Source organism: Spermophilus citellus (assembly GCF_964194105.1).
Source record: "Spermophilus citellus genome assembly, chromosome: 6".
Classification (NCBI taxonomy): domain Eukaryota; kingdom Metazoa; phylum Chordata; class Mammalia; order Rodentia; family Sciuridae; genus Spermophilus; species Spermophilus citellus.
This window is the reverse complement of record NC_138187.1, coordinates 79,041,895-79,113,983: the sequence shown is the minus strand read 5'-3', so window position 1 is coordinate 79,113,983 and position 72,089 is coordinate 79,041,895. Positions and strand designations below refer to the sequence as shown.

Sequence of the window (72,089 nt, the reverse complement as noted above, 5' to 3'; positions counted from 1 at the left end):
CTTCAGAGCTCCCTATGGATTAGGTCACTGGCTGCAACACTAACCTTGCCCCTAATTACAATAACTGCACACCATCCTTCTGACAGTTAAGTACTGCTACCAGCCTCTATTACTTCAGGACCCTACCATCCTTATTTCTGAGAAGGAACACAGTCCTGTGACAATGTCTCCTCCAGTCAACCCCTGCACACAGGAGAGAGCCTCCACTGAGGTCCTCAGTGACTGTTGCCCTCTTTAACAAAGCATTCCTCATCACTTTGGTAAATGGTGTGTGCCTTCTCAGGAGCTTCCTTAGATCACAGCCTGCTGGTGGCTTTCCATCCCCACACAGGGACACTTCAGGATGCCCCCTCCTCTCTGAGCCACTTGATACTTTTCCCCAATCTGCTGTGGCAGTTGTGGCATTTCCACCTCATTTTACCATGGGCTGTTGATTCCTCCCAACTTCCAAGAGTCACCCTGGCACCTGCAGTCCTTGTCATCATGGTGTATTCTATACTCTGGGAGATTACTCCCATTCTCAGTACACTGTCCTTTACCCGCTGTTAGTCTTTTCCATGATTGTACTGCTAGGTCTGAAAATAAGCCATTTTTTTTCTTTAGGACACAAAAGAGTGCACATACCACACATCCCTTTATTAAAGACTAACCTGGCTAGAAGTTATACCCCATCCCAGGTTCTGAGATAAAGGTGAGTAGAGCCTGGCAGAGGTGTTTTCCAGAGATCTGCAGTCTTGCAATAATGACATATATATATAATATATATATATATATATATATATATATATAATTATATATGTGTCTATATACATATATACACATATATATAATTATATATATGTGTATATATGTATATAGACACATATATAATTATATATATATGATATATTATATATTTTTTCATCCAATTTTAAAATCAAAATGAAAAGGCTTATATGGGTTTTCCCAAAATGTGCTTTGCTTTTGGTGCATAAAATATGTCCCCTTATTTGTTTTATTAAACGCAAGAGTAATGGTTTAATTAGTATTTTTACTAATTTAAATCACAGGTTTTATCATAGAACATACTTTTCATTGGGGGAAATGGGAAGTGAAGGAAGCTGAGAGCACAAATATTTCCATGTTTTGCAGCAAAATGCTAATTTTTAAAATTGAGATTGACTTTAGCTTTTTAATTTTTCTAAATGAATCTTTATATAATAGCTATCTAGAATTCTGTTCCAAATCCCATTTACAAAAATAAAAAGGAGAGTAGCAAATACAATTTATTGAGCACTTATGTGCACAGCTGTTCAGGTTGTGTACTATCCAAGGGCACCAGCACTTCTTGGGTGGTGTGGTTTACATATTAGACATCATGGATTTGTGTATTTATAAAGAGAATTTTCCAGCAGATGGCAGTAAAGTGTCTTGCTTTAACAAAATAAGGCTATTACAATAATTTCTGCCAGATAGAAATAAAGTGTCCTGAGGACTGAACATCCTTTTCTATTTACACAAAGATATCATATAACCTAATGCCAGCACTGCTTACTGCACACCAATCTTTGTGCTCAGTCACCCTCTAATTGCAGGATCCTATGAAGTGGGTGTTGTTACTAATTTGCCCACGGCTACTGACTCTGGGTATAGTCGTTTTGAGATTCTAAAGCAGGTCTCTTTGAGTCTAGTCTGTTCTCTTCCACCTACACAATGATATTTCAGAAGACTAATGCCTGGGAACATGAAGAGACTTGACCACAGGCAGAGGGCTGCCTGGCCTAACTCATGCAGGTACCCAGAAGCCTTACCTCTCAGTCCAACCTGCCACTACTTCATGCTTGCCACAGTGCTGGGTGACACTGGGGACTGACAAGAAAGGAGCAAATTTCACTCATCTAAGAAAAAGATAATGCTTGAGTTATCAAAGTTAAAAATGGGAAAATTATGATATTCTTTTTGGCCTTTTAATGACATTTGTATGATTTGAACACTGTACATGCCACAGAAATAAGGAAAACAGAAAACTCAATATAGCTTACAATAGTTGGACTCTATATCCAAAAATACATTTTAGTATAAATTTGAGAGGGCATTATCAAAAATTCTATATTCCTGGAAAAATTGAGGTTTTATTTACTGTGTAAATATACCAATCACTTTGCAATAGATGCATTAATATTCTTAATTCAGCAGTTTTTAAAATCTACTATAGACAACATATCAATCATAAACAAAAGAAAGCCAGTTATAAATATTTTTTTAAAGAGAGAGAGAGAGAGAGAGAGAGAATTTTTTTGATATTTATTTTTCAGTTTTCGGCGGACATAACATCTTTGTTTGTATGTGGTGCTGAGGATCAAACCCGGGCCGCACGCATGCCAGGCAAGCGCACTACCGCTTGAGCCACATCCCCAGCCCGAGTTATAAATATTTTATATTGATTCCTAAATTAGTCACCAGGGAAATACTTTTCCCTAAACCCTGACATAAACAAAAGAAAAACTGAAAACTCCATCCTCTGCAAAACAAGCAAATGTTGTTAACTCTTGCTTTTTATCTTAAAACCTCATGTATACACTAAATACATTTTGCCAATTTTCTTTTTTAACCTTGAAAGGCTTAAGAGCTATTTGAAATTGTGTTGATAATGATAATTATTTTCCAGATTATGAGATCTGGGGTGATATTTTTGCTTTTCTCTTTAATTATATTATCTAAACTTTTCAGAAGATTACTTATTGATATATACAAAAACAATAAAACCCACCATTGTTCTTTAAAGCAGGATCACTGAATATTGGTCTAATTTTTTGGCTTAGCCTATGAGGCATCTTTAAAACAAAATAATATAAGTATTTTTTTTCCACAAAAGTAAGTGTATGGACAAATCTACTTTTAGAAGTCAAAAGTCTTTTAACCAACTGGTATCTGCAATAGTTACAAAGACTGTCACTTGATCCTTTCAAACCAGTATTTCCTAAACAGTGGTTTTATGGCAAAATCAGTCCCAACATTTGCTAGAACCTATCTTAATCAAAGGGCTGGCTATTTGAAAACACATCAGAAATATCTTGGAGATGGCCTCACCCAAGAATTTAAGGTCAGGGTTTATGTTAAGCAGGATCTCAAATCAAGTTTAGAAATAGGCAAACCTTTCATTTTTTTCTTTAAGGGAAAGGGTTTTCTTTGAGAGAAAAGGGTTAGAAAAACAGGTCAATGTCCTGTAAATATGAGGTTGTCATTTGTTTTTACATGCTAAATTAAATATGCCTGTTTTGTGTTCAGTGTCTTGTGGCTGTTCCACTTCCATGTCTGGGGAAATGTGTTTATATTAGAAAACTCCATGAGGGCAGGAAATGTAGTTTTTCTTTATCATAAATCATCTGGCTGAAACTCTACTACTTATCCAAGAGTGTGGTGCATGAAGGGATACTGCACAATTGCCCATCAAAATGTGTACACTGTCATTGACTATAAGATTTCCTATAAATCACACATCATGTTTATGTAAATGAACAGTTGCAAAATGGTTACATGAACCATTGAAGGTTATTTTCATAAGCATCCTTAAAGTAAGCTGAACAAGTTATTATCAGGCTTACTACTTAACAGACTAGTTTCTAGATTAGTTTCTTAAAGAGATGTTTCAACATCTCTTTCAGGTACCAACTCATTTCATCTATGCCCACAAGAGGTAAACTGGTTGCATCTATAATAATAGGTTCAACCAATTCTATTCCTGAACTGAAGTCTTAAAAACAGTTTGTGTCAGTGAAAAGTCCTGGTAATAATTGAATTTTAAATAAACTTCAAGGGGCTGGGAACAGTGGGACAGTGGTTGGTTAGTCTACATAGAGAATTGGGATTGGTACAACTCAAACCAGGAACGAAAATATCAGAGGATATCATCAATGAGAGACACTATTTTTGCTCTAATACAAATGAAAAAGATTTTTTATTAAAAAACTCAGAATTTTTAAAAAGTAAAGAAAGCTTCATGTTGTTTAAAGTGTTGTATGTCAAGAAACACTTCAAAGCATAAAACTTCCAAATTGTGTATGATCAAATTACAAACATACCTGAATAGTATTAAATATTTATTACTTTCTAGTTTAGTTCTATTTTATATGTATGAAATGATGCATAATGTTTTTTCATATCAAGTACAAAGCACAATGTCAATAAACACAGGACAGTCACCATTCCAATCATATCTGAGGATGTTTTAACCTAGTTGAACTAGTTTCCATCATTACCAACACAGTCATCTTAAGAAAAACAGTCTTAAAGAAAAAAGATAAAAACTACTTTTACTTTCTCAAGTTATTAAAGGCTTATAAGACAAATAAGATAGGAGGAAAGAAAGTAAGTTATAAAATTGGTAATAAAAGTTACACTTTCTGACACAAGGAGTGAAAGATATTGCTACAAGAACAAAACAGGCCCCAGAAAGTATTGAACAATGAATCCAGGGACTGGAGGTGTAGCTCAACCGCAGAGCACCTATTTAACATGTGCAAGGCCATGGGTTCAATCCCCAGACTAAAACAAAAAAAATGAAATCACTAGCAATCCTAGCCTGTCATAAGGGGGGAAAATGGGACATTCCTTGGGTTTGATGAATTTTAAAAGACACAACAAACTATTCACTATTTGGAAATAATGACGACAAAGATGAGTCCAGGAAAATGCCAAAATTAAATGATTAGGTTCTTTTTATGGGAGGTTGGGGGTGAAGAATCCAAAAAGGAAACCTGAAAAGAAAACCAGATTGGGGCTGGGGATGTGGCTCAAGCGGTCGCGCACTCACTTGGCATGCGTGCGACCTGGGTTCGATCCTCAGCACCACATACAAACAAAGTTGTGTCCGCTGAAAGCTAGAATAAATAAATAAATATTAAAATTCTAAAAAAAAAAAAAAAAAACCAGATTGGACCCATAGTGTCCTGGGGGCTCTCCAGGTAGTCACTTTCTCTGAAAGTCTCCCAGAAAGATCACCATAAACAACATTCCTTTTAGATTTAAAGGCACATACAAAACAAGACTCCCAAATCCAAAGATTCCCCAAAGTCAGAAAAATACTAGATAAGGAAAAAAAAACCAATTCTAATATTCTTTTATTTAAAATTTTATTAAAATACTCTTTAATACCTTTACAGCTTCCTAAGTGAAAATGTATGTAAATTTGAGCCTATAGGTATTCTTTACAAATTAGTCCCTTAAATCCCTAAAAAAAAAATGTAGCTTTGAAAGTGAACAACCTAGAACAAGGGAATACTGACAGCCCATTTTTCATGACTACTTCCTTGTTTATTCATGAACAAAGCCAGCTCCATGTAGGATAAGGAACACTTTAGGTAAAAAGAACTTTCAAATGTTGTGATAAAGAGAAGGGCCTTCTTAAATTCTTTGGAAAACCTGACAAGTTATCCCTAGATTCTGTGAGTTTAATGCATTTATGCAACCAGCACTGGAGTCCTGTATTCCCATCATCAGTTTCTCTTTTAACTATTTTTCTTCTAGACCCTAATGTGTAATCTGCAAGATCAGTTTTTCCTTGCCAAAGGAAATTGACCAAAAAAAAAAACCCATTAAACGTTATCTCTTACCTCTGTGTAGTTGGAGGGGGTGGGTATATGAGTGCTGTTTAGCAGAAAAATAATAGATACCTTAAAACCCTTTTATGTCTTTTTAAATCTACCTTTAGAGCAAATACAAATCCTATGCTTACAAATGAATGTGAATATTTCCTCATGTATTCAAGCTACTAATTTTTAAAGTATTGCATAAATTTAGAAAATATTATCTAAAGGTATGTAACATTGAATAAATCTAGAATGTACTTAGCTTGAATATTTATAAAGAACTTTAACAATTATAACAGCAATCACAAATTCTCTGCTGTGAATTTGAGTATTAATATATAACTTTGTTTAGTTGATAAGTGGTTGATAGCTGTCCACTCTCTGCAGAAGTGTCTCTGAATATCCAGGGGAATAGTACCTGGGAAAGAAAATTTGCTATTAGATATTTATTAAAGTCAGCACAGTAGACATATAAAATTTATTTAAGGAGTTTATCTGAAATAATTCTGTGAGTAAAGTCTCACATAAACCCTGAATAACTGTGTTCTAGTAATGCTTTATGCATAAGTTTAGAGAGACTCAAAGAAGAGAGTATCAGTTCACAAATAGCAAAATACTTAAGGAGTATAAATATAATGGCAAAAGGGATGTCTTCCAAGTACAAACCTTTGATCCAGTGACAGTATCTTATTAAAGAGACTTTATCATATCAAGTGAGTAATGTTGCTTTAATTAAGAGTCATAGCTGATAGAATTTTTTCATAAATTATACTATATAACTAGATTTTTTCATAAATTAGACTATATAACTTATTATCAATAATCAAATTCCACATTCTGATTGCCTTAGAATTCATTTCTTAGTGTGTGTGTGTGTGTGTGTGAGTGTGTGTGTGAGTGTGTGTGTGTGTGGTACTGGAGAATGAACCCAGGGCCTTGCACGTGCGAAGCAAAGTGTTCTGCCTCTGAGCCACATCCCTAACGCTGCCAGCCCTCTTAGTGTCTGCCCATAAAAACAAACTAATTCATATTGAAGAAGTATTTAATAAATGGTTTGCAAATATTTATATCATATATATTTAGAATTAACCATTTTCATTAGTTCTTGGGCATATTTAGTACTATGAATTTATATCTATACACTGAACATTTTATAAAATTTTTAGTATAAAAAAGTATTAAATATATTGATTAATGTATTGTTGGATGTTTGGTATGCCTGGAAAAAATTTGCATATATGTAAAAACATGTCAAATAAAATTTGTCAGGCATTCTGGAATATGATAGATTTAAAAATCTAAAGAAGTATAATTTAAAAATTTCCAAAACACTCAAAATAATTAAGCTTCTGAAGTGTTTTCTCTAGATAAAATCTATTGTTAGGGATTTGCTTTGCCCTTTATTATTTATCTTTATGCCTAGATGCTTGACTTAAAAACTCATAATTTGTATACACTTATTTCTTCCACAATTTGTCAAGTTAAGCTGAACAAAACAGGGATGTGTTTTCTCAGTAGTACGCTTACACACAGTCATAATTAAACAGATCATAATATATATATATATATATATATACACACACACACACACACACACACACACACACACACACACACATACATAAAAAGCTACCTTAAAAAATGTTTCTCCTCAAAAGGCCTGCTAAGCTTGAAAAAATTATTTCACCAATGGGTTTCTTTGAAGTATTCTTGTACTAAGGAATTCACAAATATTTCTCTCCTGGTCTGAGTTAGTCACAAATTTTAAAGCAGGCCTCACTTTCCTAGGCCTTATAAATGTGTCAGACACAAGAAAAGTACATTTTGTATAAATGCAAGAGGTTTGCTGGGCGTGGAGGCATACATTAATAATCCTAGCTATTTGGGAGTGGATGAAGGAGAATCACCAAGTTTGAAGCCAGCTGGACAACTTAGCCAGACCTTGTATCAAAATAAAATAAAAAGAGCTGGGGATGTAGCTCAATAGCAGAGCATTTGCCTAGCATGTGTGAGGTCCTGGGTTCAATCATCAGTACTGCAAAAAACTGAAGGCTAGAAAACAAAACTTTTAATAAAATCTTTAAAATTGTACTGCTGAATAAGATAGCAACCACCCACATGTAGCTGTTGAGTACTAGAAATATGGCTACTGTGTTTGAGGAACTGAATTTTTAAATTTAATTTCAAATTCAAAATTGGCAATTAAATTATTGAAAAACAATTAGGTATATTTAGAATATCTATGAGTCTACATTTTTTATTAGTTGTTCAAAACATTACATAGCTCTTGACATATATTTCATACATTTGATTCAAATGGGTTATGAACTCCCATTTTTACTCTGTATACAGATTGCAGAATCACATCGGTTATATATCCACGTTTTTACATACTGCCATACTAGTGTCTGTTGTATTCTGCTGCCTTTCCTATCCTCTACTATACCCACTCCCTGAGTCTACTTTTTTAAGTGCAAATTTTACATAATCTAATATAGGTCAAGTATTTCCAGTGAAATTTAGCACCTGAATTTATATGTGCTGGAAGCAATAAAATATTTCTAAACTATAAAGTAACTTATTTATAATCTTTTATATTTGATTACAAGTTGAAATGAAAACATTTGGATATAGTGGATTAACAAAAATATATCATTAGAATTTATTTACCTTGTTTTGTTTTGCATTTTTTAATGTAGCTGCCAGACATTTTGAAATTATATATTTGGCTCACATTATATTTCTATTGAACATAATGTTTATAATGAATCAATTAGGATCTGCCAATAATTCTTGAGGTTTTCCCTTGGCTCCAAACTGCCATTGATGTACCTCTTTCCCCAGAGACCTCAGAAACCTTATGATCCCCACAGAGAAGAAAATGTGCTGGTCACTTTCTCCCCTCACCCTTACCAGAGTAGACACTGAGCACTGCCTACCTTCCCATAAGTGCATACAGACATGTGTCTCAGAATATAGGTCCATAAATAAATATATCAAGTTGTTCATTAGCTGTCATAAAATCCTGTTTCAACTATAGTCTATCTGATGTTAAGGAATTCAAACAGACATTTTTATCAGGAAAAGTGGAACTCTATCTTAGCAACCAAATGCAATCTAAATCAAACCAGAATAATCTTATGTCTTTTATATTAATGCCAAAAGAAACAAAAATTTGCTTGATATATTTTTTCATCAAAACAGTGAAAAATAATAAATGGCAAGAACTGCTACATAGTTTCTCTAATATTATTATAATATTATATTCGATTTAGCTGATAATAATGTTTATCTTCAAGAGAATGAAAAATAGAATAGGGTTGCAAAAAGAGGATGATAAGAAATACTTACTGGATTAATTTTCATGTGTAAACTCTTTAGCTAAGCATTATCTCAAACAGGTAATTACTACATTTTACAGATGCAGAAACTAAGGCTAAAAGGTTTAAATATTATGTCCAAGGTCACACAGTAAGCAGATGAAACCAAGACAGACACCTAGGTTTGTTTTGACACTTAAATCTGAGCTTGCAGCCATAGTTCTCATCAAAGAAGCAAAATGAACGTACCCAAAAGAGCAAGAAATTCCTTCCCCTCACTTGTCAACCACTGCTATTCTGACTTACCTCTATAAACACTCTTTAAGAATGGAAGTGAATTAACTTTTAAAGAATGGAAGTGAATTAACTTTATCAAAGACCTATATAAAATTGTATCATAGCAACATTATTATATTGTTTTGATACAGACATACACAGAATGGAAGACTGTGCTCAGGAATCCTTCCCCAGATGAGATGGTTGCCAAAAATCCACTTCCCCTCCCCAGTGTAGGCAGAGATACAGAACACAAAGGAGTTTTAAAAAAACAACCTGGCTTAAGTGGGCCCAGCCTAGACCTTAGGTCTTCTAAGGCCTACCTTAAAGATTACTAAAATTAGCAATATGAAATACATTGTCATCTATTATTAGCCTAAATATTTATCTACTGATCATCTGTCTTACATTAGTTCTAAAAATTAGCTGTAAAAGTTCTAAAAGTTGTTATCAAGTGATTCTTGGGAAATATATAATTGCAAAAATAGAAACATTTAAAAATATATTTGTCTATTTTTACAGAAAAATAATGTTTCAAAGATTCTATAAAACACTATAGAAGCTAATGCTTTAAAAAACACTAGAAAATTTTTAAGTCAGCCAACTAAAATTCCTCAAGATAATTACAAATTTTTAAAAGGACACCCCAGATGACAGAATGCAAGTTAACTTTTACAATGATATTTTTACAATGCACCACATTATTTTTCTTTTTTTTAAATTTTTTGTACCAGGGATTGAACTCAGGGCCACTGAGCCACATCCCCAGCCCTTTTTTATATTTTATTGAGACAGGGTCTCACTAAGTTGCTGAGGCTGGTTTTGAACTTGTGATCCTCCTGTCTCAGCCTCCCAAGCCACTTGAATTACAGGTCACCATGCCCAGGAAGATTAAATTCTAATGGGACAGTTTTTAATTTCCCCCAGTGCTCAATTTAAAAATATGGCTTAAAAGGAGTAAAAAGAAAACTTCTATTCAAGAAAGTAACTTACCATTGATTAATTCTAACACATAATTCCATTTTGGAATCTTTTAATTTGCCTTTTCCCCCCAATTTTTCTTTAATTTTGTTTTTTAGAAAATTGAACTGGGAGTTATATTTTAAACATATAAAAACAGCATTCTTCCTGCAGGGACATATATCCCAACTATAAAAATTAATGTAACAATATTAATAAAAGATTTTTTTGAGGTGGATACTGGAGACTGAACCCAGCAGCATTTTATCACTGAGCTACACTCCCAGCCTTTTTATTTTTTTATTCTGAGGCAGGGTCTCACTACGTTTCTGAGGCTGGCCTTGAACTCAGGTTTATCCTGCCTCTGTCTTCCAAGTCACTGGATACAGGTTGTACCACCACACTCAGCTGAAAACAGATTTTTATAATCCCAAATTTAGTAGTTTCATACATATTTTATGCTACACAAAAACATTTGTATATTCTCTATATAGTAATTATACATGTTATGATATATTGTTCTTCTAATTAATATTTTTCAAAGCTGGTTTATTAGAATTCTTTTGGAAAAGGAGTTTGCATAAGCCTCCGAAAAGTATATAAACTTTCAACTCATGAAAGAATTTTCTATCTGAATATACATGAACAGAAAACACATTTCATCTTAACATTTTTTGTGTGCTTTAAAAATTATTGTTACCATATTATTAAAAATTGATATTAAATAGAATAAACTAATGAAAGTTATAAATTATATATATGCTATAACATTAAAAACTGCAATTTATATTTTCCAATATTAGTGAAGAAAGAATTTAGCATAATATTACAAAACCATAAATTAAATATACCTCTTAGTCTTCATTCTTTGTGAGCATTTTTCAAAATTCATTTGTTTAATTCATTCTATTATTTTCTTGGTAAAATTGCTTGTATTTATTTTGGATTTAATGGTATAGTTTTCCATTAGGCCTACAAGAACTGAGACTTGGGTTTAATGCTTGCAGATCAACTTTATTTTAAAAATGTTTTATCTGGGCTGGGAGTATAGCACTTGCTTAGAATATGTGAGGCCTTGGGTTCTATCACCAGCACCACAAAAAAATAATAATAATCTTGAACATAGCTTCCTATAAGATTACTCTGAGATACCTGCATGTCAGCATATCATACATATTATTTATGTATTTTTTCTCATATACATAGTAACTTTCTTTTTATTACTCAACATCTCTTTTCTACCATAATACTTCCTTAATGTAATGTGAGCTTAAGAATACACAGGGGGGCTAGGGATGTGGCTCAAGTGGTATAGCACTCGCCTAGCATGCGCGGGGCGCTGAGTTCGATCCTCAGCACCACATACAAATAAAATGAAAATGTTGTGTTCACCGAAAACTAAAAAATAAATATTAACAAAAAATTCTCTCTCTCTCTCTCTCTCTCTCTCTCTCTCTCTCTCTCTCTCTCTCTCTCTTTAAAAAAAAAGAATACACAGGAAACTATGAAAATCACAATCTATAGGCTTCTTCAAAAACAGGTATTTACAATTTAAAAACAGTTTAATTTAGACTCTCTATTTGGTTATTCCTTAGTAGCATATATTAAATTAGTGTATCAATGCCTTAAATAATATTCCAGGTTGATTTGGAAATGTATAAATCAGAACATAATTCAATTTGAAGAAGGTTAAAATGAGATAAAGAAAAAAGTCAAGGTATTCACTGGCCTCATGTAGTATTTCAAAGTACACATTTTGAAAAGTGGATATAAAAATCTAGATTTTAAACCAAAAACACTACAACATAATTTGAACTTTTTAAAGTCCATATTTTCACCTCACAATTTCCTCTGGGTAACAATTGTTAATACTGTTGATATATTCTTGAAGGAGAGAACCAGGTTCTGCTTTTATCTCTTGAACCTTTTTTAGTCCACCACTGGTTACAAAAAGTCTTCGAGCTTTGCTATCATGTGGTAGCACCTTGAAAGTAAACAAATAAAAATGTCAGCTCTTCTTTTCCAAGTTAGATCATTGCTACCAAAAAAGCAATAAAGTATTCAAAAAATGTAGAAGAAAATGTATGCCCAATATATTTATAGCATTGTAAGCCAAAATCTGCTGATGATTGGAAGTGAAATGCACTCCTTCTAGAAGTGCATTAACTTTTTATGTTGTGGAGATGGAAGAAAGGCAATGAATATGAGCAAAGATAATGGTGTTCCACTCATAAACATAAAACATAAAGTTTACACTCATTCAGGGTCTCTCCACTACCTATGAAATTGAAGACAAGCTCCTTAACAAAGCAGGAAAGGTCTTCTGGGGCCCAGCTCCTACACTCCTCTTTAGCTTCCTTACCTACCAATCTCCACCCTAAATTTTGCTTCAGTAACATCAAAGTGTGCATGCTGTGTCATTTCTTGCCTTTGCCCATGCTGCATCCTCCCCCTAGAATGCCTTTCACACTCCACAAGCCTCCCCCGTTTTGCCTGATTAACTCTGACTCATAGTTTTAAGATTTTGCTTGAGTGTTATTCCTTTAAGAAGCCTTTAGGAAAATTAAAAATTCTGCCTGAAGCAAATGTACACATCTGCAAGAGTATATGATACTTGGCCTTAATTGTGTAACTTCCATGAATCTGATTTTTATTTACTGATTTTGAACTCTTAACATAGTGTTCATTTTTATAGCAAGTTCAATAAAACTACAATATCTTCTTGCTCATTAGACTAAACAATTAAACTACAAAATGACTTTCAGACACAATGTCAACTATCCATTTTCAAGAGTTATGACTCTGTCTATAGATGATCCACTCAGCACCTTACTCTAAGATAAGGTAGATGACCAAATCGGCTAGTGAATTTCTTACTTAGCACCCAACATACACAAAAATGAAGAAATGAATTTGATTTTTCCCCATGCAGTACTTTATAGTCTTTTCTCTACATTAGTTGGTTAGTGGGTTGTCAAAGGGAATATGCCATTTTATCTCCCACATCCCATATAACTAAGAGGAAAAAAAAGTTTCATTATTTTCTTGAAAGGAAAAACAGAGCATAGGGTCCGATATACAGAAATGTATCGTGTGGTAGCTTCAGAGATAATCTCTGCTTTCCAGTCGCTGTGGCACTTGAAGGTCAGCCAAGTTCTGGGAATCCTGGAGAGACTCGAACTAAGGGCTGTTAGTAAAGTCTACCTTTTATATGAATATCTAAAATGTAGAATGTACTTAAAAGTTAGAATACACACTTTTTGTTTATTTTTTGTAGAAATATGCTATACAAACAGTAGTACTGCATTTATGTAGCATTAAAACTATTAAAATGAACTTGCCCTCCTTCCTAATTTAAAAAGTGATTTAATTAGCCATAATCAATCTCATTTAATCTTTACATTGATCTTATGAAATAAAAACCACTATTCTTCTTACTTTACAGGTAGTCAAATTAAGGTTTAGAGAGGTCAAGACTCTAGTAAAGAATTAGTGCTATTAAGCAGCACACATATATACTTCAGCGCCTGAGCCTGTGTGCATAAGCACTGTGGTATACACCTTGCTGACCTCATTTTCTTAAGTCAAATATATGAAGATAATTGAACCTATTCTTGATGGCTTAGGTCACCATCCTGACCGATGATGACTGTGTCATACTGCTCTTCTCTTCCATCCCTCGCTATCAGTAGTCAACTCTGTCGGCCGTGCCCTCTTCTAGCAGCTTGACCTTTCTCCCTTACTACCACTTAACTATCGCTTAATCTGCAATGATCTTAGAAATGTGACAGCTACATTTGTTAAAATTGTTCATTAAAAAAAGTCAGTAGGTTCCAAATGACTGTCTGAGAGCATCTGTAGTAAAGTGCATGGATTTCGTGAAAAATATTTCAGTGGCTCAGAGACATCTTTCTTTTTCTTTGTAAGATCTTTGCCATGTTCCCAGGTGAATGAAACTAAAAGACATTGGGAAAACTACTAAAAGTTACTTATCAATATATATTATCTTATTACAAAGTGTTTATGTGTTGACATACCACTTACTTCCTGAGAATACTTAAAATGACAGTATAGAAACTGAGAAAAGGGTGGGAAAGAAGGAAGTGTTTTATTTACATGTGGATGTAACTAGCCTGTATTATCCATGTCAATACAGAGAGTTAAGTAGTAAACCCCAGACCCCATCTTAAAGAAGAAAATAAGTTAACAACAACAAAAAAAAGTCAACAAATCATTTTTATTTTCTTACCCTTCTTACAGGCTAAAAGAGCAATTCTTACCTTACTGAACTGTCCAACCACATGCTTCAGAATATTGGGAGGAGCATCATACAGAAATGGTTCAAGGGCTGGTAGGTAGGTGCATTTTTGTAGGATACTTTTAATGGCTTTTTTGCTCTATTGAAATACAAAGAAAAAATGCATGTGAAATTGAGTAATCAATGAAAGTTTCACAAAAATTCATTCATAAATTCCTGGAATTTGAAAATGAAATCAAGTTCCCGGTCTAACCTGCAGTTGCTTCATTTTTAAAAATAACTGTCTGACAAACTCCTATTTTTGATTGGTTTTATCATAGAATACCCTGACAGCTGTATTTCTGTTAAACCTTAAAACATATACTTCTTAAAGTTATCTATCAGGAAATTAAAATTATGAAGCATAAAGTTATAGGCTATAAATTAATGTTTTTATTATTAGTGTAACATTTATATATATAAAACTATGATAACTAATACATCCTATTTCTCCCAATCAATAAATATGAGAAAACAATGTGGTTTATTGTAGAATGACATTATCAGACATTCTGTATTCTCCAAAAGATTCCATGGTTTATACATATGTAGTTAGAAATATCTGCTGTGTGTATTACTCAATGCACATCTGCAGAAATGCGGCTATAGTTTATGGGAAGAAATTTCCTCATCCTTACATGGAAGCAAAACAGATAGGATCTATTCAGCTGTCAAGAAAAACTCATCTCAACAACAGGAAGTGGATCACCTACAAACGAAAGATCAGGTACCACATATTGTTCCCCCAACACACCCAGCACTCTTCCATATTTCTTTCTTTTTTTTTTTTTTCCACCAGGGATTAAACTCGGGGACATTTGCCACTGAGCCACATCCCCAGCCCTATTTTGTATTTTATTTAGAGACAGGGTCTCACTGAGTTGCTTAGCACCTCACCATTGCTGAGGCTGACTTTGAACTTGTGATCCTCCTGCCCCCAGCCTCCCAAGTTGCTGGGGTTACAGGCATGTGCCACCACACTTGGCTCTTCCATAATTCAAAGTGACACCACATGGTGCTGCTCCCTGCTACGGCATAGCTGAAGAAAAGTCCTGATGTGACTATAGCATATCACTGCAGCCAGCTCTGAAGCCATGGCTGGTTGTGAGTTTGTTTCCTTGTATTATAGCCTGTCCCTTTCATTTTGGAAAGTTTCACAATTGTGTGTATCTAAAGGTGTTTTCCACTGGAATTCCACATCTGCTTGTATATGGTTTTGTGCTTCAGTGCATCCATACAGATTTGCTCTGTTTAACCATTCTCTCTCTAAAGGCTTAGTCAACCTGGTTTTCTGGGATTGTGATCTTGTTACTGAATGTTTAGCAATACTCTTGAAATGCAGGAACATTTTAATCTTCACATTACTTTATAACTGGTAATGGATTCAGCAAAAACATTCAATCTATTTGTTCTACTAGTAAAGGATCTCATGAATTTAAGATTTCTCAGAAACCCAAATAAAGTAGTCTTGTATAACCTCTCATCTCTTAACACATTTGTCTTCAAACATTATTTCATAAATTAAATTAAATAAAAGAAGGAATATAAGAAATGCAGCCCCTTCCTTACTTCTAGTATAAGTTGGAATTGAACTCTCAATTCCCAATATACCTGGTTATACTGTTTCTTTGTGACCATTTTAAGATCATGGTGACCTTCACAGGCCAACAAGTTTAACTTACCTGCTACTGGTGACAAAGCCTAGTAACTGTAGAGCGGAGATCACATCCATTAAACTACACAGACAGCCTTTCTGCCTTTCTCTAATTCTGTGTGTGTGTGTGTGTGTGTGTGTGTGTGTGTGTGTGGTGCTGGGGATTGAACTCAGGGCCTTGTGCATGCGAGGCAAGCACTCTACCAACTGAGATATATCCCCAGCTCACCTTTCTCTAATTCTAATAGTTCCAAATTGATGATGTACTGTGGAATTATTAATCAAGAACTCTTGAAAAGAGTCTAAGGACACTAGAAATTCACTGAACATTACTATCCTTCATCTGGAAGAAATAAACTCAACTTATAGCTATATTCTTACAGGTAGGAATGTGTGTCATGATTTATAATCAGCTATTTATTCAACATGAAAGAAATATCAGTTAATTAAGATTTTGTTTACATGTCTATTTCTGAGTTTAAGATCTTTAACTTTACCAAGATACAATTTATATATAATAAATTCACTGGTTTTTAAATACACAATTCAATGAACTTTATAAATCTGCAGAATCATGTGACCATCTCTACAATCTAATTTTAGAACATTTCATTATCCCAAAAAAGAGTCTTAGGCCCATTTGTAGTCACTCCTCATTCCCGCCTCCCTTTAGCCCCACCACCTTCAGGCAGCTACTACCTAATCTACTTTCTGTCTATATAAATTTGGCTGTCTGGACAATTCATATTAATTAAATCATGCAATGTGTAAACTTTTGTGCTTGGAATATTTCACCATGTACAATGTTTGTGAGTTTCTATCTATGTTGTAGCATGTATCAGTACTTTGTTTTTTTATCATCAAATAGGATTCTATCATATGGATTTATGACATTTTGGTCATCCATTCACTAGTTGATGGACATGTGGGCTATATCAACTTTTGGCTATTATGATAATGATGCTACAAAAATTTATATGCAAGTCTTTATATATACAAATATTTTCATTTCTCTTGGATAGATATCTAAGACAGAACTTGTTGGGTAATGATGGCATGTTTATGTTTAATATTTTGGGAAACTACTAAACTTTTTTTCAATATAACCACAACATTTTATATTCCTACTAGCAATGTAAGAGGGTTCAAGTTTCTCCACATGGCAGTCAATACTTATTGTTATCTGGGCAAAGGTGTAAATAGATAATTCTGCAAAGAAAACATACAAATGGCCAAAAAGTATATGAAAAGATTTCCAGCATCATTAAACATTAAGCAAATACAAATCAAACTGCAATGCAATACACCAAACCACACCCACTTAGGAAGGCTATAATCAAAAACAAGGATAATAAGAGCTAGCAGTAATATGGAAAAATTGGAATCCTCTTATATTTGTGGTGGGAATATTAAATGGTATGGTTAAATTGGAAGAGTTTGGCAGTTCCTCAAAATATTGAAATTACCCATGACCCAAGAGGTATATTCCCAAGAGAAATGAAAATACATCCACACAAAAACTTGTACAATAATATTCACAGCAGCCAATTCATAATAGTTAAAGAGTAGAAATAATCCAACGCCCATCAATGGATAAATGGATAAACAAAATATGGTACATTAATACAATGTAATATTACTTGGAAATAAAAAGGAAAATACTAATATATGCTATAATACAGAAGAATCTTAAAACTTACACTACATAGTAAAAAACTTAGACACAAAAGGCTATATATGTTATATAATTCCATTTAAATTAAATGTCCAGACAACAAAAATCCACAGATACTGAAAGTAAATTTTAATGGTTGCCTAGGCCTATGCAGAAGGAATGTGGAGTGACTGCTAAGGGCCCAACATTTCTTTGGTGGGGAATAAAAATGTTCTAAAATTAGTTTATGGTGATGGTTTCACAATCTTGTAAGTATATTATAAATCATTATATTTTATACTCTAATTAGGTAAATTGTATGGTATGTGAATTGTATCTCAATAAAGCTGCTAAATGTAAAGTGGGCCTGGGGTACAGGGTTCAGTGGTGGAATAGCTTGCCTTGCTTGCAGGAGCCCTGGATTAAATCCCCAACACCATGCAAAAAATTTAAAAGTGAGGATAGAATAACCACGAACACAAAAACACAATAGCTACATCAAATATATTAGACATAATTTTATAACTAAATAGAATAAACTGATTCAAATGCCACACGCTAAAAATGGAACAGTTCAATGATGCCTCTAAATTAAAACAAATGAAAATGCAAATGCCTAAATGTTTTCACAATAAATACAGATCAGCTTATTAGATCAAACATTTTTTTGTTTTGTGTTGCTTTGATTAAGGTATTTGGAAGTTGCTTTGATTAAGGTATTTGGAATAACATAAGAGCAGGCAAATAATAAGGCTAAGTGACAACATGAGAGAAATTCTATGAGGCTGCTCATTGGTTCTGCGGGAATGGAACCAATTAGAGAATGCTTACAGAAGCTGACATGCCTTTGGGACAAAATGAACTTCAACATGGCCTTGTAATTTGAAAGCTGCCACAGATTAACAAATGAGAAATGCCACTAGACAGTTTCTGGTGTTCTTAGATACACTTTTCCCTAGTGGGAGAGGGTCAAATCAAACAGGCTTGAATGGACTTCATTCTTATGCCACTAAAACAACTACTAGTACAATTCAAGAGAACTTGGGAAAGAAAAGGAATGATTAAGTCCCTACAATAAGAAAATATTCAGATGAACTTCAAGTCTTGGGAAGATTGCTAACAGGATAATGCCTTATAAAGATCCACTTTTTAATTTAGTACCCAGATTTCCTAAAAGTAAATTCTGTGTCACATAAAAGCAGAAGGAACTGTAGTATTAGGTTAACCTATTAAAGCCACCTTTGATAAACTAAAACATGATAAAGGTTATCTTGCTTTAAAAAGTGAAGTTTTCAAATTCATTTTATTCCAGTGATATTTACATAATAATCTTTAAAAATAAGCTATATAAACTTAATAGGTAGAGTGACTATTTACAAGGGTTTCTCAAGCTATAATTACTATTAACTCCACCATTAATCATTCATGTTCTCCTATATGTATTCTTTCATCTTATTTCCAAAACTTAAAACAAAAGTTGTTAAATGCAGGAATCTGAAAGAATAGAAATTATTTTTAAAATATTAATAATTTATCTATTAATAATCTCTAAATTGAACACAGTTACTTTTACTAGGCCCAGTTTATGCCTGCAGAGGAGGTCAAGAGACACTGGATCACTGGAAATAAGGGAAGGAGAATGAGAAGTGATGAGAACTGAGGAAAGAAAAGAAGTACAAGAAGTTGGGGAGGAGAGGAGAAAAAAAGAGAAGAAAAATTGATGATAATGGGTTAAGAAATATGAGGTCAAAAGAGGATGACATACATAGATTGAAATTATATATGTATACAAACACCTGGAGAAAGGTGTGTGCGTGTGTGCATAGACAAATCAAAACTGGAAATGGAGTTGTGGCTTCTTATCAGAAATTCAAAGAATCAGAGACCTGTTGAACTAGAATAGACCTTAGAGAACACAATCTTTCTCTCTTTACAAGCACTGCCAATATTGTTTCAACGTTGGGGTCATGTGAAGGAAGCCCTACATCTATTAAATCATTGCTTTGATCTAAAAAGTCTTTTACAAATTGAAAAAAAAATGTTAATCTTGGAAGTCAACTTCCTTCAGTGTATTTGTGGAGAAATAACATTCAAACATCACCAAATGAACATAAATTCACTTTTGTAAACCTTGTAAGTCAAATAACTGATTCATTATACGTAACTTTGAGTCCCTAACCTATGTAGTTTTAAGTTATTTTCCTGCCTCATTATACCATCTAAAGTTATGTTTTAGTAAATATGTTTTCCTATTTGTTAATTTATTTGGGGGTTTGTTTGTTTTTGTTTTTGTTTGGTACCAGGGATTGATCTCAGAGGCATTCAACCACTGAGCCACAACCCCAGCCCTATTTTTTATATTTTATTTAGAGATGGGGTCTCACTGAGTTGTTTAGTACCTTGAAGTTGATGAGGCTAGCTTTGAACTCGTGATCCTCCTGTCTCAGCCTCCTGAGCTACTGGGATTACAGTTATACAGTTGTGCACCACCACGCCCTGCGTTAATCTACTGTTTTAACTAAAATTTAAATGTTTGCTAAGCTTCATCCCTAGCCCCTTAATTTTGTTTTAAATTTCCTTTTCTATGAAATCCCTCAATCCAAGTCAATTCCACAAGCTGTTTTCAAAAAGTTACCTATTTTAACTGGGCAAGTAGCTCAGTGATAGAGTGCTTACCTTGGCTATATAAGGTTCTGGATTTAATCCCTAGTAACATATACACACACAAGTTTCATGTTTTCCTAAGAGGAAGTACATTGGAAAATATTTTTTCTTTGACAGTGTAAAATTATTAAACAACCCATCCTACTTTATATTCAAGTTTTGCATATCACTTAGAAGCTAGTAATATTTTTTATTAAACTTGCCTATTTAAAAATGATTAAGTGAGCCGTGGTACACCCCTATAATCCCAGTGACTTGGGAGGCAAAGGCAGGAGGATTGCAAGTTCAAGGCCAGTCTCAGCAACTTAGTGAGGCCCTAAACAATTTAGGGAGAACCCGTCTCAAAATAAAAAAATAAAAAGGGCTGGAAATGTAGCTCAGTGGTAAAAGCACTCCTGGGTTCAATTCCTAGTGCCAAAATAAACATAAAAAAATAAAAATGATTTGGTGAATTTTATGGATTCTTTTAAAGGAACAAATATATAAGACATGGAATTTAAAAATCAGGCAGACTTGAAGTTAAGAGGGATAAAATATATAACTTCAGGGATGCTTTCCAATGAGTTGCCTTATACCCTTGAAAAGCACCTTAAATTATTTTGGACTCATTTTTTTTTTTTTTAATGTAAAAAGACCAAAGAACTTTCCAGCAAATTCCAACTCAAAAATCCTATTATTCTTTAATTCCTATTTTATAGGAAAGTGAACAGGAAAGTAGAAGGCAATAACCAACCACTCATTTTATAACTTTAGGCCCAGATTTCTTTAAATATATCACTGATTTACAGAGACAAGGGTAACCTGTTTCTGAAAAAAGAGGAACCTCAATTCTTCTGATAAATTCGTGTATCTTTCTTTTATTTATTTATTTATTTTAATGAGACAGGGTCTCACTAAGTTACCTAGACTATCCTTGAACTTGCTATCCTTCTACTTCAGCCTCCCGAGTCGTGTCAGCCACCATGCTCAGCTAAATTTATATTTCTTGGCTCATAAAAGCAATATTTTCCATAATGAAAATTACAATTATGGATCTTTTTATATGAGTAAAAAATCTAACAAATAGTCATAAAACCCTTAAGAATAAAGCACTTACTTTCACTTGTAGATCCTCAGAACTCTCGGGTGACATGTACAAAGAAAGCAGAACTGGCAAAATATTTGTGACGGCGACAGCTCGTGCATGTTCGGGAGTGTGTCTCCCAATCTGTCCTAAGGCCCAAGCAGCAGCAGCCTTAATATGATCTTCTGGTTCTTCTGACAGGCAGACTGACAACTGGGGTACACCCTGCAGCGGTGATCAAAAGAGCAAGTGTTATAAATCTAGAGCAGGATTAAAGAGTCTTCTGTGTCTTTCAAACATTAGAAGAAATCATTTCAGCCTTGATCCTTTTTTCCTAAATGGTTCAATAAATGAGCACATCACAGGGGCTGTCATTTCTTAAGTCAATAAAATCACTAGAACTAAATTACCTTAATTATCTGTAACAATCCAACTTAACTACGAATATCTCTACTAGCTTTTACCCCCCAAATAGAGGGACATTTAACCAAACAACAGATGTCACAGACTAGGCAAAACCAGATTCCACTGTGACAAATTAAAAATGTTTAGGATCTTAAAATGTTTTATTTTCCTTTGTTAATTTAGAATCTTTAAAGAAAGTATATTCTTGCCAAGTAAAATACATCTGAGAACAGAATAAATACTACAGACTCAAAATGAAATGTATAAGAAGCCTAACTAGATAACTTTAAATGAAATATATCCACTAATATATTTCCTGAAATAGAATATAAATAATTTTCCATTAATTTTGGTCAACTTTTAAATTATAGTTTTGCTCATTTTAACATGACTGAATGTCAGAGTAGAAATGATTATTTTTGTCACACAGATAGCATATGCTCACAGTTTACATCTTAGGCTTCAATTTCATCTAAATAATAAAGATACAATTAACTAAAGAGCCACATCACAATCCATATAACCAAGAAAAAAATCAAATAACCCCAATCAAATTCTAATTCCAGATTCTGCACAGGGAAAATTTTCTAACTAATTTGAGACTATAGTAATCACCTCAAATTTAGTACCAAAAAAAAAAAAAAAAAGCAGTATTCACATGGTTATCACCATAGTGAAGGCCCAAATCATCATATGTACTTTTTCTCTTCCATCTTTTAACTCCGTTATTAAGACCAATTTCCTAAAGAGAACTGCCATGTTTCTTCATTTGCTCCTTCCTACAACTAAAAATGCATGGCTGCCAATACAAAAGGTCAGACCTGTCTACAGAGTGAAGTGACTGCAGAAAGCCTGTCCTTCTGTGATAGAAGGAGACTGAAGATTCAGGAGAAAAGCAGCCGGGCCTCCACCTGACCCCCAAGCTCTGCCTTACTGGCCTCGATTGTTACGAATAACAAGTGAGATAAGGAACATGAATGTGCTTCAAAAAATTATAAAGCGTTATTTAAATGTAGGGCGTTATTAATAGTCCCTGAAGAACTACACCGGGAAAAGACGAGAAAGCTGCACTACTGGGTGGTGTGCCTCTGCTGCCGCCACCTTGATCTTAACTAACTGAAAAACAAAACCAGGTGGGAGAGGCCAGCGGCAGCCCTAGACCAAAGGGGAGAGCCTCCTGGTCGGCTGGCGAGAGCGGGGAGGCAGCACAGGCAGCTGCTGCGGCCTTCATCCTTCCTCCTAGGCGGGAGCTTTCTGACTTTCCACAAAAGAACGGAGGATCAAAAAAACCCAGTAACATTCTTACTGTGACTCTTCCGAAAGCACCACTACTACTCTAGTCTCTGTCACAGCCTGTGGTAATAGAAGAACAAAAGAAAAAGAACAGGATGAAAGGGAGTGAAGCAAAGAATCATCATGAAATAGGTAGAAAATAAAGATCCGAGTCTCCTTTTTATTCTGAGGATTAGCAAGGGATAAAAAAAAAAAATCCACGTTTCTGTTTAACATACAGCAGCACGTTTTCTACGCTGATAAGAAACCCACACCCTAGAGGGTCGCCACACACACTTTAAGCACACAGAGCCTTTGAAGCGTTCTTCAGATCAATATTTATTCATCAACATATTTCGTGAGCACCTACTATGTACCAGGGCTGCACCTATGGTGGGTCCATAGAAAGTTGTAAACCGAGATAAGGCAAAATCCCTAGGAAACAAGGAGCACTGCTGTCTGACCTATGCTATGATGGCCTAGTTTGAGAAATGAGTTTATGAAAGTTCAGTGAAAATGAATTTAAAAAGGTATCCTAGTCATTGCCATATCTCCTTCCAAATGACAGGAAAGGGAGGAAGGGATGTGTAGACCTCAGAACAGTGAAAGTGACTACTTGTCATATAATTCATATTAGTTTTTAACCAAGTTATGCTTCACATGTTTGTAAATATGCACGATTCTGTAAGATATTGTTGTAATATTTAAATACAGAAAATAGTAATACTCGGAACAGTGGAAATGAAACTCTTGATTAAAAGTTGAAATTTCCTATGACCTAAATCTTTCATCAAGGATTGCTTTAGGAAACATAAGCACAGAAAAACACATTGAAACAACTGAAAATTTTTTCAGATAATTCTTTTGCTCTGACCAGTTATGTTTTATATTCTGTGGAAGAGTCTCAATCTGTATAGTTCTGTCTTAGAGTATCTTACTGTAATAACAAGGAGAAATGAAGAACGAACCAACCTTGGAAATGATCACTGCCATTGCTAGATTTTCAGAATGAGCTGCCACATAACCGAGCATCATGATGCCAGGCAGCCTTATATTTCCCTTGCAGGACCCAACACAATCAATCACAGCAGCTACTCCTCCCGCGTTAACTATCAGCTGTGCAAGCTGGAAGAAAAGAACAAGAGCTAGACAATCGGGGCTGGAAAGCATATGATCATCTTTAAATATTAGCGTAGCCACACTTTATTTAGAACCTAGAACAACTAGTAAAACTGAAATATCATTTAGAGAAACTATGGTATTTAGTAAATAAATACACAAATATAATAGCCTTGTTAATTCAAACACACAAATATACTCACTGTGAGAGTCTTTACTCCTCCGTTTAATTTTTCATGCATTGATGGCACAACTTTTATCCCTATTATAATGGATGTCAAAATTCCTCACCTAGACACTAAGCCTAGGGCTAGTTCATAACTAGCTAACTACTGAAACCCCAATCACAATGTGTGAGTATGAAGCAGATTAATCACTGAATGCTGAAAGACAATGTCAGTCTTGAAATATGCTAACCTAATTATCCCTCCTTTGCTAACAATGATTAGGAGCTGCATGCTCTTTCATTTTTAAAAAATATTAACCAAAACCAAATAAAGATGTTAGATGAAATAAGAAATGAGACTTTAATGTGAATTTTGATTAGTCAAAATATATACAGAAAAGAAGATACAGCTTCAGAATCAACACAGCTTGCTTTGTCTCTAATTCTTTCACATCTAAGAACTCAGATCAGGAAATGATCATGTGAGAGCAGCTGATAGAGTGGTCATGTTAGATCAGTGGACCTTTGTGGTCTATCCCAACCTAGAGGTATACTATTCTGACTACTCCCAGCTGACGTAAGATGATAAGGGTGACAGTAGTCCACAGTCCCCACAATCAAGAAATGGGAAGCTGGAAATGATTAAAAACTGAAATTTCAACTCAAACTCCATTATTATGATCCAGTGGTTCTCAGATGGGGGCAATTCTGTCCCCTGGAGGACATTTTGCAACCTATGGAGACAATTTTGATTGTCACTGCTTCGGGGGAGGTGTGTTGCTGGCATCCAGTGGGCAGAGCCCATTCTACAATGTATAGCAAAGCTTACCACAACAAAGACTCACCTAGTCCAAACTGTCAATAGTGCTGAGCTGAAAAACCCTGATCTAACTAGATCCCGTGGCACAACCCTCAGGCCCATAAATAAACTGTTTCATTTGAAAAATAAAATTACGTATTATTGTATCTTGAAGGGTTTTTTTTTTTTAAAGAAACCAAACTTTTTTTCACCTCTGGTGTATGTTTTGCAATCTCTCTAATTAAAGTAGAAGCATTTTTCTTCACATAGTCATCTTTGTCCTTCAGACAGGTAAGTACAACTGGAAAAATCTCTGCTTCAACAACCATTTCTGCCAGATCTACAGAATGTTTTGCAATCTGGCTGAGAGCTGAAAGGATCTGACGCTGTTAAACAAAAACAAATAACAAAAACATTACATAGAATCACCTAGTCCACTACAGAGTTCAGATGTAATTTAAATAGCTAAATATTCAAATTCCATTATAAAAAAGAAAAAAATTAAATAATATGACCTAAGGTTTCTGAATTTTGAGACTTTTACATCCTAGTCTTATATTCATTTTTTAATTCCCTAATTTCTAAATTTGTTCTCTAATTTAAAATTCTACCTTTTATAGATTATGAAAGAATATGACTTTTTGATGAAGATCATTTCTTAAGTATAAATGGTAAATTTATGACACGTAATAATTTAGTACAAAGATGGTTGCAGAACTAACATTTTTGTTATGATTTGATACCATTTCAAAGAACTTTCTGTTGCTTATTAACATTAATAATTTTAAAATTTTTATAGAGTATAAATATGAGAATACAAAAGTAAAATTTGGTGAATATTAACTCAAAATATGATTTTGGAAAGCTGCAAAGAAGATTAACATAAATATGACCATTTTCAAAAGAAACTTTAATATTATGATGGTAGGCTAGAAAACCTTTAGGTCCCATTCAACCCTGAGATTTGACTCTTTCTTTTAATGGTTAATGTTAACCTCAATGCTACTTCTAATTTTAAATATTGCGGCGAGTTTTCCCAATCACTTGTTTATTTTCTAATCTTTATATCATTTTTTCACATATTAACGGACCATAGAATAATAAGTATATTCATGTCTGTTTTCAATGATAATTTACTAATTATTTTTAGCTGTAGAATATTAAACTGTGCACATTTCCTTTTTTTCTTTTTTTAGATTGTTAGAAATCTGGTTTGTCTCTTGGCTTTTTTATAAATACCTTTAATTTAGCATCAGGGCTGAGGATCATCTGGGCTAAGTGAGCAATCGCTCCTGCGTCCACTACTGTCTGTGCTAACTCCGGAGAATGCTTTGAAATATCACTGAGGGTTGAAGCAGCAATCCTTTTCAAAGCAATTTCTGGCTCCTGGATACAGAGTACTAAAAGAGGAACAGCTCCTGCATCCACCACAGCTTGTGACAGTTCTGTGGGTCCAAGAAAAGTAATTAAGTGAGTATGGGTGACTGACCCTTGTGCAAGCCATTTTTCACCCTGACAGATACAGCAAAGAAAAAAGGGGAGGGTGGACTTCACTCTCTCGACATCTGCATTTCAAATCAGCTTTCCTGGTTTCATAAACCATGTGGACCAATCCTGAGCTGAAAAGAACACAGGTCAATAGATGGACCTCCATTTACATGAACACATTTGAGGTAGATTAGGCTGAAATGGCTTGTTATTCTTTTTTTTTTTTTTAAGAGAGTAAGCAGATGTCAGCTGTTTAAGCTCTGACAATTCTGCACTTCTCAATAGGCAAGCATTTTATGCATGGTTTACAATAACAGAGAAAATTAAAGTACCAAAAATTTACCAACCACACTAATTAGGCAGTATTTTGTGCTATTTACGTGAGTAAACATTAACATGAATCTTGTGCCAATAATGTCGATTTTTAAATTCCTTTCATCTTGTAATACTTTTAAAAGATTTTTTAAACACTTTATACAAAATAAAAAGCTGTGTTTTCATTGTGCATTAAAAACACTTTCAAAAACTAGATTTACAACTGATCCACATACTTTTTTAAAATACAAATGTTAAGATGAAATTATTCCTTTATCCAAACATTAACTATGTTACATACCAGTAAATAGCTTTTGAATATACATGTTGATTTACTTGTGTGTCCAAGGATAACAGCTATAAAAATAATACATTTTTAATTATAAAGAATGGGAGACAGGAAGGCCGACCCATATAATATGTATATAAAGAATGTCTTTTGAGAAGCATAAAGCACCATACATAGTTACAGATTCTACTCTCATTGCATTCATAGTCTCTTACTGAATCACCTATACTCATTTCTATAAACTCTTCCTTTCAAATTATGCTTTTATTTCTCAGATTTGTAATGCCCTAACCATAAATAAATGTCTTGTCAAGCTAAAATAGCTACTTGGCATATAACTTAAAGTCTTTCATTTGAAGAGAATGTAGTGCTTAATTTTTCAAAAGATTGGTACTATCGTATTTTCAAAAAGAAAATAATGTTAGCAAATACAGGTTAGTGTCCAAAACTTGTTTTCCTTAAATTATCATAATGATTTCAATACCGAATAAACAGCTTATTCATTCTTTCATTAAACAGGTATTAATGAAAGGTTATTAGGTGCCAAGCTCATTCAACTCTGGGTGCCAACAATACACTTCTGCAAATTAACACTACATTCATTAGCAAATATGTTTCCATTTTTAAAATCCAGTGTGAAATATGGTATGCAGTGGGAAGTTCATATGTAATTTCAAGAACCAGAGAGAAGAGGAAATGTTTTTTGTTTTGTTTTAACTTGTTTTATTTTATTTTATTTTTTAAAGAAGACAAGAGCAGAAAAACTGTTACAATCTTGTGTAACAGCTATGTAACAGGTTCCTCAGAAGTAATCTCTGGTATACCACTGCAATCAAGACAGCAGGTTAAACAGATGATCGATGTTTCCCTCCTGTACCTCACATCACCCTCCCACACAAGTGAAGGAAGAAAATATAAAGTATATGTAATATCTAAATACAATACTCATATTTGCTGTTAATTTTTAACATGGGCCTTAAGAATTCAATTCAATCCAAATTATACAGATGTTGTATGGTAATATCAACTTTATATGTACCTATGCTAGAATATAATGGGCTGAATATTTGTATCAAAAAAGTACAAGAATAATTCATCTACTCATATATTTTCATTTTTATAGTTTCTAATAGTTCATACAAGAATATGCAATAAACCACAACTATTTAAAAGTGCTATTAATCAAATCTCAAGGTTCTTTTTAAACACATCTATTATCTTTATAATTTCCATGCCTTTGATCTTTTCCCTGAAGTGACTGCTAAATTGCCATCTCCCCCTTTTCTTGAATACTGTAATGCTAATAGTGAAGCAAACTGTTCTCCTAAATTGTTACCCAATTCCATCCTAAGCAATTTTCTGTTCTTTCTTGAGTAGTGATGTTCAATGTGGGGAAGGCTAGGGATGGCCCTAGATGAAAATTTGCCATGAAGGTAATGAAGTTTCCAAGACCCTAGATTGGTTTCAGCAGTGTGTGTGTGTGTTGCTGGGATTTGAACCCAGGGCTTTGTGCATGAAAGGCAAGCACTCTACCAGCTGAGCTATATATCCCCAACCTAGTTTCAGCAATTTTGTATATGCAATTTCCTATTCTGTACATATCCAAAGTTGGGATCTGCTGTTGAATGGTATACTTGTTCCTTTAAAATAATGTTATTCTGAGATAGTATGTATGTATGTGTGTGTGTGTGTGTGTGTGTTTGTGTGTGTGTGTGTGTGTGTGTATACACATACACACTGATATAGATAAGCATGAAATTGGCCTAAATCATATCACACTATGTGTTAGGTATACTACAGGCGATTTCATCTTGCCTCTATCACCACCTTTTCCTCTATGGCACATCTTTCTCCTTTTCCCTATTATTGCTTCCTCTGGCATTTCAGTACTAGTCACTATTGGTGTCTATCAAATAGCCTTTGTCAGTCAGGGCATGGGCTGGTGAAGTCATCCTGGCCAAAGGGACCTGAGTGGAAGTCAGCTGGAAGCATCTGTAAAAAGTTTTTTTCCTTGTAATAAACTTGAGATTCACAGGAGAAAATACTGCCTCTTCTTTGTTGGACATGCTCATGGTCTGCAAATGACATCTGGAACTCCTACATCCATCTTACAACTATAACAGAAGAAATCACCAATATGCTGAGAATGGCTTAGTACAAAAATGAAAAACATCTGGGTCCTGTACAACACCGTTCAGCTGCTAACCAACCTCACAACTGCCCTGAATCTGAACTTTGTGTCATGTAAAATAAAAAATGTCCTTTTTGTTTAAGCCACTTGTAGTTGCTGTTCAGTAACTTACAGCTGAAAACATCCTGATATAATTCTTTCCTCTCTGATATGTATATGTTTTCCTATTTTCCTTCACTCATCAAATGTTAAGTGCTTACTATATGCTGGAAACTTGGTTAGATTTGGGGAAAACAGAACAGAGTAAAACACTGTTCTGTTCTAGAAGAGCCTGCTCAGGGCAACTGAACTCACCAATGAGGAGCAGAGCCAGAAGTCAAATCTGTGGAGTGTTCAGGAGAAATGTACACAGGGATATGATTTCAGGAAGTGTTTCCCAACTTATCCCCTGCTCTCATTTTTGTTTTTCCTATACTTTTCTACTTTAAAAGAAAAAAGTAGGGAGCAAAGCAAAAAATTCTGAATATCTAAAAGTTATTTCCCATAGGAGAAATCTTAGGGAGATTATTTTAAACTCCAGTTTGGAAATAATTTTTTGGAAGTTCATTTGATACCATACTTATGAAATCAAAGGTTGATATGTACAGACTTAGAGGCTCAAAACAGATTGACCAAAAACCATCTGAAAGCCAAGAAGTTTATCTTCAGTATCTGAAAATATCTTAGTCTCATTGTGAATTTTAAATGAATCTTCAAAATTAATTTTTAAAAAATACATCTTCTAATATGCAATAATGTGACAATCTTATACTGTTAGATGGCAAGCAAGATGAAAAGAAGGTGGTCATAACTTTAAACTTGCAAAGAAAAAAGCTACATAACAAATCATACCAACATACCAATAATATTTATAATGGATCAGTAGTATTATTAGTAATATATTTTTCTTTCCTATTTGCCAAATTTTCAATATGGTTATTTGTTAAAAAATAAAAAGTTCTGGGTATATTGCTCAGTAGTAGAGCACTTGCCTAGCATGTGCAAGGCCCTGGGATTGACTCCCAGAACTAAAAATAATGATGAAATATAAACATATCTTCTATCTATACTTACAGCTACCATTGGGACTAACTCTATTAACATAATTATTATAAAGGATAAACAGACACAAAATTTTTAGCTTATTTCTCAATAAAGCAGAAAGTATTTTAAAAATGGTGAGATATGTGTCTCCTTTAAATACTAGGAAAGAGATGTAATTATTATTTGAAGAGTTACTATTGTGCACAAGAAATATTCATTTATATTTTCACACTTCAGCTGCTGCCTTTATTCATGCCCTTATTACATTTAAGTTAAAATGTTACATTTTTCAAACGTTTGGGGTTATTTATTTTTGACCATTTTTTAGACTGCAAATTGCCAGAATAATCCAATAGTACTTTCCTTATTCACAAATACCAAAGCTATTTATTGCACACATGTAGGCAATTGAATGTATATAGGTCCCAGAATTTGATGATAAGCTGTCTTTGTAAAGGAGTAACTTGTTTTATTTGACTTCATGAATAGCTCATTTTGAGTGAAGGAACAGAGAGAGCAGGGGAGATGTCCCCATACTTCTCTGCCCCTCTCAGGTTTTCCCATAATTCTTTCTAGCAACACTATCAGGCTTATGTGCATGCAACTTTTTGAGTAACAGTAACATGTGGAACTTTGGGGTGAAAAGTACTTGCTCTTACACAATTGCATTTTCTCCCCTCCCCCCCCATTGGGTGTTTTGTGTGTGTGTGTGTGTGTTGCTGTTGTTGTTGTTCTTTTTAGTTTTACAGAAGAGTAGCATCTATTTTGATATATATATTATATATATATATATATATATATGCGAATACACACACACAAAAGCATGGAATATATCTTATTCTAATTAGGATCCAAATCTTGTGGATGTACATGATGTTGAGATTCACTGTGGTGTATTCTTATATGTACATAGGAAAGTTATGTCCGATTCATTCCACTGTCTTTCCTATTCCTATCCCTCTCCCTTCCCTTCATTCCTCTTTGTTGCATTTTCTTAATAATTTGATTCTGTGCTGTTCTTGGGACCTGGCTTTTCTGGTTTGCTTGTTTGTTTCCTAACTACATAACATCTGGATTTGCAATGATCTCTCACTAACAGATGTGAAGTGTTACAAATTAAGTGGATCAAAATATTCACCTTAGAATAATTTTTTAAAAACCCTTAATACAACTGTACAACAAAAAGAACATAGATAAAATAAAGAACTTTTAAGATGAAGAGCTTTCAAAAAATCAGAAGTGTCCAGTGCTAGATGAATGGTACATTAGAACTAACTTCTATGCTGACTAAAATGGAAAAGTGTGGGGAGCCACCCGTCGCCCCTGGGTTGAGCTTGCTCCCCCAGCCTGGAGCCACGGGGGTACTCATCTAGCACACTCACAAAAGCTGTGCAGGGCAAGTGGCCTTTACCCTCGCCAGGTAATGGAGCCTGCTTCAAGCCTACCTGGGCATTACCTAATGAATCTTACTATTACGTAAAAAATTATGCACCAATAAAAAAATTAAGAAAAAAAAACTAGGCAAATCAAGAAAAAGATATTTTGTTTAAACAGTGCTTGAAAGGGTCTCAGCCCCTACTCCCTCTCTTTTTCTCCAATACTGAGAATCAAACCCAGAGCCCCTCCTATGGTAGGTAAGTGCTCTACCACTGAGCTTACCTCTCTTCTTAATTATGTCATTTCTAGTTACCTGTTTAAATCGGAAGCAGTAAACTCAGGTGCCCACAGTGAAGCCAGAGGAGACAGGAACAATAGGGGAACTGGGGGAGCAGCAGTGAAGCGGAAAAGTCAGGGCACCATCTACAAGCGGCAGCAGTTCCTTTGTTTTGGCCCCACAGGAACATACACCAGGTAGGAATATAGGCCTACTATTGTCTGACCTTTTTATAATGTGAAATTGCCTAGCTTTTATGTGTTGACAATTTTATTTTTTAAAGAATACCATGTGAGCAACATAATGCAGACCAAATGAAACACATCCATCTGTGGACCACCATTTCACCATTTCACAACCTCAGTCTTAAATTTTATACCTTCCTAACTGACCCGTGGGAAACTTTCTGGATATAGAAAGCTGGGGGTTTTTTCTACTTTTAATGCTTGAAGTTGTGCTCTGGGGTATAAAGGAAGAATCACCATAGTAGTTATATAAGAAAATCCAGGAAAGAATTCCAAGAAATTGATGAAAACCTAAAAATTAGCCTGCAAAGTGGGGCGGGAGGTACGGGGGAAGAATTTACCTAAACATCTATGGATATTAATTTTTCCACTCATAATACAGATTTGAGCAAAATTAAGTGATTCTGAGAATTCATAAAAAGGACTCAAAACACAAGACTTTGGGGGAAAAAGAAATGAGAAAAGAATTACAATTATGTATCTAGAATATCAAATTAGAAATCAAAGGCTCTGGAAACCTAACATTCATTAAACTTTACGGCTTTTTTTAATATTCATTAAACTTTTGTGTGTGTGTGTGTGTATTTGCTTTATTTATTTATTTTTTCAAAAACTCCCTTTAATTCTGTTTCTAAGCCCTGCAAAATTTGTATTTGAATATTCTTATTTAAAAAGCATAAGAGAGTCACAGTCAGTTGTTTCAATTAGAAGACTCTATTTTCATTTAAAGATGGGCTGGTTAGAATTGTTTTTGCTATTCTGGGTCTTTTATTTTTCCATATGAATTTCATGATTGCTTTATCTATTTCTACAAGAAATGCCATTGGGATTTTGATTGGCATTGCATTGAACCTATAGAGAACTTTTGGTAATATCGCCATTTTGATGATGTTAGTTCTGCCTATCCATGAACAGGGTATATTTTTCCATCTTCTAAGATCCTCTTCTATTTCTTTCTTTAGGGTTCTGTAGTTTTCATTGGTATAGTGATACCAGATTTCAAACTATATTACAGAGCAATAGTAATAAAAACAGCATGGTACTGGTACCAGAACAGGCGGGTGGACCAATGGTACAGAATAGAGGACACAGAGACTAATCCACAAAGCTACAACTATCTTATATTTGATAAAGGAGCTAAAAACATGCAATGGAGAAAGGATAGCATCTTCAACAAATGGTGTTGGGAAAACTGGAAATCCATATGCAACAAAATGAAACTGAATCCCCTCCTCTCGCCACGCACAAAAGTCAACTCAAAGTGGATAAAGGAGCTAGATATCAAATCAGAGACTCTCCATCTGATAGAAAAAAAAGTTGGCTCCGATCTACAGATTGTGGGGACGGGCTCCAAATTCCTTAATAGGACACCCATAGCACAAGAGTTAGTAACAAGAATCAACAAATGGGACTTTCTTAAACTTAAAAGTTTTTTCTCAGCAAGAGAAACAATAAGAGAGGTAAATAGGGAGCCTACAACCTGGGAACAAATTTTTACTCCTCACACTTCAGATAGAGCCCTAATATCCAGAGTATACAAAGAACTCAAAAAATTAGACAATAAGAAAACAAACAACCCAATCAACAAATGGGCCAAGGACATGAACAAACACTTCACAGAGGAGGACATACAATCAATCAACAAGTACATGAAAAAATGCTCACCATCTCTAGCAGTCAAGGAAATGCAAATCAAAACCACCCTAAGATACCACCTCACCCCAGTAAGATTGGCAGCCATGATGAAGTCAAACAACAACAAGTGCTGGTGAGGATGTGGGGAAAAGGGTACTCTTGTACACTGCTGGTGGGACTGCAAACAGGTGCGGCCAATTTGGAAAGCAGTATGGAGATTCCTGGGAAAGCTGGGAATGGAACCACCATTTGACCCAGCTATTGCCCTACTCGGACTGTTTCCTGAAGACCTTAAAAGAGCACACTACAGGGATACTGCCACATCGATGTTCATAGCAGCACAATTCACAATTGCTAGACTGTGGAATCAACCCAGAGGCCCTTCAATAGATGAATGGATAAAAAAAATGTGGCATTTATACACCATGGAGTATTACGCAGCACTAAAAAATGACAAAAATCACGGAATTTGCAGGGAAATGGATGGCACTAGAGCAGATTATGCTTAGTGAAGCTAGCCAATCCCTAAAATACAAATACCAAATGTCTTCTTTGATATAATGAGAGCAACTAAGAACAAAACAGGGAGGATGAGCAGGAAGAAAAGATTAGCATTAAACAGAGACATGAGGTGGGAGGGAAAGGGAGAAAAAAAAAGGGAAATCACATGGAAATGGAGGGAGACCCTCATAGTTATACAAAATAACATATAAGAGTTTACGAGGGGAAGGGGATAACAAACATGGAGGGAAATGAATTACAGTAGATGGGGTAGAGAGAAGATGGGAGGGGAGGAGAGGGGGGATAGTAGAGGATAGGAAAGGTAGCAGAATACAACAGTCACTAATATGGCATTATGTAAAAATGTGATGTGTAACCGATGTGATTCTGCAATCTGTATTTGGGGTAAAAATGGGAGTTCATAACCCAATTGATTCTAATCTATGAAATATGATTTGTCATGAGCTTTGTAATGTTGTGAACATCCAATAAAAAAAAAAAGAACAGAAAAAAAAAATAAAGATGGGCTGGGGGGCTGGGGGTGTGGCTCAAGCAGTATCACGCTTGCCTCGCATGCTTGTGGCCAGGGTTCCATCCTCAGCACCTCAAACAAACAAAGATGCTGTGTCCGCCAAAAGCTTAAAAAAAAAATAAAAATTCTTTCTCTCTCTTTCTCTCTCTCTCTCTCTCTCTCTCTCTCTCTCTCTCTCTAAAAAAAAAAAAACTTAAAAAAAATAAAGATGGGCTGGGGGTTTTTATTTGGTCATAAAAATATACAACAATATCTTTTTTTTTTTTGGTACCACAGATTGAACTGAGGGGTGCTTTTACCACTGAGTCACATCCCCTGCCTATTTGTTTGTTATGTTTTAAATTTTGATACAGAGTCTCACTAGTTGTTTAGGGCGTTATTAATTTGCTGAGGCTGGCTTTGAACTTTCGATCCTTCTGCCCCAGCCTCCTAAACCACTGGATTACATGTATGCACCACCATGCCACACAATATCCCACAATCCCATGCCACACAATATCCCACACAATATCATTTTTAAAACTTTTTTAAAAGAAAGCAGCTAAAACAATACATTTAAAAGTTGGCTACCACTTGTGGTTTCAATCTTATATTAACAATAATCAGTAATCTGTTATTGTTTAGATATTAGGTGTCACCAAAAGCTCACGGATAAGACAATACAAGAAGGTTTAGAGGTGACATGAACAGGTTAATCTAATCAGTGAATCAAGTCCCTGACAGGGATTAACTGAGTGGTAACTGCAGGCTGGTAGGGGGGGACTGGAGGAAGTGGGTCACTGGGAGCATGCCTTTGGGTATATATTTTGTTGTGAGGAGAGTTCTCTTTCTCTCTGCTTCCTGGTGTAATATCCTGAGATGCTTTCCTCTTCCACACTCTTCCACCATGATGCTCTGCCTCCTCCTCAGCCCCCAAGGAATGAAGCTGGCCTTCTATGGACTAAGACCTCTGAAACCATGATTCCCCAAATAAACTTTTCCTCCTGTAATTGTTCTTGTCAGGTCTTTATGTCGAAGCAACAAAAGAGCTGACTAAAATACCTCCCATTTAATCAAAATTTTCATGATTAAGTAAAATGACAATAAAAACAAATACAGTGCTGCAAATTTTTTTTAAAAAAAATATTTTTTAGTTGTAGATGGACACAATACCTTTATTTATTTATTTTTATGTGGTGCTGAGGATCAAACCCAGTGCCTCGTATATTCAAGGCAAGCGCTTTGCCACTGAGCCACAATCCCAGCCCCTAGTGCTGCAATTTGTCAAAGCTTGTTATTTACTGGTCACATACCAATATGATTTTAATAATAGCATTTCCAGGGCTGGGGCTGGAACTCAGGGGTAGAGCACTTGCCTAGCCATGTATGAGGCACTGGGTTCAATCCTCAGCACCACATATAAGGAAACGAATAAAATAAAGGTCCGTCGACATCTAAATAATAATAATATAACAACATTAGGATGTGTGTCTGAAGTGTAATGAGCATTAATAAAATAGATTTGATTGAATCTAACTATGCCTTAGACTGAGTCTATAGAAACTGCTCATGACAGAGAGGCCCTAAGTAATTTAGCAAGACCCTGTCTCTAAATAAAATATTAATAAAGGGCTGGGGATGTGGCTCAGTGGTTAAGTGTTCTATTGATGATGATGATAATAATAGTATTTCCAAAGAAATTTGTTCAGTTTTTAGTCTAACCTAGCTATTTACAACTGGTTTAGTTATCTGTTGTTTATAACAAATCACACCAAACTCAGAAGTTTTAAATAACAAACATTTACTACTTCATGGTGTCTGTATGTAGATTAGGAATCTGCAAGTGACTAAGCTGGATGGTCTGGACTCAGGACTTCTCAAGGCTACAATGAGGGTGTCATCTGAGGATCCTAAGCACACTGAGGGGAGGGTTAGGAGGAGTTCACTTTGCCTTGAGAAGTTTTACCTCATTGTGAGTGATCCAAAAGGGAGAAGGGAAAATGAAAGCCACACCTTGGAAGTGGCATCTCTCAGTTCTGCTGTATTTCTTTGGTGTGGTGGAGGAGGGGACCACACAGAGACGTGCATAATAGAAGGGAGGCATCTTGGGGACCATCAGAGGTTGGCTTCCACAAAAATCTTGGTTCTTCACCAACACATCTGAGGCAGCATCCATAAGTGACAATGATTCACTTTAGCTGAAATTTTAAGCTGAGTGAGTAACATCTCCAATTGCAGGTGGAAGTGAGAAAAGCATGGATAGAGAATTTGCTTGTTATGAAAAAATGTCATGTGATTTTTTAACCCCTTCACACATCATTTTTTCCTAAATTCATATTTCTAACTTACTTTCCTCTACCAAATGTCAGCCATTGATCACACATAGGTTGAGTGTTGGAGAGTTTAAGGATTGTTTTATTCAGCTTTTTCTATCAGACAGACCAAAAGACCTGACAAGAACCATTTTAGAGAATTAGAGGTTTATTTGGTGCTCACAGTTCGGAGGATTCAGTTCACAGGGCCAACTCCATTGCTCTAATCCCTAGGTGAGACAGAACATCAAGGCAGAAGGGCATGACAAAGGAAAGCATCTCAGAACATCACACCAGGAAGCAGAGGCAGAGAGAGAAGGGGAGAGGACCCACCTCCCTCAGCCACACCCTACCTGCCTACAATCATCACCCAGTTAATCCATTCAAGGAGATTAATGCAATGATTAAGTTATGGCTCTCAAAACCAATTATTTCACTTCTGAACTTACTTGCATTGTCTCACACATGAAATTTTGGGGGATACTTCATATTTAAGCTATAACATGCATATATACATTTGCTTTAAAGACAAAATTATTTGGGCTCCTTTACAAAGTCAAGTGAGGCAAACAGGCCAATGATCTGGTATTAATGGGACTAGTTAGAAATTACAATTTACTGGATGAACTGACAGCATTTACAGGGTTAAAGAATAAAAAGTAGCTTCAAAACATAGTAAGGAAAGGTCAAGAAACAGAGACCAGAGAAAGTGGGAAAAGATAGACTTGGGTATGACCTTGAAAGATATCAGGTAGGAGAAAATTTGAAGTACATTTAGCCCACCACCACCACCACCAATTTAGCATTTTATTTTTTAACAGCTGAGACTTAAGCTGAATAAGGACAAACTAGAGAGGATCTGGAATGCCCTTGTAAAGAAGAAATCAACAGAATAAACTTATTGAAATCAGAGCTTCACAAAATATACTTTTTGCATCTGAAAGGTGTTTTCCACTTTTTAAATATAAAATTACAACCATAGTTGTGGTTTCATTCTACCTACAATTTTGTATTCCACTTTTTAAAAATTTAACATGGGAAATGCATATTTTATTCTCCAATCTTTATTGGTATTCATTCTTTGCTTCAACCCAGTGCCTGCCTTTAAGAAACAGCCCAATAGAGAAGGCTGGACAGTGAAAGACTATAGGTACTCTGATGGAATTCTCTACAAGAACAGGCAAAGAAGAGAAGAAATAGAAAAGGAAAACAAAAATAAAACATTGGGAGGTTAAAAGGTTAGCATTGAGGCTGGGAGTGGAAGCACACACCTTAATCCCAGTGGCTCAGGAGGCTGAGGCAGGAGGATCTCAAGTTCAAAGCCAGCCTCAGCAACAGGGAGGCACTAAGCAACTCGGGGAGACTCTGTCTCAAAATAAAATATAAAAAGGACTAGGGATATGGCTCAGTGTTAAGCACCTCTGGATCAATTCTTGGTATCAAAATATAAAGGTTAGCATAAGATTTTTATAAAAGCAGTCCCTGGTCAGCAATTCTCACTGTGCCTCCCTCTGAGTAGTTCTTTGAACCCCCTCATTGGCTTTCACTGTCTTTTTTATTTTTGAAGATGGAGTTAACCCAACTTTTAAAAAAAAATTTTTAGTTGTAATAGGACAAAATATCTTTATTTTATTTATTTTTATGTGGTGCTGAGGATCAAACCCAGGGCTTCGCATGTGCTAGGCGAGCATTGTACCGCTGAGCCACAACCCCAGCCCTTAACCCAACATTTTTAACAATTGTCTAATACCCCACTGAACAAATATGCCATAATTTACTGACTCAATGTCCCATCTTTGGACATTTGATTAATTTTAGGTTAGGTTTGGTTGTTTGTTGTTTTAGTGTATACTACAGTGAACCTTTTGTGTTCAAATGACATATTTACCAATTGTTATGTATCAAATGACCCCAAATTTAGCAGCTAAAACATCATCACTTATTGTCTCCTCATGTCTGTGGGTCAGAAATCCAAGTATAATCTGAATATACTTTAAGGCACTATATCTGGAAGGTAGTTTCAACATTCTTTTCTTTATACTAAATCTTGAAATCCATTGTGGTTTATTTGTGCCTGAAGTTTCTCTCAATGCTACTAAATTTTCATCTGAAACACTCAATCCATATTTACATTTCAAAAAGTTTACAATTGAAAAAGTAGGTTCACATTCTCATGTCAATCCAACCATACATAATTTTTTCCAATAAATAGAGTATCAGTTTTTAAATAAAAAATTTAACTCCTCAGATGCACTAGCTCTATAGTTTAAGTATGCAGTAGTCACATGACACTAATGGCCACCATATTGATAAAACAAGTGTGAAATCACAGGCGACAGAGTAATGTTCTACAGCTGATTATAGCCTATTGACACAAATGGTTATATAACTGCAGTTACCCTTTCATTTTGAGGTCCTATCTTTTGTATGTTTTTGAGGTACTGGGGATTGAACCCAGGAGAGCTTTACCACTGAACTACTACTGAGTGACATATATCTCCAGTGCCCCCCACTTTTCTTTCCACTAAATTTTCCAGACTGAACTCAAATTTGTTATACCCACCGCAGCCTCTCAAGTAGTTGGGATTACAGGCATACACCATTGCACCTTCCAGAGGTCCTATCTTGAGTAAAACACTTTGATTCAATTAACTTATTCAATTAACACTTTGGAAGCAAGATGATAGCCAGGCATGGTGGCATACATCTGTAATCCTAGTGATTTGGGAGGCTGAGGCAGGAGGATTGCTAGTTTAAGGCCAGCCTCAGTAATTTAGGCCCTAAACAATTTAGAGAGACCCTTTCTCAAAAAATAAAAAGGGTTGGGCATGTGACTCAGTGGTTAAGCACTGGGTTCAATCCCCAGTACTAAAATAAATAAATAAATAATTTTAAAAATAGCAAATTGATTCATTCATTTAAAACCACAGATAAGAGCAAAATAGGCTCCCCCCTACCCCAAATTAACTTTAAATTTGGTCATCTAACATAGTACTACTAATACAGCTCCTATTTTCCTGTAGTCTGTAGATTTAAAAATCTATGGTAAGACAAGATAATAAGCATGTCTTATTTCAAAGTCCAATTCTTATACTCCCAAATTCCTAAGCTTTTAATAGCTAAATTCTTTAATAGATAGTGGTAAGCTGCTCTATTACTTTCAAATTTCAGTCAAGTATATTATGCTTAATGGACTTTTAGAAATTCAACTGTAAATAAAAATGTGTTTTAACCTTCAATATATAAAAGTCATTAGGTTAATGTATACACTAGTGACTGAAAAATAAACCAAGTTCAAGCAATAATTTTGTTAAGACTCCAAGAAATGTGTCATGATGCACTATTTCAAATGGTATATTTCCAAACCGCCACTGCTGCCTTTCTTGTGATCTCAGCACACACCCATTTAGAACAGTTCTCCCACAGGTATCTATGTAAGACCAAAAATGAAGCCTAAGACTAAAAGGATTTCAGGCGCTAACAGCTAGAGGAGGTATTTTGTGAGTCAAAGAGCTTGCCTCCTTCTTACAACTTTATGTGTTATTCCCTGTTGTATTTCTATGCCCAAAGTCTATTCAGTGGTTATCTGAATGTAGCAAAGTTCTTAAGAAAAAAAAAAAAGAATCCCTTCCCTTTTTTTCCGCTATAGACACATGAACCTCGTGATTTATCTTTTACTTATTCCGATATATAGTTGGCCAATGTATTGTACATATTTTATAATATAGCACCATACACTCCTGTCTACTATTGGCCCGGCTGTCTGGATACCTTTATGTTCATCTATAACAATTTTCCTGTCTCAGATTGTAAAATCCTAGAGGTAAGATCTTAACAAACTTATTTACTTTATACAGTAAGAAAGTACCTCACACACTTTTTGGTGATTACCAGGATGATGATATTGTTAAAGAAATTGACTACTAGCCTCATATAGAGAGGCTAAATGATTATACTTTGTTATTGTATATTCTACATTCTTAAAAATGCTATTTTTTCCAGAAAACTTTATTAATCAAGAGTTCCTAACTTTAAAAAATCCCAAAAATTAAAACTGCAGAAGAAGCCAGGTGCACATGCCTGTAATCCCAGAGGCTCGGGAGGCTGAGACAGGAGGATCTTGGGTTCAAAGACAGCCTCAGCAACAGTAAGGCAACTCAGTGAGACACTATCTCTAAATAAAATACAAAATAGGGCTGGGGATGTGGCTTAGTAGTCGAGTGCCCCTGAGTTCAATCCATGGTACCCCCCCAAAAAATTGCAGAAGAATCATATGTTTTTACTAGCATAGAAACTGAACCCTGAAAATGACCAACAAATCAGATAACCACTGAGTAAACAAGGTTATAATTAAACTGTTATTTGGTTTAACACATTTGGCCTCTGGGCCAAAGAACATACATTAGAGACATTTATTTTCACTTTATCCTTTTTTTCATTAACACCTAAATAGAAAATATACTTGTGAAAACAAGTGTTGGATCAAATAGATGTGATATGTTTCATATTATATACCTCATTTGACCCTATATTTATGTGTTCCACAACCCTCCAAGATTATTTTTTAAATTATAAAAAAGATGTTTCAGAAATCAATGTTAATATTTACTGGCACAGTAAAGACAGTTGTCTGGGTGGTCTCCAAATAAACTTTTTAATTATTTTTGGGTTTTGAGTCAGGGCCTTGCTCTGTTGCTCACACTGCTCTCAAACTCATGGGTTCAAGCAACCCTGTGGCCTCAACCTACCAAGGAGAGAGTCCTGCATCACCATGAAATTTTAATTCCTAGGTGCTAGGCTCCTTCTCCCCATCCTTTCTCACACAAAGACATAAAGAACAAAGTCCCTAGCTCTTACTTCATATATTTATCATGAATATTTGGGTTTTTAAACTTTAATTGCTTTGAAAATTGCTAAGAGAATATCTTTTAGGTGTTTTCACCACAAATATATGTGAAGTTGTTTTTTTTTTTTTCAATCACTGCTTCCTCAGCTGTTCTACACTATTTAGGCTATGACATTTGCATGTAAGTAGCTCAAGAAGAATATTTGCAAGAATTCTAATTTTAAAATTCTCTTCTCCTTTTCTTATTTTATTATTCAATGTAAGACAGAAAACAACCAGGCTGGCCAGCTGTTTTGATTCCTTCCTTACATTATCTATTTAGTAAACAGGATATAATCTACCCAGTGTTTCTGTACAGTCCACATTAGCGGGTCTATGTGAGCACTACTCTTCATTGGTTGTGGAAAAGCTGGTCTCCTAACTGCTACTGAGTGGAACATAAATCAGGTCTACAGAGAAAGAACAGTCACACATATGGAAATCAGCCATCAGGGAATAAAAACAGAAGTATCTGGCATGATTTTCAGATATGACTAGGAGTTTAAAAAGAATGATGGGCTCTTGTTCACTTTCCCTTTTTTTTTTTATTAGTTGCTCATGACAATACAATGATCTTAACGTATCATACATTTAAATCAAATGGGGTATAATTTCTCATTTTTCCAAGTGTACAAGTTGCAGAATTACATTGGCTATACAGCCACATATATATATACAGCAATACTAGTGTCTATTTTATTGTGCACTTAGAAAGGAAGAAACTTGGAAGTTTTGAGAAGTTGTAAAATAGTTCCGCCGTAAACTGCTCCATGATCAGAATAAATCCTCCAGCCTCTCCAGTCCAGCTTCCTATCTGTGACACTTATATCAATAATTTGAAAGTTGTAGAATATCTAACCAAATGTACCCCTCTTTGCCAGGTGTGAGAACAGCCAGAGTTAGCTCCAAAAATAAACACTTAAACTTCTTTTTGAGCCCAAATATGGAAAAGCATTCACCCAAAACACCTGGATGGTTTCTCCTTCACACTTTCAGCAAGGCTATGCTCTCACCTCAGTCCCTACTCTTAATTGCCACTGTCCTGAGCAATGAAGGTCATTGGAAGTGCTCCTCCCCAGAGCTGCTGGCTTAATAGACCCCATGTCTGAGAGAGACTGCCCTGCCCCCAGGGTAGGGGGAGCAGGAAAGAACAGCCCACACCGACCACCCCCCCCCCCTTCTCCAGGAGTCTCCCTGGGCCTGCCTCTCAGCAGCTGCAGCAGCTAGGGTGGCTGCACAATCCCACTGTCAACACAGACTCTTTGGATACCCTTTATCACCAAAAGCAAGACTTTTCCTTAGAAAGAGTGAGAGACTTGACACTGGTTAGATAAACAGATAGTTAGAACAATCATGCAGAGTGGGAAAGAGTAGCAAGAAGGAAGAGGAGAAATAATTAATCTAAGAACAGGGAAAATACAAGGGAATAGCTTATTTATCTTCAAATTGAGAGGTAAATATAATCAGGTGTATTCAATAACTGGAGATTTGATTTATATGGAGACAAAAACAAACAAACCCCAAAATATCATTTCTTTTGGTGGTCAGTAAAGTGTTTTATAAATCTATACACGAAATTAACTTTAAAATAATTTTTTTAGTTGTAGATGGCCACAATACCTTTATTTATTTATTTCATTTTTATGTGGTGCTGAGGATAGAACCCAGTGACTCATGCATGCTAGGCAAGCACTCTACCAATGAGCTGCAACCCCAGCCCTAGAAATAAGTTTTAAAAATTATAATTTTCAAATAAGCAAAAGTCAAATAATGCAAATAATGCCCAGTGTTTCTTTCTTCTTCTACTGTACATATATATTTTTGTTTTCTATATGTATACTTTTTCCTTCTTTTGCCCTTAAATAAGATATAGTTTGACTTATTTTGCATCTCCATTTAAGATCTAAATATTTAAGATCTTAAATTGTCTAATCAAATATTTTACAACTAATACTAAGAAGAAAACACTGAGTTAATGTTCTCCCATTAATCTCAATCTTTTCCAGTTTCAAGAAATCATTGAGAAATAAATCACGTTAGTGGAGGAAAATCCTCTATTTTCACTGATTTGGATGTGAATGATGACTTCTTCTATAGCTTACCAGATAGTAATTCCCTTTTTTCTGAGAAATCTATGCAGTAATCTCTTTGGGGAGTTTCTGGGTCCCAGGCCCCTAACTACTGTGAAATATTGAAATTACAGTGGGAATTCCATGTGGGAGTCAGATTATAGCAAGAAATTGGAATGGGATCCCTAAGACAGATCCTATTTATGAACTATAATCATTTCACCCAGACTCAACAAAAGAGAGGGATGAAAAGGTTATCTCTGGGCACCTGCCTGACAGTGTATCTGCACAGCTGTCCCTCAAAGCTCTTTTGAACCATTCTGAAATACTTATGTCACAATCTATAACATGTCCCTCTGACATATCAAAAAACTTACTAAATCCACTTATGTAGTTTCCTGTGATAACTTAAGGCAGTGTTTTAAATCAGAAGCTGGTTTTCTCACTAAACATGTACTAAAAAACAGTCTAAGGTAAAACTACTTGGAAAACCAAACGTTAGATATTAAAAGGAAGAATTTTAATACGTTAATTCTGAATCATTCTAGCATAAAAATAGTTTTCTTTCTCAACTTAGTTTTCTACTTTTTATTTTTATTTTGTCTCTAGTAGTACCCACCATTATAAGAATCAAATTAAATATAATTTCATAGAGCCTCTTCCTATTTCTGTAAGTTTTTTCTTCGATGTTCTTTCAGGAAGTATTTAGTGCAGCTGTAGGGTATAGTAGTTAACATGGCTTGGAAGTCACACAGAAGTAGACCCAAATTCTGGTTCCACCGTTCATGTAAGTTCAGGCATCCTCTCTACATTATGTGAGAGTGATGCCTACCCAAGGGTAGCTGTGATCAAAATGAGATTATGTTTCTGAATTTTATAGCCAGGCACATTACTCAATAGATAATGGCTATTATTTTATTACATACACAAACATTCAAAAATCTGAAAGAAAGACCATCCTTAATCTCACCATGTTAGTAATACAATGTTTTATTTCTTTGTAATTTATATCCACACAAAATTTTATTTTTATATTATAATTGTAAAATATAATTTTATTCTTTTTAACATTATAATCACTTCTCTGTGTTACCATATAGGGATCATAATTACTTTTGTACTTTGTTGCATGAGATTCCATTAAGTAGATTACTATAATTTAACACTAAATTTCTGTCAAATGTTTGAGGTGTTTTGATATTACAAATAATGTTACAATAATGTTTTCATGAATACACTTTTTCATTCTGTGGAATTCCATCCTGAGGACGAATTTCCAAAGTAGACTTTTCAGGGTAAGCATGAGCTTTTTCATGACTTAGATTTGTTCTGTCAAACTGCTTTCCATGAGATTATACAATTTGTAGTTCCTCTTCCGATGTCATAAACATTATTTTATTATTTTACTTTGAGACAAGTTCTCATTAAAATGTCCAGAGTGGCCTAGAACTTGCAACCTCTCCCAAGGAGCTGGGGTTGTGGCACCCAGCTAAATTTCATAAATGCTATAATGTCCTCTCCAATCTTCATGTTAATATGAATATTTTACATTGACTGAGTATTTGCCACTTGCCAAGTGCTGGTCTAAGCACTTTACAATATTATTTCATCATCCTCACAACAAATCTCTGGAGCAATTATTATTGGTTACCCTTTTGCAGATGAGGAAGTTAAGGTTCAGAAAGTTTAAAAGCTATACCCAAGGTCACAAAGCACCTAAGTGGTAATAGTTGGACTCAAACTCAAAACCTATCTATTGCCATAGTACTCTTAACTCCTTAACTGCATTCTACTTTACTCCCCTGACCCTCCCAATAATAGTAGATGGAAAAAGATAGTTTATTGATGCATTTTTTTATTATTAGCAAAATTGATGGTTTTAATTTGTTTGTTGAAAATGTATTTTCTTCTTATGTTATTTGTTCATAAGCAAATTCTATAAAGTAGTGGGGCAAATCTGTTCCCTATGTGTTTCTTATCAATCAGTTGTATCAGAACAACCTTCTCCCAAGAGATACCAGTTTATAAGAGAAGATGCCCCTCCTTCTCTACTTCCTCCTTCCTGCCCAACATGAGCAGAATACAAACATAGTGTAAGTTATGTCCGTATCTTTTTCACATCACTCACTCGAGTGAGATAGCTCCTGGCTGATTTGGAATGCTCTGTCGTGAATGAAGGTGAAAACCAATGACTCCTTGAGGGTGACAAACCACCATAATCTTTGTAACTAAACCTATTTACCAAGGCCTTTGAGAATCAACTCCACTCCTCACACCCTGCCGCCCGTCTCATCTTTCTCCTCCCCACTTCAAATTCCCCGTCTGCTAAAGATGGAAATATATAGTACTTTGTGAGAATGTGATCCAAACAACTTGGCTATCCTTCAAAACTGATGATATAGAAATGTCCTTAAAGCCCCCATCTATAGTTTACTAAGAAAAACCAGATTTACCTAATGAACCTAAATGAATCATCCTATTTAAGCTCTAATACCTGCATTATGTCTTGCAATATATCCAAGTGCCCAGGCTGCAGCCTCTTTGACTCCAGGGTCGAAATCTTCCAGGCATATCACAAGTGTATCCAGTGCTCCGCAGTCCACAATGGCCTGAGCCAGCTGAGGGGAATGTTTACCAACTGCCCGCAACACAAAGGCCGCTGCTTTCTTGTAGAATCGCTACCAGGGCAAAAAAGACCAAACCAAGGAATTGAAAACTTACATATCCAAAGTCTATGGTAGTCATAAAGTGATATAAAAATATTATTAATATAAGTAAAACTCAATAGCTTTTGAAAACAAAAGACGAAAAAGCTGCAAAATCATTTTGATGATTTGACGTTCCATCATTGTTTCTGTTCAGTAACTAAACTAAAAACAAGGTAAATCTTACATTATATTTCATATCTTTTACTCTAAAACATATAATTGGAAATTGTACAAAATAAAATATAAAATTGTGCTCTCTGCAAGTTCATAAAACAATGAGATTTTGTGTCTGCATTACACTGAAAGGTACTGTGTGACCCAAGGGAGCTTTTAGATTGTTAGCATGAGTTACTAAACCAACTAACTCATTTCCTTTACTTCTCCTCAGTCTCTAAGCAAGGCCGGCCTTTCATAACCTCTGCTAGTCCTTCTGGTGTCCCAAGTTACCCTGAAATAACAACCATATTCCAAGATGCACTTACCAATCAACAAACAGAAAAATAATTCATGATCTATTTTCAAACTTCTCCTCACAAATAATAAGTTAAAGAATGGAATATTAGTTATTTGTCCCCTCTAGAAATGTTTTCTTAAAGATAAAAGCTAATTGTCATTATATGACTTTTAAATATTGCTTCATGTTTATATTTCCTGTATAAATTTATCTAATTAAGGAATAAGAGACTGAAACTAAAATATAAAACTAACATGTTTCTCTTCATATTACTAAAACAATTCAATGTATAAAAATATTTGACTATAACTCTCTTGTTTTATGGTTAAAAAAATGATACAATGATGTTGTCATAATTCTTTTACTAATAAAACCCAATTAAGTAGCTGGGGATGTAGCTCAGTGGTAAAGTGCTTGCCTACCATGTACAAGACCCTGGGTTCAATCCCCAATGCTGCAAAACAAAACAAAACACAATTAATCTCCTACTTTATATTCTATAGTTTCTGTTTCTTTAAATGACTGCTAAAAAGGGACGTGCTTGCCTACCATGTACAAGACCCTGGGTTCAATCCCCAATGCTGCAAAACAAAACAAAACACAATTAATCTCCTACTTTATATTCTATAGTTTCTGTTTCTTTAAATGACTGCTAAAAAGGGACTAGGTGATTACAGCACCTTCTCTGAAAGCCTTCTCTTAGGCTAAAATACTGATATAATACAAATTATAGGCAGGAAAGAAAACACATTAAGTATATATTAACAGATTACATCTATGCAATTAACATATACTATGAATATAAGAAATATAATGTTAGTACTGATATTTCAATATTTAGTTTCTTAAGTTATGGCAGTAACCCAATTTTTACTATTTTATTATAAATATTAGGGTAGAATTTTAAAGTAGGTTTCTATAGATCATTTTCTTATAATCATGGGAAATAATGATATATTTCTTGTCATTACTATAAACTAATTTGACTTTTGACTCTGCTGAATCATCAATTCATAGGTAATTTACAGGTATCAATAATTATTATTAATGCAGTGCCTATAACTCATATGTTCTGGTCTAATTCTCTCTTCTTTTTACTTCATGCAAATTCCTAGTGTTCCTCTTTCCTATTCCTTACCAAATGAATTGGCTTTAAAAGAGAAAGAGAGAGAGAAAAAACACACAGGACTTTGTGCTTCATAAAAAGGAGATTAAATATCCTTTGAGAAATGACTTCAAGACTGATAGGTGAAAGAGACAGAAGCATATGAATGAATAATGCTTTGATTCTCACTGCTTCCTCACTTTTATGCCTAGTATTTTCTGTCTCTTTACACCTAAAAGACATTCATTCATTCTTAAAAATTTCTACTGAGAAACTTCTATGTGGGATATAGAAACACAGACCCCTAACCTCAAAGGAAAGAATCGAATCAAGGAGGAAGAAACTCTATTTGATGAAAAAGAAACATTCACAAGAAAAATTAAGTTTCTTACTTTTTTTTTTTTTTTTTGATACTGGGAATTGAACTCAGGGGCACTCAACCACTGAGCCACATATCCAGCCCTGTTTTGTATTTTATTTAGAGACAGAGTCTCATTGCGTTGCTTAGTACCTCGCTAAGTTGCTAAGGCTCGCTTTGAACCCGAGATCCTCCTGTCTCAGCCTCCCAAGCCACTGGGATTACAGGCATGTGCCACTACACTCAGTAGAAAATTAAGTTTCTGTGATTTCTTGTGAGGGCATTAGTAAATGACTCTCAAATCTATTAAAAACAAAAACAAACTAACAACCATAACAAAAAACAAGGGATAAGCATGTAACTTAGTAATGGAGCACTCGCCCAGCATTTATGAGGTCCTGGATTCAATCCCCAGCACCAAAAAAAAAAAAAATCAAAATTTTTGCACAATTTGGATTTTCGAATTCTGATAAAATATATGTATTGTAAAATTTGCCATTTTAATCATTTTGAAATATAAAATGTGGTGATATTTAATGCATTCATAATGTATGTCGTACAACCATCACCACTATCTAGTTCTAGAATATTTTCAATACCCCTACAAGAAAACCCTTATAAATTAAGCAGCCACTCCCTATTCCCATTCTTCACCCAGTTCCTAGCAACCACCAATATGCGTCTGTCTCTATGGATTTGCATATTCTGGATATTTCATATAAATGGGATCATACTATATGTGGCCTTTCACTTGACATAATGTGATTGCTTTATGTATGATTCCCTAAAATAAAAGAACTAAATCATTGTCTCCTTATATTAACTTAATGGAGAAAAGCTGTTTATCAGCTCCAAAGCTAAATACGCTAAAGATATTATTATGTGCAATTCCGAGAATTTTAGGTTGTATTAATGCCCAAATAATTCCAACACCTATAAATGCACAACTCTGCCCACTCTACCAAAATTTTTAAACCCTAAAACAAAATGCATATAAATTATTTCTTTTTAAATCTTACATTCTGTTCTGCCAGTGAATAAACAAGCTGTGGAAGAATGTCGCCCTTCACAACTGCTTCTGCTAAGTCATCATTATAATTGGCCAGTCTCCCAAGAGCCAAAGCAGCAGTCTGTTGAATTGTTGGGACCACATCCAGAAGAAGAGGCCTCAGCAAAGACATTACACCTGAGTTAAATTATGAAACACAGAATCAGCAAAATTTAAATTAAAAAGCAAACACAATTTAGTGTGTATATATATATATATATGGCTCTGGAATGGCCCCCAGAGGCTCCTGGGTTAGAGTTGGGTCTGCAGCTAGCACAGCACTGCTGGGAGGTGGTGGAGACTAGGATTTGGGCAGATCCCTGAGGGCATGTCCTTGAAGTGAGTCTCTGGTGTCCCTTTCCTCAGCTCCTGTCTCCCCCCCTCCCTCCCTCCCTTTCTCCTTCCTGGCTGCCATAAATTGAGCAGTTTTGCTCCCTGCCATGATGTTCTGCGCTACCACAGCCCAGAAACTGCAGTCAAGTAATCATGCACTGAAACCTCTAAACTGTGAGCCAAAATAAATCTTTCTTCTTTATGTTGATTTTTATTAAGTATTTTTCATAGTGACAGAAAGCTGACATAACACATATGCAGACAAGAGAATCAAGGGTAAAAATCAGTGGAAACAAAAAAAAATTATCCACTAAAAGTTAATGGGATATTTAGAATTATCTGACCTGCCAAGACACAAAATCATACAAACTGTAATTATTAAGCAGCAGCACAGCATGGAAATAAGAAAGGCTTTGGAGTGAGAGTCTGAATCTCAAAACAAAATATGTACAGCAGAGGAAGGGGATTGAGGTGAAGGGGGGTGGGTAAGAGGAATAACTGTGTAATGAAATTGAGCAAATTATGCTATATGCATGTATGAATACATCATAATGAATTCCACTTCTATGTACAACTATAATGTAACAGTTAAGAAAATAATAAATAAATAGAAGACTGCTAGAGTAAAGCAAGGGGACAGGAGGAGGGAGGAGAGAAGGGAAAGGGGAAGTACTGGGGACTAAGAAAGAGCAAACTGTCCCGTGCATTTATGGTTATGTAAAAATGAACCTCACTATTATGTACAACTATAATGCACCAATGAAAACATTTTTTAAAAAAAAATGAAACTCTGATTCAACTCATAAATAGCTATGTGACCTGATAGGGTTGTCATGAGGACTGCAGACTAAGTTGTATATGGTATAATGCCTAGTACCTCATAGGCAGGGAATAGGAGGGGGAAGTCCCCAAGTCCTTTATTCTCAATGAAGCCTTCCATTTAGTCTTTTCTCTTATTCCAACTTAATTTATAGTTTATTACAGAAATGTTATCAGGATCTATCTCAGAACATGGGCAGCTGGAAGGGCCATTTTGCTTGGACCTCGTACTCATGAAGAGTACTACCTCCAAGTAAATTCCTTTAGATAAGCATAATATATTATCAGCCTTCATAACATTCACCCTAGGATTGAATACATTGCTTTCACAACCATAATGAAAATAGCTTATAGCTATCCAGCACTTATTATATGCATACATTGTTCAAAGGACTTTTTTCCATATTAATTCACTTAACCCTCATAACAATCCTATGGAGTAGGCCCTATTATTATGTCTGTTTTACTGATAGGATAGGAAATTAAAGCTGAGAGCAGTAAATTGTCACACAACTAGTAAATGGTAGTGCAAGGCTAGAATTTAAACATTCTTTATAGTCATTATTAAATAAATAATGTGTATTGAAAATTAAGGGGAGAGGGAGATCAATAATAATTGCATTTTGGTTATTTTTCTGGCTATTCCAACTCTTTATATCAACCTTGCCTTGTTATAAAGCCTGAAAAATAGTCTATTACAATTTTCTGCTTTAATGATGCTGTTTGAAACTAAGAAAGGTAATGACAGAATTCTAACTGGAACAAAGTGCCCTTGATCTTCTAAACTTTACTTAATTTATACCAGTTTATTAAACTTGATGTCATTACATCTTTTCTTTAAAAATATATCCCATTAATACATAAAAGTAAAATCACCAATATACTTTTTTGTGTTCTATCCAGAAACACTGAATAGAATAAAAAGAAACATTTATAAAAACTATAACACCTAAGATCAGACCACAATTAAAGAAATAGTACTACCAAATAACATAAGCAGAAAAAAACTACATTTACCACCAATAAAATTAAGATGTGATCTCTGGCTTTTACTAGTTTCTAGTTTCATTGGTCATCATTTTTATATCCAAGTTGGCCACATTAGATCATCTTCTATAAGGCCACCATTGAAGTGTGGATCCCTCGCAGGTTGGTTAACTCTGGGTAGGAGGGCTCCTATTCACACAGGGGTCATAGCTCACAGTAAACCAACCTAATGCTCATGAATATTGCTTATAGTATTATCCATCTCTTTTAAATGGAGTTTCTAAAATCTCAATCTCACAACAAAAACTTTAAAACTGAATAATGTATTAGAATAACTACCAAATGTTGACACAAGTTATTTCTGGAAAGTTAAGTGTAAAACAATTTGCTTTATTACTTTCTGTTGCAGTCTTACATGGTAAAACATAAATAACATAAAATCACCATATTGACCCTTTTTAAATGTATAATTCATACATTTGTAATTCATATAACCATCACCACCTAACAACCACCAAACTCTTTTCTACCGTGGCTGCACCATTTACTTTTCCACCAGCAAAATACCAGGGGTTCAATTGTTCTGCATCCTCACCAACAACTGTTATTTTCGATTTAAAAAAAATAATACTCATCCTAATGTGTGTGAAGTGATATCTCACTGTGGTTTTGATTTGCATTTCCCCAGAAATGCTGCTGAATTTCCTTTTGTGTGATTCTTGGCCATTTGTATGTCTTTGTTGGAGAAATACAATTCAACACCTTTGCTCATTTTGGAGTTGTTTTTGTTGTCATTGATATCCTTTTTTTTTATAATGGACATATACCCTTTCAATTAAAAAAGGTCAACACTCTAAAGAGAAAAGCTAAATTCATAAACATATTTAAAGTTTCATAATGAATGCACTAATGAGGCAAAAAAAATATTAAAAGAATCACAATTGGGCTGCGGTTGCTGCTCAGTGATAGAGCGCTTGCCTTGCATGTTTAAGGCACTGGGTTTGATCCTCAGCACCACATAAAAATAAATAAATAAAGATTTTAAAAAATCACAATTATGTTTCATGTTAATTTTCCTTAGATGATTCTGGTGTTTCTGTATTTTGTTTTGTTTTCCCACTTGATACATTTATGTGAAGGCAGTGGTTTATTGTATTTTGAAATATAATTTTGAAATCAATTTATACTGGGTTATTCATATTGTATTGTGTCCTGAAATCTCAAAAACTTTGAACTGTTAAGTTAAAGAATATAAAGAATTAATTAATTTATCTGGGGTTATAATAGTCAATTCTCAGTGTTTATTATAGCATTTAGCTAATTTATTATAAGTCTCCCAATTTTGGAAATTTTCAGTTTACAATTTAGAATAAAATATTTTGTCCCCTAAAATGGTATTTCACCAGTCCATATAACCAAAAGAATCTTTCTTCACACATTTTCTCCATTCTCTACTACATCTGGCTCATAAAATAAAACAAATCATAATTCTTTACCTTCTAATTCTATATCCAGTTATCAAAGTTAGGCTTCTTTTCAATACTTCTGTTCTATATTCCTTAGTTTAAATGGAAGCAAAATGTAAATTCTTAAAAAATTTTGAATCTCCAAACTTATAAAAAAAATAAAAGCTAATGTGTCGGTTTGCAATATTTTTGTTTGAATGACATTATTCAATAAATGACCTTGAGGCTGGGAGTATAGTTGAGTGGTAGAACAGTTGTCTAGTATGGATTCAGTCTTCGGCACAAAAAAATAAATAAATAAATGACCTTGAATCAGGTCATTTTTATTGGAGAAAAAAATAAATTCTCAAAAATACTACTCCAAATGTCTAGTTTCAATGGCCTCTTAGTGCTTCATACTTGTCAGTCCCCAGGTGCTTTTCTTTCTCTAAAGGGACATGTTCTTACCTCTTACACAAATTGAGGATGGAAACTGTTATTTTAATTATAGATTTGTCCTAAAAATACAGATAAAAATACAAAAGGAACTGCATAAAAATGATGACTAAATGAAAAAAGAATAAAGCAGCAACATATAAAGAAATTTTTCCTTACCTGGCTGTCCATTAGGAATCCAGTCCACAATAAGTGTATGCATAAAAATTTAAAGTCCATAAATAACAGAAACCTGAATAGTTGCTATAATATCAGATAAGGCCTTTAGTGAGAAGCTAATGACATCTTTAGAATCTCCACTGTAGATCCCAATATATATATATATATATATATATATATATACACTAACAATATATCCAATATTAAAAATAAGAATTCAGAGGTTTGGGGGCTGGGATTGTAGCTCAGTGGTAGAGCGCTTGCCTAGCATATGTGAGGCACTGGGTTTGATTCTCAGCACCATATATAAATAAATGAATAAAATAAAGGTCCATCAACAACTAAAAAAAAAAGAAGAAGAATTTGGGTGTTGCTGTGTAATATCACTGAGCTTGCCTAGCATCTATGAGTTAGGTTCAATCCTCAGCACTGCAAAAAATAAAAATAAGACCAAAATTCATATACTATACTCTAGTATCTATAAGATAATTCTGCCTACTCTATAAAAACAAACTGATGTGAAAACATTTTTGGAATTTAACCTAAAGATAATCTTTAAATCCCCCCATACACATACACACACACACAAACGTGCATGCGTACACACATTGTCACTTTGAGTTCCTGTACTATTTTTTTGTGGTGGTTGTTCTTTTATTTATTTATTTTTTATTTTTTAATATCTTTATTTTTATATGGTGCTGAGGATTGAACCCAGTTCCTCATATATATGAGGCAGGCACTCTATCCCTGAGCTACAGCCCCAGCCCCTGTTGTTGTTCTTTTAAAGCCATATTAGGAACATTGCTCCTAATACTTACATTGCAATTTAGTTATACAAAAAACCAAAAATCAAATAACCTTGCTGTTTTCATAGTTATTCACTCAAAAAATATGTCAGGTTTAACCAAGTGGCAATAAACAGAAATATATAGGCAGCACTTAATGTCAAGAAACTAATAATCTAGTGGAGATTACAATATAACCTCAAAGAAATCATAACTCTTTAATTCCTTTTAATATAATATAGTCTAAATAACCTTGATTTTGCTTCCAATGGCATGTAGAAATCATAAGGAAGAAAATGTTAACCATTTTCAATGACAAAAAATAACCCATTCATTCTTATATTACATGCATATAATTTATACATATTTTACCTCAATCTGCTGTTTTATAAAAACATTTAACATCTCAACTTTGATCCTTTAAAGACAAGTATCTTTGAATAGTTCTTTGAATCTTCCCAATTGTACCATATTAACCTTGAAAAGTACCTTTGTGATAAACATTTTTAATATTTTTAAAAATATGTGCAAACTGGGCTTTTGGTCTACTTAAGTCATAGCAAAGATTTCTTGAGCTGGGCAAGATAGTGTGTACCTTCAGTCCCAGCTGCTCATGAGGCTGAAACAGGAGAATTGCTTGAGCCTGAGAGCCTAAGGCCAGCCTGGGCAATATTCAAAGAGCCCATCTTAAAAATAAAAGGAGCCTGGGGCTGGGGATGTGGCTCAAGCGGTAGCGCGCTCGCCTGGCATGCGTGCGGCCCGGGTTCGATCCTCAGCACCACATACCAACAAAGATGTTGTGTCCGCTGAGAACTAAAAATAAATATTAAAAATTTTCTCTCTCTCTCTCTCTCTCTCTCTCTCTCCTCTCTCACTCTCTCTTTAGAAAAAAAATAAATAAATAAATAAAAGGAGCCTGGTACTGTGGCTCATGCCTGTAATCCGGGAGGCCGGGGCAAGAGGATTGCAAGTTCAAAGCCAGCCTCAGTAACTTGGCAAGGCCCTAGGTAAGTTGGTGGGATTCTGTCTCAAAATAAAATATAAAAATAAGACTGGGGATATGGTTTAGTGTTTAAGTACCCTTGGAGGTTCAATCTCTGGTACCAAAAATATAAATAAAGGGAAAAACAGAAAAGATTTTTTGTTGCCTCTTACCTGCTTTATTTTGTTTAAACTTTTCCATTTTATTTCTTTATTGTTGTAAAACATACAAATAACAAAGGTTATTATTTAACCATTTTTAAGTGTAAACTTAGTGGCATTAAGTACTTTTCACAATGTGGTACAACCATCACCAATATCTATTTCCAGAACATTTTTTCATTCCTAACAGAAACTCTACACCCCATTAAACAATAACTCTCCATTTCCCTTCCCTTCAGCCTCTGGTACCCTCTATCCTTTTTTCTGTCTCTGTTATTTTCCTATTCTAAGTACTTCATTTAAGTGGAATCATACAGTATTTGTCCCTTTTTGTCTGGCTTATTTCATGGGATCATAGGATAATTCTAGGTTTGCTTTTTGAGGAATGCCAAATTGTTTTCTATAGTGATTTTTACATTTCCACCAGCAAAGCAAGGCACCAAAATTCCAATTTCTTCAAATCCTCATCAACTTTTATTTTTTGGTTTAGTTTGGTTTTTCTATAACTCCATCCCAGTGAACATTCACTGGTATCTCATTGTGGTTTTTTATTTTATTTAAGTTTATTTATTTATTTTTGTAGTGCCAGGTATTAAACCTGGTGCTAGTCAAGTAATCTACCACTAAGCTACACTCCCAGCCTCCTATTCTTTTAAATTAATAGAATCTTCCTGTGTTGCCAAGACTGGCCTTTAATTCATAATTCTTCAGCCTCAGCCTTCTGGACAACTGGGACTACAGGCCCACATGCTACCTCATATGATTTTGATTTGCATTTCCCTGACTATTGAGCATCTTTTCATATGTTTATTGCCATTTGTATATCTTCCTTGAAAAAATACATAGATTTTTTTAACTTTTAATTTAGAATTACTATGGAATGAATAATTCATTTAAGAAATATAAAAAATATATAGGGATGGGTTTGTGGCTCAGTGTCAGAGCACTTATCTAGCATGTATGAGGCACTGGGTTTGATTCTTAGCACCACATAAAAAATGAACAGATAAAATAAAGGTATTCTGTCCATCTACAACTACAAAAAAAATGTAAAAAAGAATATACAAAGTATTGTAAACAATTGTCCTTAACATCAAGGAACTCACAAAGGAGTTGTGAGAAATAATCCCCAAAATATATGAGGCATTCAACTGCAGAAGTAGAAGGCACCCTGCAAACATACAACAAAGCGTCCAACCCAAGCTGTGAGGAAGATGGGAGGGGGAGGCAACCTGGGGGAGAAATGACATTAAAGTTGAGATCTGCAGACTCTCCAGCAGACGCACCCCATGAAAAAATTGGAGGGTGTGGAAAGGGGAAGGACTGAAGAGTATGCCAACCATCATCTAAGCTCAAAGGCAAAATGGGTTTGATCTGTTGACAAAACTGATAAAACAGGATAATCACAAAGTCAATTATGATTTAAGATGTTCTATCCCTGATAACATATATAAGGTCTTGTAATTTATTTAAAGGGTCAGAATCACAAAAAATACAGTGTTTTTACATAGAATTCAGTACTAATGATAAATAATTCAAAAAAAATACTATGAGTAAGAATAATCTATTTTATATTATTCTTATCAGCTATAGTAATCTTCTGAATTTTGCTTGAAGATTTAGCATTCAGTTGTTCATCAGTGAAAGACTAACACAACTGGGACAGAGACTCCTGACTCTCACTGGGCATCTAGCAACACTTCTTAAAAGGCAAGAAAGCACAGTTTGAATTTACTTATCTAACACTTATGTCATATGCCTCATGTGCAGGCATTCCACTAAGAAATTTACAAATATTAACCCACTTAATCCTCGTTTCAGGTCAATACTATGGGGTAGAAACTACCCATACTTTCAGAGTCTGTGCTCTCCTGTTTCTTCTTTCACTGTCAATCATAGTCATTTATCAATGAAAACTGGTTTATGTGCCAGATTTAGAATGCATATTAAAGTTGTAGTTTCTTTCCATGATTACTGTTTTAAATAACAACTCCATTCATTTTTATGGTAAACTTTCTCACACATAACTGTCACCATCTATTGCTGAGATTTTAAATTAGTGAGAATGTAGAGAACATATCTCCAGGACTAGGGGTGTGGTTCAGTGGTAGGATGCCTGTCTAGCATGTGTGGGACCCTAGGTTCAATTCCTAGCACCGCAAAAAAAAAAAAAAAAAAAAAAAAAGCTTTAATTAAATTCACATTATTCTCTCGATACAATGACTGGAACTTACATGTTTATAATTACATAAGAAAATATTTAATGGACTTTTTGTATAGTTTTCAAATGAACACGTAAGTTCCACAAACCCAAATCTTTCTTTCCAGCTAGACACTCTCTCTCTCTCTGAGCTTTAAAGGCCCTTTGAATCCAAAGCTAACCAGTCACTGGCGTGTGGGAATCTCAGACACGTTGCAACTTTAACAATGTTAAAGAATGAATCATTATTTCCCTTGCTTTTTGTATCCCCTTTGTCTATTAAGGAAAAGTATAGATATGTCCAAGCAACCAGAAGCCTGGGAGTCATCTTGAACTCATCTCTCTCCATACCTGTCCCTGTTCCCTTCTCCTAAGTTGCCAAATCCTGCTGAATTTACCCACTTTAACATCTTTTTTCCAACATGACTGCTATAGCAAAAAAAAAAAAAAAAATGGATATCCAGTCTTCCTGATCCTGTCTTAACTACCCTCCAAACTATTCTCCACAGTTGCTAAAATCATCTTCCCTTTTTTTTTTTTTTTTTTGGTGGGGGTGGGGAATATTGGGATGGAACCCAGAGTGCTAGATAAGCACTACCTCTGAGCTACATCCCCAGCCCTAAAATCATTTTTCTAAACACAATATGTGTTTTAATTATTCTCTAACTTAAACCCTTCAAGGGCTTTCCATATATTTCAAGAGAAATCCAAACTTCATAAGAGGAGGTCCTTGATGATTAGGCCTGTTTTCCTCTCCAACCACAACTCACTATGCTCCCCTTTGCCCTATTACCCCAAGCTCCAGCCACATCTAAACCTTACCCTTTCCTACTCTTGTTTTTGTTTACTGTTCTCTCTACCTGGATACTGTTTCATCTGTCTAGCTCCTAGGGAATTCATCAAAGATAACATCTACTCCTAGATGTGTCCCTTAAAGAGCACCCCTCATCGTAAATCCTGAGTTAGGTGCCCTTCATATAAATGTGGACAAAATCATATAGCCAGGACAAAATCAAAACTTTGTGTTGATATTATTTCCAGAACACCCAAGGTCTGATTTTTTTAATTAATTAATTTTTTTAAATTTTAATTAGGTATATATGACAGCAGAATGCATTTTAATTCATTGTACACAATTGCAGCACAACTTTTCATCTGTCCATCCATCTACCAGCAACTAAGCTACTTAAGGACAGAGATTGTTCCTTTTGGGTTGGTATGATCAGCATCTAAGCATCCCTCTGGTATATGGACACACAATAAATATTCGCTAAATGATGAATGAACCAACTGTGAAGATTAATGTGTCATTTTCTCTTTCAGATATATTGTAGTTAGCTAGGCTGGGGCTATAGCTCAGTTGGTAGAGTGCTTACCTGGCATACACAAAGCCCTGGGTTCAATCCCCAAAACACAGACACACACACACACACACACACACACACACACACACAAGAACAAAAGGAAGAAAGAAAATCATATATATTGTAGTTAAAATATGTGTCCATGGTGATTTTCTTTTTGAGTATAAGATGTCAGATACATGAATGACACTATTACCACAAATTCCTAAAGCTTTAAGGAACACAGAAAATAGGAATGTCTGTCTAGGAATGAGGCAGCATAGAGGTAAATAGGCTGTACCAAAAGGATTACCTATTCCAAGAAGCTTCAATACATAATATTCAAAAAGGAAATATTTGGGAGGCAATTAATTTACAAATCTATTTTTAGCTGAGTGCAGTGATACACACCTATAATTCCAGCTACTTGGGAGGCTAAGTAAGTTCAAGGCCAGATTGGGCAATTTACTGTCTCAAAGTAAAATTGAAAAAGTGGTGGGGGTGTAGCTCAGTGGTAGAATGCTTGCTGGATATGATCAAGGTCCTGGATTTGATCCCAAGTATTAAACAAGAAAGAAAGAGAGGGAGAAGGAGAGGGAGCGGGAAAGAAAAGGAAGAGAGAGAAAGTCAGTAAACCACAGAGCAGCTGAATGAACAAAACAAACACCCAGGGCTCAGAATAAGTTTTTTCTGAATTCTCCTTGATCCAGGAGGGCCTTCCAGTCCCACAACCCTTTGAAGTACTATCTTGATTCTCAACTCCCCAGGGATTAAAGATCTTCTTTTCAAGAGCTTCTGGTTTGATAAGACTTTTCTTAGGAGCTGCAGAAGCCTGAAGTTCTCTAGGGCTATGAGGCTGGCTTAAACCCTAAATATTACTTCCACTCCCTCACACCTCCAGAGATTTGGCAATTAATGTTTTCCACATCTGCCCTCCACTCAAATTCCTGTGATGGTCCATAAGGAGACCTCAAAGCCCACCAACTTTCACAATTATTGGATAGCCACTGGTTATCCAGTTACCCAAAGAGAGAATTTGTTTTAACAGTTAATATTAAAGTTTATTAGAAATTTCTAGAGCCACATAAAAATGATTTTCCAATACTTAGAAAACAAAGTAGAAAGAGCACAAGATCAGTAGCAATAAAGAAATGAATTCTAGGGCTGGGGATGTGGCTCAAGTGGTAGCGTGCTCGCCTGGCATGCGTGCAGCCCGGGTTCGATCATCAGCACCACATACAAACAAAGATATTGTGTCCGCCGAAAACTAAAAAATAAATATTAAAAATTCTCTCTCTCTTAAAAAAAAAAAGAAATGAATTCTAAGCAGTGGCAGGTTATACAATTAAATTACAATGGGAAACATTTTAAAATTGCTGTTTAAAAATCTATTTGGGAAACAAAGAGATATGAATTCTTATGGTGGGTTTGGATGTGGCTGGTAAAACCACCATCTTGTATAAAGTGAAGCTGGAAGAGATTGTGACTACCAACCCTACAATGGGCTTCAATGTGAAGACAATAGAATAAAAAAAAATCACAGCTAGCAGTCTGGAATATTGGTAGCCAGGACAAAATCAGAACTTGGTGATGACATTATTTCTAGAGCATCCAAGGTCTGATTTTTTTAATTAATTAATTTTTAAATTTTAAATGCAGAATTCATTTTAATTCATTGTACATAATTGCAGCACAACTTTTCATTTCTCTGGTTGTACACGATGTAACATCTCACCATATGTGCAGTCATACGTGTATCTAGGGTAAGATGTCCATCTCATTCACCATCATTTCTGCCCCCATGGCCCCTCTCTTCCCTCCCCTCCCCTTTGCCAAATCAAAGTTCCTCCGTTTGTCCCATGTCCCCCCAACCCTCAAGGTCTGATTTTTGTGGTTGACAATAATAACAGAGATGGTCAATGAGGCCTGGAAAGAACTAACCAGAGTATTAACAGAAGATGAACTCAGAGATGCAGTTTTATTGGTGTTTGCAAATGAACATGATCTTCCCAATGCCATGAATGCAGCAGAGATCCCAGACAAGCTCAGTGTACACTCCCCACAACAAACAAACTGGAATGTTCAGGCTACTTGTGCTGCTAATGAAGATGGGCTTTATGAAGGTCTTGACTGGCTCTCCAACCAGCTCAAAAACCAAGAATCACCCGAAGCAGTCTATCCCCTGTGCTTTTTGGCAAAGCCAGCTGGCCTCCTCTGGGTACATGTGCACATGTGAGGAGCCTTGGTGGCTGTGTGACTGGGAGTGGGGGCAGTTTTCTCCTATTATGTCTATACACACTATAAGAAAACCAGTATTACATTTTAAGGAAACCTGTGTTATGTTTTTAATGCTACCTTCCATTTCAACATTTTGATGATCATTTTTGTAATTGATGCAGGAATCCTTAGAGCTCCCTGGCGCAACAGCCAAAGTGGTCTTCAGGATGGAAAGATGAGGAAGTTGGAGAAGAATATAGACAGGTCTAGTTAATGTCCTGGGTCTGGCATCTCTGCATACCTGGAGCCCTCATTTTGTAAGAAGGAACAAATGAATTGTCATTCTTTACCATTACTGCCAAAGTTAGCAGCTCACTTCTGAGTGCTTTAAAGCAAATGATCCTAAGAGTAGAGAAGGGAGGAAGAGCAAGAAGAAAAGATTAACATTAAGCAGAGACATGAGGTGGGAGGGGAAGGGAGAGAAAAGGGTAATTGCATGGAAATGGAGAGAGACCCTTACTGTTATACAAAATTACATATAAGAGGTTGTGAGGGGAATTGGAAAATAAACAAGGAGAGAAATGAATTACAGTAGATGGGATAGAAAGAGAAGATGGGAGGGGAGGGGAGGGGGGATAGTAGAGGATAGGAAAGGTAGCAGAATACAACAGTTACTAATATCGCATTATGTAAAAATGTGGATGTGTAACCGATGTGATTTTGCAATCTGTATTTGGGGTAATAATGGGAGTTCATAACTCACTTGTCGCTAATGCATGAAATATGATGTGTCAAGAGCTTTGTAAGGTTTTGAACAACCAATAAAAAAAAAAAAAAAAAAAAAAAAAGCAAACGATCCTCAAGAAGAAAAGGCACTTGCTTACTAGAGTGCAAAGAGGATCAGATTGGGATGTTTACCTTACCTTCTACTTTAGCCCAGACTTCCTGATTTAACATGCTTTAAAGAAATCAGTGATTTCTTTGTTAGGAGTATCAAGATGCTGTAACACTAGAAAATTATCCATCCTTCCCTTAGGCTAATTCTTTCCATTATCTGCCCATTTCCATTATCTAGACACCCTTTTAGTAGCCAAGGCTCTTTCCACAGTGGAGGGAGGCTGAGGGTCAGGTTGAAGAAGTGAGGGGATGTTGCTTTCATGTTCTGGTGTTACTGCCTCAGGTTTTAGGCCCCAAGGTTGCTGAACCCACTTCCCTGCTCTGTGCAGAATGTTCTACACAAAGCAGGAGGGTCACTCCTGTTTGGAGTGATTACCATGCACACTGTCTTAGTTCACCTTAGGCTATTGGCTAGTTTCTGTCCCCAGGACCTCGCACTTGTGAGCTGTGAGAATTTGTGAGCATCAAAAGGTTAATCTTGGGGAAGAAGTTCCCTCCTGACCACCCTTGGTATTGTCCCCCATTTGGTACTAAATCTTCTGTGAAAAACATCACTTGTCTAGATTATACTCCCTGGCCCTGACCCCTTTTCTAGATGATAATAACATTTTAGGAATTGTTTGGAAGTGGTTGTATGCTTTATATTGTCTCCGAATATTCATAAAAATGAAACTAGCTAAGTTCATTCAGTCTAAAGCTCATTTGTCCAGACAACAATTGGTCACATTTGTATCTAAATACTTCTACTAAAGTTTTAAAATTCCTTTTTTAAAAAAGATCTTGAGGGGCTGGGGTTGTGGCTCAGCAGTAGAGAGCTCGCTTGTTTAACACCTGCGAAGTGTTGGATTCAATCCTCAGCACCACATGTAAATAAATAAAAATAAAATTATTGTGTATAACTACAACTAAAAAATAATATATATGTATATACATATATATACATACACACACACACACACACACACACACACACATATATGATTCAAATTATAGAGAAGGGGATATAAGATGAATTTTAGCAAAAGTAAACCTTGGTGGCTAGGGACTCAGCTAAGTTGGTAGAGTGCCTGCCTCCCATACACAAGGCCCTGGATTCAATCCCTAGCACCACACACACACACACACCAAAAAATAAAAAAATAAAAAAAGTAAACCTTTTTTATTGATAACAATGAAGTTATTTTTATTCATGCTATAGTAAATGTGGATAAAGTATTATATTGTAATACTGGTACTAAGTCCAGATTTGATTTTTAACCACAGAGTAATTCCTGAAAAACATTTATATTGTACTTCTGAAATTGGCAGGAATTGCAATTTATATAGATAAGTACATAAATACACTTCTGTACTTATGCTTAGTCTAGTACACCCAGTACAGTGCTAGGCCTCACTGAATACTTGTGGATTGGTTACAGAATGAAGAGTTTTCTTTGGAAGGAGGAAAAAAAAAATGATTCTAACTAACTTACTTTATGATGAAGGCCCCTGACAAATTTTCTTTGGGTTTAAATATCCATACTACTTTATTCACCTGAGCTATTATAAGAATCTAAGTTTTAAGACATATGAAAGCAAAAATAATTAATCTTTATTTTATCCTATTTAAATATTTTGAACACCTATTCTCTGCTTAGAATTATGCTAGATGTTGGGGGGGAGGATGCTTGTGGCTGTAATCCCAGATTCAGCAGGCTGAGGCCAGGAAGATCTAAATTCAAAGTCAGCCTCAGCAATTTAGTGAGATCCCAAGCAACTTAGTGAAACCCTGTCTCAGAAAGGGCCAGAGATGTGGCTCAGTGATTAAGTACCCCCAGGGTCAATTCCTGGTGCCAAAAAAATAAAAAATTTTTGATACTAGGAGTGATCTGGATGTGGTAGTCCCTACCTGTAATCCCAGCTCCTCAAGAGGCTGAAGCAGAAAGATCACAAGTTCCAGGCCAGCCTAGGCAACTCAGTAAATCTCTGTCTCAAAATAAAATTTTAAAAAGACCTGGGCTTTAGCTCAGTGGTAGAACACTTGCCTATCATGCATGAAGGTTCTGGGTTTAATCCCTAGTTCTGCCAAAAAGAAAAAGAATTATGTTATGCATTAAATGTATAGTTATTGGAGAAAACATAAACTAAGTAATTTTGGGCTAGGGATGTGACTCAGTAATCAAATGCTTGCCTAAATTTCCAGTACCATGGAGGGGGGTGGGGGTGGGATGGCCATATAGAAACTAATTTTAATTGTGCTAAGTACTATGAAGGAGAAATACTAGATGCAAGGGAAGCATACATACAGAGACTTAACACACTTGAGAGTTCAGGGAAGGCTTCCCTGGGTAATCAACATCTAAATAGAGCCATAAAGTATGGTTAGAATTTAGTTAAGAGAAAGAAGTATAAGGAAAAGTTCCAGGCAGAAGCGCAAAGGCACTGAAAGAACAGTCAAATGTAGTGGAATTATGGAACACTTAGGTAATTATTCAGACAATTTTGACAAAAATAAACTCACAACATTTAAATTTTAAAAAAAATTGTAGTTGTAGATGGACAGAATGCCTTTGTTTATTTTTATGTGATGCTAAGGATCAAACCCAGTGCTTCACATATTTTAGGCAAGCACTCTACCACTGAACCATAGCCCCAGCACCACAACATTTAAATTTAACCCACAAAACTTGCAATTTCTAAGCCTCATCTTCTATTTATGACTCACTTATAGCTTGGATTATTTTTTGATTAATTTTTGTTAAGAATACACTGAGATCCTAGCCCGTGTTCTATTATCTTCTACTATGTCCAATGCTTAAATAATAAAACAGATAAATATCCATCCAGGAGCAGTAGTTTGGAACACTGCAAAAAACTCTGAAAAATCTTTGATATTAAAGACATATTGTTTGTTAGGGGTTTTTGTTAATCAAGAACTGAGGGCTGGGGATGTGGCTCAAGTGGTAGCGTGCTTGCCCTGCATGCGTGCGGCCCAGGTTCCATCCTCAGTACCACATACAAACAAAGATGTTGTGTCCACCAAAAACTAAAAAATAAATATTAGAATTCTCTCTCTCTCTCTCTCTCTCTCTCTCTCTCTCTCTCTTAAAAAAAAAAAAAGTTTTTTAAAAAACTGAACCAGAGGCATTTAACTGCTGACCCATATCCCAAGCCCTAGTTTTTCATTTTGAGACAGGATCTCTCTAAGTTACTTAGGGCCTCCCTAAGGTGCTCAGGCTAGTTTTGAACTTGGGCTCCTGCCTCAGCCTCACAAGCTGCTGGGATTACAGGTATGTACCACCACATCTAGCTACAAATTCATAATTTTTTACAGCTCCCTGGAATATTTTCCACTTAAAAATAAGTAACAAATTTCTCTATCCCAATCTTTCAGAAAAGTTAGTGCTTTGAATTAATTATCTTTTATATTCACAATTTTAAGACTCCTTTTATATTGACAAAACACATCAAAAGATTGGTTAAGTTTTTTAAAGTTACTGATTTTTTTCAGATGCAATATCCTAAATAGACTATATACTAATATACTAAATACTATACTATATACTAATATACTAAAGTACAGCATGTTTTATAAAAGAATCATGGTACAAGTACATAGCAAGATATATTTTAAATACATTATAAATGCTAACTAGGAGCTTTTCCTTCTTACAGCATATCAAAGTATTAAATAATCTGAAGATTTTGCCCTGTTCCAGATACCTGCAATTTAAAAATCACTTATATCAACAATGTGTATTTGTTATGTTCTTAAACCCTGAACCTACTAATTGCCTCAGTCAGCACAACAACCTCATACAGCAGCATATTTAAAAATTTTATACATACTTCTGTATTCCTAGTCTTCTAAAAATGTGTATAAGTACTGATTTGCCATGTTTTACTGCTTTCTATAGGTTATATGTAAATTATTATAGAACTTTACCCCCATTTATATAAATAGTTGGTTCAGAAAAAGTTTATGTAGCTAAGCAGTTTAAAAATAATTTTTTGGAACTTATACAGCTTACTTTAGAAGACCTCCTAAACAGACCTCAGAGGGGCCTGGTATTCCAATATGCCACAAAACATGTTTCTTATATTTTAAAACTAACCAACTACCTCCAATTGCTGAAATTTTACAATTGGTTAAAGTAACAATGTATTGTCTCTACTATTGTAGTCATGTATTGCTGATTATTCAGAGAAAGGAAGTATCAAAATTAATTTTTAAATAGCTACAAGATGTAATGGTTCAAACATACAGGGTTTGAGGGTACATAAAGAGATATTATAACAAATATTAAATGTTTTAATCTTTTTTTATATGTGTTCTTTAATTTAGAAGGAATGAACTTCAATGAGGGAGAAAAATTCAAGGTTATAGACATTTGTACACAGTTCTCTGGAGTAACAATTTTGACTTAGAAATCAACTTATTATTTTCCAAACTCTCTAAAGAATAGATCCTGCAACATTTTGTTTGCTTTGGTAAATAAGTATTAAATAAGGCAAATTCTCTCGTTAGCACATGAAAAACACAATGAAAAACACTGGAAATTAAAAATGCAATGAACCCCTTTGATAATATTCAGCTTTAATAGTTCTTTTACATACAATGATTCAAATTCTTAAGATAATTATTGTTTAATCATGATGTCTACATGGAAAGAATTTTCCATGTTATACTGGATCTGTGATACATGTTTACTTAAACAGTATATTAGGGGGAGAAGGAGGGAACAAATATGTCAAAAGTCAGGAGTAAAATGCATTGGTACATTACCAAAATTAAGACACTTGCCTGAAAAAAGAAAAGCTTGATTATAATATATAATTGATACACACATATCATGGCTCATTCAAAAGCATTTTTAAATCCATAGTAATTTTTAAAAGAATAAACTATTTGAATGGTTAAGTCCATTGACAAGAAAGAAAAGCTTACATTATAAACCTGCAGATTATTTTTTAATTAAAAGAATAAATATGTGAGTATATTCATGATCGGTCTCTATTTAAAATTACTAAAGGAATGCTGAAATTGAATCTAGAAAACATCAGTTTAAAAATAAGTTCCTCAGGAAAAGAAAAAATCTTAGTATGCCATCAAGATAGCAGTCAAAGGAAGACAATTGCAAAACACTGTTGTATTCCTTTTTTATTCTATTTCTTCACAAGCCAGACCATAGTGTAGAATGTCAGTTTCAACCCACTTATACTTTGGTGATCACTTGGCCTGCCAGTGTGTATTAAATTCCATAATATAAGCTAGGTGTGGTGGTGGTTCCATCTACTCATAGGCTGAGGCATGAAGGTCACTTGAGCCCAGGGGTTTGAGGCCACACTAGGCAACATAGCAAAACCTGGTCTCAAAAAAAGAAAGGATGATGGATGGATAGATAAATCCCATAACATACTCTATTACTGTACTCTTACAGAAAGAGGTAACTTGCACTACTATACTAAAAGATGGTACTATATAACTTGAGTGTTATATAGTTCAGTATTAAATTTCTAAAATAGCATCAATTATTTTCCCATTTAAAAAAAAATAAAAGTTTTGATATGCCTGTATACATATTGTCCAGAAATTAAAACTTTATAGTGTCCATTTACAAAGGACACTGAGTAGGACTGAGAGAAAAAAAAAAACTTCAAAAGTAACCAGCTGCATTTTAAAAATGTACAATGTCCTAACAGACTTGCTTGTACATATGAAATACTATGTTTGAAGTATTGTTCTGGGTACTTTGAGGAGTCTGAGGGCATGTTGGTGCATACACACACACACACACACACACACACACACACACAGAGAGAGAGAGAGAGAGAGAGAGAGAGAGAGAATAAAGAAAATTAATCTACATGAAACAACTACTGAACAAAAGATTATCAGTTTTGACATGTCAAAATTTTTAGAAATGGAGATTAATGGTTTCCCAGAGTTAGGGATGTCAGGAAGTGAGTGTGGTTATAAATGGACAACACAGGAATCCTTGTAATAATGAAAAGTATTCTATATCTTGACTATGGTGGTGGTTCACACACATGGAATAAAATTGTATAGAATGAAACATACACAAACACTTAAATACAACTGGGGAAACTTGAATAACTTCAATGAATTTTTATGAGTGTCAACATCCTGGTTGTGATATATATTACTACAGTTTTGTAAAATGTTTACATTGGAAATTAAAAGAAGGGTACCAGGGAATCTAATCTGTATGTATAATTCCATACAACTGAATGTGAATCTATAATTATCTCAAACTAAAATGTTTTTTAAATGTTAAAAATACACTTTCTCTATTCTAAATACACCTTCCCCAAAAGACCCAAGGAATAAATATCAAAATCCCAGTGACAAAAGAAATTACCACATAGATGTAATAGTAATTCCCCTCAAAAAAAAAAAGAGTAAACATTATTTTCTTGCTTTGTCAATATGTTCTCAATTTATTTTCAATAATGTATTAATTTAAATTAGTTTAAAGAGTCACATCCTATAAATTCAGGATTTCTGATGACATAGAAATGATAAATTGTTACCTTAAAGTTCAAATGGTGGTGAAATCATCTTTAATCCAAAACAATGTAAAGACAGAGGAGAGCCACCTTTATCTCCTCTATCCATGTATGTTGATAGATAAGAAGCAAATCCTCCCCCACTCCTACCCCCACCCACATCCTTAACTTCTGACTGCGGGGGGGTGGAATGAGAGCACCTTAAGGATTCTCAAGTCTGATCTTCTCTAAGAAAAGATTCAAGCATATCATTTTTCTTTCACTAATGCAAGACAAAAATACTGCGTAGACCAGTTTGGAATTTCTTTACTGTGAGTAAATCAAAGGTGGTCAAGACAGGGTGACATGCAATGGCACCCAGATAAAACGGATCTATCTGATTAGGGTAGATTCTCATCCACGTAAAATAAGTTCCAGGCATTTCGTAAGGTCTCCATGCAATCTAACAACTGGCCTGATTGCATTGAAAATGGAAATCAGGAAATCAGCCCCCCTCACACCATTTTAGCATCTTCGCTCTCTCAACTCACCCTGCAAAGACCTGCTAAGGAGAATGAATTCTTCCACAGTCTTTGCAGTGTGTTGGAGGAAATTAGGAACGTGGTCCTCCCGTCCCCATCCCACCCCTCCCCTAAAACCTCAGCTGATAAGGGAGCGAGATGCCCCGAAGCTGGGGGAAAGGAGGGACCTAGACCCGGACCAGGCAAGGCCAGGGCACTGGGCTGTGAAGGGTGAGGCAGAGCCAAGGGCGCGCGGGGATGAGCGACCGCAGATCTGCTCTGGGAGAGGTCGGGGGCGTCGGGTACTGCCGGGCCGAGGGTCCAGAGCGAGGGGTGACCGGCGAAGGGCAAGGGCCAAGCTCACCCGCGTTTTGCAGAGTCTCGATGTTTTGAGGTCTGGTCGCCAGCTCCGCCACCATCTGCACGAACTGGGTCCGGGCTTTCTGGTACTGCTCGAACACTGGGGGAGAGAGACTCGTTGGAGCGGCCCGCGTCGCTAGTGCTCGCGCCGCCAGCCCGTCGGGGCGGCCCGCCGGCCCCGGCCCTACCTTGCAGCACCTGCCTCTGACTCATGGCGCCCGCGGCCGCTGTCTGCCCGGGACCGGCTCCGCGACGACGCGGCTCGCCAGCGCCCAGCCCGCGAGTCCGCGCAGTGGGCGACCCCGGCGAGGACTCGGCCTCCGACGGGATCCGTTTCTGTGTACCCGCGTCTCCCGGGTAACCGACCGGAACCGGAACGCGGCCGTCTCGCGTCAACGGCCAGTCCCGGGCGTGACGTCACGGCCGCGGTGTCGGGGAGGCCCGCGCTGGGCTGCCGCTCCTGGACGGCCAACCCCGGGGGAACCCCGCCTGCAGGGGTTCCCCCGGTGAGTCAGCCTCGCCAGACCGCGGCGCGGGTCCTGCACCGTCGAGTGTCACTACTTGCCAGGGGTGCGGGTGGTACTGGGGACCGCGGGAGGACAAACCCGCCCCAGACCGGCGGGGCGTCTTGAGTGCGGCACTGGAGAGAGCCCCCACGCACCGGGGGAGTTTGGTTTAAGTGCGGCGAAACAAGTGAACAGCGGTGGAGTTGTCTGAGCTTCGACGGTCAAGAGACATCTCATGTGACAGTGTATAATCTGATAAATACATTGTTGTTAATGCAACCCTAAACTCAGTGTTTTCCTTTTTAACCCAGCTTTGACATATCTGGCATTTCTTATTTCAAGATTCCTGGAGAGTCACAAGGATGCCCACACGCTTAATTACACTATATTGAAAGCATTTGATAAGCTCCCCTAGAGATTCAGTGGAAAAGAAGAGGTGGGAATAACATGATAAAAGTTCTGTCTTTGGTCGCTTACTCCTCATTAAACAATTTTTGCTGTTTCTTCATTTTCATGTAATTTTAAATATTTTGTCATTTAAATGTATGCTTCATTTTATTGCTGAGTGACATTTATAAAAGAAAGGGAGAGAGAATCTCTACCTGGAAAGCCAGACTTCCCTAGTTTACACAACTTAAACTTTGTATCCAGTTTCTTTTTTTAACAAAATTTAAGTGCATGTACTTAGTCTACCACTGGTTTCTAGATTGTCTTTGAAAACTATATACCAAATGTTTCAATGACAGGTGTCAACTTTAAGTATTGCTCCATCAGAAACTACAATTTCACCAGGTGTCAAATGTGCAGATAGACAGCTGCTGGGTAGTGCCAAGACAGGATATACTTGATACCTCTTCTTCAATAGAAGGGAGCATGCAAATTTAGCTGGTTTTCACATTAGCAGTGAGTCCTCTATGATAATCTTTGAGATCTCACACTGATCTGAGTCCCTGGTGAAGTCCTGACATTTTGTGGAGCTCCCAAATTAGTTGTGGAATGGACCAACAATCAGAGAAAGGGAAAGGGGTGTCTAGTGGGGTTCCTGATATCCCCAGAGTAGTTGTATGTCTTTTTCTGCAGTTCAGAAGCAAGTGATACAATCTCTTCACCCAGCTCTAAGCTATAAATTTCACAATGATCTCTACATTTTCTTAAAAGAACAAGACCTTTAAAATAAACTCCAAGTAAAAGTTGTTGTGTGTTCTTTTTTAGAGATGCAGGGGGAACACCAAGTAAATAATTAAAATGGCTAAACCTTCACAATTTTATTTTCAGTTCCTTGTTGCATTATGAAAATAAAAATCCCCTGAAAACTAAAAGGTTCCATATTTAGTTTCTGTCTCTAAACAAAGAGGCTCCTAAACTACTACACCTGCCATTTTTAGTAACAACTTCATATTTTCTACTTTAAAAGTATTT

The 72,089-nt window shown here is 35.5% G+C and overlaps 1 protein-coding gene and 1 pseudogene across 2 annotated transcripts; one reads left to right on the top strand and one right to left on the bottom strand.

Moving 5' to 3' along the window:
- Positions 1-11,957: 11,957 nt before the first annotated feature.
- On the bottom strand, positions 11,958-70,507 carry SPAG6 (sperm associated antigen 6; the record flags this gene model as incomplete). Its single annotated transcript, XM_081300288.1, has 10 exons — positions 70,353-70,507; positions 70,169-70,264; positions 49,979-50,145; positions 46,829-47,012; positions 26,456-26,661; positions 25,429-25,602; positions 24,105-24,257; positions 21,489-21,680; positions 14,404-14,520; positions 11,958-12,107 (listed from the first exon to the last, which is right to left on the bottom strand). The coding sequence occupies exons 1-10, from the start codon at positions 70,375-70,377 to the stop codon at positions 11,958-11,960; spliced, it is 1,464 nt and encodes a 487-aa protein (XP_081156414.1). The 5' UTR covers positions 70,378-70,507.
- LOC308652273 (ADP-ribosylation factor 2-like) lies at positions 61,036-61,916 on the top strand (annotated as a pseudogene). Its single transcript has 3 exons — positions 61,036-61,267; positions 61,427-61,434; positions 61,560-61,916. The product of its transcript is annotated as an ADP-ribosylation factor 2-like (transcript).
- Positions 70,508-72,089: the final 1,582 nt, after the last annotated feature.